Source organism: Thunnus maccoyii, chromosome 18 (genome assembly GCF_910596095.1).
Source record: "Thunnus maccoyii chromosome 18, fThuMac1.1, whole genome shotgun sequence".
Taxonomy (NCBI): Eukaryota; Metazoa; Chordata; class Actinopteri; order Scombriformes; family Scombridae; genus Thunnus; species Thunnus maccoyii.
This window is the reverse complement of record NC_056550.1, coordinates 27,194,644-27,266,732: the sequence shown is the minus strand read 5'-3', so window position 1 is coordinate 27,266,732 and position 72,089 is coordinate 27,194,644. Positions and strand designations below refer to the sequence as shown.

General features: G+C 39.1%; 3 protein-coding genes and 1 long non-coding RNA gene across 4 annotated transcripts in view; 3 read left to right on the top strand and 1 right to left on the bottom strand.

Moving 5' to 3' along the window:
• The window catches only part of LOC121884457 (transmembrane protease serine 9-like), a 13,298-nt gene extending 9,290 nt beyond the window's left edge, over positions 1-4,008 (top strand). Inside the window, exons 8-11 of the mRNA XM_042393291.1 lie at positions 411-579; positions 684-937; positions 1,072-1,169; positions 2,445-4,008. Coding sequence (XP_042249225.1) covers positions 411-579; positions 684-937; positions 1,072-1,169; positions 2,445-2,696 — 773 coding nt within the window. The 3' untranslated portion in view covers positions 2,697-4,008. The remainder of the gene's footprint in view (positions 1-410; positions 580-683; positions 938-1,071; positions 1,170-2,444) is intronic.
• A 91-nt stretch (positions 4,009-4,099) lies between these two features.
• LOC121884563 lies at positions 4,100-8,282 on the bottom strand. The gene is made up of 2 exons (XR_006092363.1): positions 6,689-8,282; positions 4,100-4,638 (listed from the first exon to the last, which is right to left on the bottom strand). It is a non-coding gene; the product is annotated as an uncharacterized LOC121884563 (long non-coding RNA).
• A 17,969-nt stretch (positions 8,283-26,251) lies between these two features.
• On the top strand, positions 26,252-45,437 carry LOC121883966 (serine protease 30-like). Its single transcript, XM_042392420.1, has 8 exons — positions 26,252-26,334; positions 26,560-26,828; positions 27,909-28,057; positions 28,150-28,351; positions 42,610-42,868; positions 43,840-44,108; positions 44,924-45,066; positions 45,159-45,437. The coding sequence occupies exons 1-8, from the start codon at positions 26,252-26,254 to the stop codon at positions 45,420-45,422; spliced, it is 1,638 nt and encodes a 545-aa protein (XP_042248354.1). The 3' UTR covers positions 45,423-45,437.
• A 9,196-nt stretch (positions 45,438-54,633) lies between these two features.
• Positions 54,634-70,224, top strand: LOC121883965 (polyserase-2-like). The gene is made up of 9 exons (XM_042392419.1): positions 54,634-54,721; positions 61,521-61,683; positions 62,373-62,641; positions 64,484-64,632; positions 64,725-64,926; positions 65,396-65,567; positions 65,996-66,249; positions 66,386-66,483; positions 69,701-70,224. The coding sequence occupies exons 1-9, from the start codon at positions 54,634-54,636 to the stop codon at positions 70,013-70,015; spliced, it is 1,710 nt and encodes a 569-aa protein (XP_042248353.1). The 3' UTR covers positions 70,016-70,224.
• Positions 70,225-72,089: the final 1,865 nt, after the last annotated feature.

The window sequence follows — 72,089 nt, the reverse complement described above, 5'->3', positions numbered from 1 at the left end:
TCACGTCCAGGCTTTGTGAACGGATCTGACAGATTTTTAACCTTAAATTTGAAAGCTTTGAGATCAGACATTTTTCCACATTGCGTGACAGTTTCAGATCTATTCTGCCTCTTCATTGAGGATAAATGATCTTTACACTGAGGGAAATACTCAAAACAAAGGCTCCATGCTTTTTATGGTGGCACTATTCTAACAGAACAGAAATATCCCAGATGTTTGTGCATCATTTTGTACAAATTTTCCCAAAAGTCAGCCTGACATGTTTGGTATCTTTGGAAATGTTTAGATGCTAGAATTTAAAATAAAGGTCTGTGGGCTTGAAGGATGTTTCATTTTTATAATGATGGATATATTTTCTGTGATCGTTTTAAAAAAATCTTTCATTGTCTGCCTTTTGCTTTTCTCTCCAGCTGTCTGCGGTAGCGCCCCAATGAATTCACGTATTTCGGGAGGAAGCTCGGTGGCGAGTGCTGGCATGTGGCCGTGGATGGCGAGCCTTCAGAAGAATGGAAAGCATGTGTGTGGTGGGACTCTAGTGGCTGTGGACTCAGTGCTGAGCAACGCCAACTGCTTCTCAAGGTGAGCCTTATATATCAAGTTAGAAAATATTGACAGACGGACTAACACATTGTTGGTTTTAAAGTTCTTCTCAGTCCTAATTGAGTTGATTTTACCTCCCACAGTTCACCTACAGCATCTGAATGGACTGTGGTCTTGGGTCGTTTGAAACAGAATGGAGTCAACTCCTTTGAGGTGAAACTGAAAGTGGAAAAAATCACCCTAAGCACCCTGACCGGGTCTAATGTGGCAGTGCTGCATCTGGCAGCCCGGCCCACCCTGTCCAAGTACATCCAGCCCATCTGTCTGGACAATGGAAAGACCTTCACTGTGGGCTCTAAATGCTGGGCTGCTGGCTGGAACTCTGGGCGTGGAGGGGGTGAGTCCTTCACATATAGACAGACACAATGTTAGCTCTCTTTATCATGTAAAACACTTCAGACATTGCACGCTGGTAAATCTGGTTGTTTCGCGTCATCATTTTCCAATTTTCTTATTTTTCCCCAACTCTAGATGAACAAGCTCTGCAGGAGTTCCAGACCTCCATGGTAAACTGTGGGACCGCAGCAACCAGTGACAACATTTGTACTGGATCTTTTACACTGGAGCAGGTGAATAATGACAGATCAATATATACCATTTGTTGGTACAGTATGTCTCTCTATTTCATGAAGGTATTTGATGAATCAGATCGAGTCCTGCATCTCCTACGAAAGAGCATCTATCTCCTCTTAGTAGGATAGATTCATCTCTGTGATGCCTAAGAACAGACGAGAAACACAGCAGAACTGGAGTGAAGAACCCAGTCTCAGTTTTTTTTATCCATCTACTCCGTTAATGCGCAGCTGTGATGCTATTCCTTATAAAAATGTGTCAGAGGGCGGGCGGGCGGCCAGCTTAGGGGCAGCATCCAGTAAGCAGTGGTACTCAGATTCGGCTCCCTCTGCAGCCAAACCTTCCATAAACAGAAGATTGGCCCATGGGGGGACCAATATCAGAAGGGCCAAGCCGACGGAGTGGTCAGTGAACGCATCACTGTCACCTGCCTCAACACAGTGTTTGATGTTATGTCAGTGTGTCTGTTTCACTCTGTATTTCCCACGAAAATAACCAGAGGGGAGCGAAACAGACATGATGTCTCCTCGTTCACAGTAACGTTACACAGTTCAATAGTAGAGCTTAAGTCTCAAACTTTTTCAAGTTTCATTTAAGAAGCTGGAATTTTGGGCATTTTTTCTGAAAAATGACTCAGAGAGATTCATTGATCACCTGATTGATTAATTGACTAATTGTTTCAGTTCTTAATAGTTTAAATTTTGGTCTAAAGGTGGCACTAGAGGGAAGCTTATGCAGTGTTCAAAATGGAAATGAAATGGCTTATCTGAATTTCCTTTTTTTTAATATATGAATTTTTCATTTATATTTGAAAAATATTCATATCATTCATATCACTGTTGTCACAAGCAGTGCAGAAATAACTTAACACCTAAAAAATATTTTGAAGGAAACAGTTTGACATTTCTGGAAAAATGCCTCACTTTCTTGCTGAGATTTTAATGAGATCAACATTACTCTGATGTCTGTACAGTAAATATGAAGCTGCATGCAGCATACGGTTAGCCTAGCTTAGCACAAACACTGGAAACAGGGGGAACAGCTAGCCTAGCTCTGTCCTGTAAACAACAGCATAAATTAACTTTAAAAATTATATTGTGATACTGATCTTATGTTTGCTGATTTCACCAAGACAGATTTGCAGCAAGAAAAACAGAGGCAAATATTATTTTTTTGCAGTTTCATGAAATGCTGTGACTGAATGTCCACTCCAGTTATTTTTGAAGCTACGTGTTGGACTTGAACTTGTCTTGTCTTTTCTGGTTGTTCAGGGTGATTCTGGGGGTCCGTTGATGTGTCAAGTAGACAACTCTTGGTACCAGGCAGCCGTGTTGTCAGTCAACAAAAACACCGCCAGTCAAACGCAAGCAGATCCGGTGATGGTCTTCACCAAACTGAGCCGCTATCAGAGCTTCCTGGCTCAGACTGTGGGAGAGTTCTTATCTCCAGCCTCCAGCGCGGGCTCACCTACTCTCTTCTTCCATCTTCTTGTCTTCTCTGTGTTCCTCCACCTCACCTTATAGGAACCTACCTTTACCTCTAAATAGGTTTACATGATGTGAAGGGTACAAATGAATGTAAACATGAGAGACAATATAGGCTTAAAGCTGCATTAAAACAACACCACCAGTTCACTTCTCTACTCTATTCCAACAATAAAACATGACTTGTGTTGTTCAGGTTGGACACACTTCTATAATTTGGTTATGGTTATCACCTTTTTTTTCTTTTTTTTTTAAGAGATTCTGGATGCTAACTACTTTCAGTCTAAATGAAGGGTATAATATGGGTGTAAAATGAAGAATTATTTAAGTTGCACATATTTTTAATAGTTTTTGGACAACAACGGAGATCTACAGCACGGGAATAAGATATATCAGGCTTTGGATACACATTTAATGCTTGTTAGTTAAATAGTAAAAAAAAAGGTACATGGTGCATATATATAGCAATTTTATCTGTTCATTGTTGGTAACTTTCATGTTTATACCACATTCATGTTTGTTTCATTTCCTTTCATTTCTTTATTTTCACATATAAACATTTTTAAAAGTTATATAATTTGCCAGGGAATGTGAAGGAGAATTGCCTAAAAATCTTCTAGGGGCTAGAAAAGTGGCATTCTCCAGACAGCATATTAGAGGAAATAATTACAGCAATATGGAATAGACAATTTGAATCCATCTATCAATAAGTTTAGACATAGTAAAAAAAAAACTAAAAAAAACGGGGACATAGACATAGTTTAGCACAACACTTGATAACTGTAATGAATACGTATACCTTTATGTTATAGTTTGGTCTTATGTTATACTGCCTTATAGTCAAAAGCTTATTTTAAGACTTTATGATCTCTGCTTTCTGTATTCTGGATATTGTAATAAATCTCTGAAAGACAACTTGCTCTGTTTGAATTCATCTTAAATTTCCACCACTATTTTTAATTTTTTGCTCCAGGAGGTGACTTTGCCCAGCCAACTTCAGCTTTCCTACAGCAACAGTAGTGGATATGTTATGTCGACCTTTTGGTATAATAGCCACATAATGTGACACAAGACCCTGCTGTTAAATTCTTATGGCTATGTCATTTTAATTTCCCTACCAGGGATAAATACTGTTACTTAAATGAATTTATCTTTAGATAATCAAGCGTTTATGGTGCTCTTTTTTTATATTATTCCAAGATGTTTTTTATCTGTGTTACCTCAAGATTAATAGTAGGCACTAATTGTGAAAACTCACAATGAGGTGGATTATTTAGAGTAACTGTTTCTGTAAAGGCACGTTGCTTTTATGTATTTCCAAATGTGTTTTTAATGCTCCATGCACCACAAACAAATATTTTCACCTACATTGTATTTGGATGGCAGAGGATGTTTCAGAGGTGAATATCTCAAAAAAAATATATATATCCATCGCACAGCCATTTAAGATTTAAGATGACAAATTTATTTTCCAGGTTACAATGACAGAGTGACAAAATGCAAATGTAATTTCCTTGTTTTACAAATACATATACATATATTTGAACAAAAAAAAAAAAAAATTGGTTTGGTAACAGCTCGTAGGGCTCATTGGGTGGTAAAGGGCAGTGGGAGGTGGATGGTACCAATAATTTCGATTCACTTGGGATCCCAGACACAATCCTCCTCCAAACCACTCGGCACCATTCCACAACTTGGAGATACACAGGAAGTGACGTACACCTCGCCGTATCTGGGGTTGTGCCAGTTCTTCTGACGTGGGTGGCCCTGATAATTGATGGCGATCACTTTCCCCATGTTGACCGACACTTAAATGACGACTTTGTCAGACTCAGGGTGACCAATGGGATAGTGACTAGCTCTCTCCAAATCTCTGCTCTCATACTTTCTACCATCAACTGGTGCTGAGAGGCCCAGTCGACCTACCTCCTCAGGCACAGTAAGGTTATCAATCCACTGGGCCATGTTGGTCTCAGTATTACTGTAGGAAAGAGATTTATAAGTGTAACGACTTCAGAAGGATTCCATGCAAAGAAACTTATCATCACTGCAAATAAAAATACAGGAATGAAAGAAGACAATTAACATGATTCAAAGACTGATATTTAAGGTTCATTTGAGGTGCTATTCTTCTTGACGATCTGTTTAGCCTAGCTTAGCACAAAAACTGGAACAAGCAGAGGAAAGTTCTCAGAGAGATAACGTCAGCATACTAACATGCTCACAATATCAATGCTAACATGCTGATATTTAACAGGTAGTTTAGTGTGTTTGCATGGTAGTATTTGCTAATTAGCACCAAACACAAAGTGCTTTTCCTCTGGCATCACCATGAGGTTGACATTTTTGGTTTTTAGTGAAATGTCTCAACAAGTAATGAATGGATTGCTACAAAATTTCATGGTGTCCAGACGATGAATCATAAAGATGCCTGATCTCCTGACTTTTCCTCTAGCACCGCCATCAGGTCAGATTTCTAATTTTCCCAATACCTTGGTTTATGAAAGCTAAACATAAGCTTATTAACATTGTCACGGTGAGCATGTTAGCATGACAGTGTTATCATGTAACACCAGATTTAAGTGTAGTGTCACAGAGCTGATAGCATGTCTGTAGAGTCTTGGTCTTGTTATTTCAAGATACAGATTAAAATTCAGGTGTTGTGTTTACTGGGCCCAAAAGATTGGTGACCTGTTCAGGAATTTTTTTACTTTATAATCATGTATCTCATGTCAGTATAAAAAAATATTCTTAATTCTCCTGTGGTTACAGTATTTATAGAATGATGACTCTGTATTGTAAAAAGGACTGCTTCACAGTTTTCCACCCGTGACCTTAATTAAAATGTAATTTATAATTATGGAACTGCCACCCTTAGTAAAATATGTCTTCACATTAAGAAATACTTTTCTCGTTGTAATGAAAGTTTTTTATGGAAGTCTTTTCATAATATTAGTTGCTTTTATTGGGAGAAATGTCTCCGATAGAGACACAGAGTGTCTGCCTACCAATAACAACCACATCCTGTTTGCTTAGTAAGAGCAGAATAAGTAAGACTTGAACAAGTCATTCAAATGTTCATGCACATCCTATTTTTAAGAGCATCCTGTTATGATGACTTGTTTTTCTTGTTATTTGAGATAACTTTTCTCATTATAACATTAAAGTTTACTTGTTATATCGATAAACTGAGCAAATTTGTTTTTTGTTATGGTGGCTACATTACATTGGTGTATATAACTGTGTAGTCACACTTTAATTAATAGCTTATGTTCAGAGGAAATCCCTGTTCTGCTGCAGCTCCTCGCTAAGCTTAAACACAATTCAACATGGCAATCATTTAGGTGGCAGAGACCTAGAGAGAGAACTTCTCAACATGATCTACTAATAAAAAGAGGGGTTAAGACCACTCTGTCTATCACAGTATACACAGTACTGTGTAAAGGTTTTAGGCACTAAAAGTAAAGTGAGAATACTCACAAAAATATTGCTATACATTGTTTTAATTTAACAATTAACTTCTTACAAAGTTGAGTAAACAGCAGAAACCTAAATGACATGAATATTTGCTGTGAGCAGCTTTGCCTTTAAAACGGCAGCAGTTCTCCTCGGTACACTTTAACAGTTTTTCATGGTAACTTGCAGGTAGGTTGTTGTAACCATCCTGGAGAAAGAATGTTCTTCTGTGGATTTATTATTTAGGCCATCTCAGGTGCTTCTTCATGAAATCCCAGATTGACTCCATGATGTTGAGATCAGGTCTCTGTGGGGTCCAAACCATACCATCTGTGCAGGACTCATCATTCTTCTTGTTGCTGAAAATAGTTCCTTATGACTCTAGCTGTATGCTTGGGGTCATTGTCATGTCATGAACAAATTTGGGACCAATCAGACACCTCCCTGATGGTATTGCATAATGGATAAGAATCTAAACATCTAGGGTGCCTAAAACTTTTGCACAGTACTGTATATATTTTTTAAATTTCTGTAAAGACTCAGACTTTTTAGTGAAAAAAGTGTGTTTCACATACCTCTCTCCCATATTGTGTTGGTCCCTGAGTGCAGGCAGATTGTAGATGAATGTTTGCTTAGAAGGGGCCTGTATAAACAGCTTCAGGCTTTGGGAGGAAATGCTGTAACTGTGCATGTGTCTTCTTTAACTTTCGTTGCTCTTCTTGTATTGTTTCATGACTTCCACTTAAACTCAGAATGTGAGCAGGGAATTCCAGGGACTTTCCAGGCCTCCCCAGTTATGTTTTTCCCACAAAAAAAGAAAAAATAATAATGTTGTTCATATACAGTGACAGATGAGCTGCCTAACAGTGGGAAATATTTAATCAAAGACATCTCTATCAAGAAGAAATATATTTGACGACTGAAAGCACACACACCAGAATCACATTCTCATCATATTTGCTTAGGTTTTCATTCTGCTGGAGCGGCTGCTTTTCTTTTTTATGACATAAAGCAGCTTGTAAACTTAATTTGGTCCAAAGATGAGGAGGTGTTCGTGAAATTCTCAGATTTCTCCTCTGCTCTTGGATTTTTTGTGCAACAACCCTGTCAAAATCCCCCAACCAATAGAAGGGCAGGTTTAGTGTTGACCAATGAAATGATCCCTGCCTCCTTGCGAGCTTGTTCGCTTTTCTTCTTAGGGCGCCCCGTATGAGCGGGTACTCTTTAACTGGGTTCATCCACTCCCGCCCTCCAGGGCTTTACAAAGTGTACTTCCCTTGCATTATTTATGACTTTTGGAATAAAAGGACGGTTCATTTATACACCAACACCCATGATTTTTACTACAGTAGCTGCATACAATAGTATAGTAGCCGCATGGCACAGTGCCCGCCTGTTGGTGTGCTGGAGGAGAAAACGATGTCACCTTCATCATAAACGTTTCTATGGTTATGCCCGTGCGAGAAGGTGAGATAGTCGCTTGAACAGTTTTTTATGTGAAAAATTGGCTGGTTAGCAGCTCCTCCATCCGGACTGCTGCTAATGCCGATGTTAGTGAGGAAAATACGCAAAGCAGCTTGCAAGCCAATTAAATCTATATCTACGAAGCAGTGTGAAAGTTAATCAGGGATCTTCTTGAAGAAATTGAACAAAACTAGCTGATGCACAAAAAATCCAAGAGCAGAGGAGAAATCCGAGAGCAGAAGTTTCACGAGTGCGCAGAAGCAGCCTGAGTGCGAGGAGAAGAGCTGAAGCTGGAGCGCAAGAAATCTGTGCAAGCAACATTATATTTGAGTGCAAGCACACAATTTGAGCAGAAACAGAGCAAATCTAAGCACAAGCAGAGGCTATCTGAGTGCGAGGGCAGGGTTTTGAGAGACAAATTACAAAATGCTCTCAAATTGATATACCACACTCTTGAATAAATATAGGGAAATAGCTCCATAGAGGTGAAGGGGCAAGAGCAGAAGGAACAGCTTTTTTTATATAGCATTCAACACAATGCAAGTGAGAAAAAAAAAATCTGGTGATCCATTTTCTAAGTCTGATCTAAATTGTTTTCTCTTCTGTGTTTATGACTTAAGAACATGTTAAACAGGTGAAAAAAAAAGTTTTGTCACGATCAAGTTACTTTTTTTAATCTGTGAAAACAAGTAAAAAAAAAAAGCTTCGGCAGGTATTTCTTTATTCATTTATTAATTAGGATAACGTTTGTGTTTGTTGTTGTAATACTCATTTCGGCCACAAGGGGCTGAAGTGCACCACTACCCCATGTTCTAAACTGGACTAAAAGCATTCATGTCTTCTTGGAAAACAGAAAAAACCAAAAAAGAAAAACAAAAACAAAAAACTGGTGATGGTATGCAGTGGCATTTTTATATGTAAAAAATTGGTGGGGCACCAACTACTTCAACAGGCTACATACCAGGAAAACTACAGTACTCGCTCTTGCTACTGATGTGTTTTTTTAACACGTCATGGGTCCATACATGGCTCCACAAAACACTTTTAATAACAAAGTGGCTTCTAGCAGGTCTCATACACATATACAGAGGAAGAGAGAGAGAGTGTGTGAGTGAGCGAGTGAGTAAGTGAGAGAGAGAGTGTGTGTGTGAGTGAGTGAGTGAGCGAGTGAGTAAGTGAGAGAGAGAGTGTGTGTGTGTGAGTAAGCGAGTGAGTAAGTGAGAGAGAGTGTGTGTGTGTGAGTGAGCAAGTGAGTAAGTGAGTGAGAGTGAATGAGTGAGAGAGTGTGTGTGAGTGAGTGAATGAGCGAGAGAGAGACACTTTTGATGTCCTTTAATAAAAACAGAAGCACTTACAACACCACATACAGCTCCTACCCAATGGTCAAAAGCCTAAAATAGACCAACATCCCACCAGTGAACACATGTCCAACAGTCTCAGGTGAATTACAGAAAGAGCAGCCATTCCCCACATTTTTATCTGTTTTTCTATTCCCTGATCTTTTTGTTATCAGGAGCTTGTAAAGCACCCTCCACCTAAACTTTGCCATATTTTGCCTCTCAGAGCATCCTGCCACTGATGCTCCCTGACATCCTGCAAAGCTCTAAAATTCCTGACCCTCACTGCAGCTGTGTACAACGCCTTCCCCTTCACACCCTCCAAACTCCCCAGGCTCAGAGTAGCAAAGGACAACAGCCCCCCCACCTTCCTCCTGCCTTCCTTGAGAAAACCCCCACACTTCCCTCAGCAGTGACCTTAGGACATCTCCCCTCAGTCGTGCCATGAGTCTTAATGATGTGATGCCGGCCTCCATGGCTAATTGCTGAGGTGTCTTCCACCCTGCACCTTCCGCCTGTCTAAGATGGTCCACTGTTCTGATGCCTGCCTTCATAGTGCAGCTCCTTAGGTTCTCAGGCTGGACAGCCTCAACCGGAATGAGCGGTTTGTTGAAAATGGGCTCCTCCCACACCCACACTCCTGCCTCCAAACCTTCCCGTGTAGGCCAGAGCAGACGCCAAGCTCTTAGAACCGAGGTGTAGAAGGTGGTGAGTCCTATTAGATTCAGGCCCTTCTGACTCATCAGGAAAAGCTGTCAGTCCAGCCCCTAACCGCCAGCCCTCCTCAGCAGTGCCCGTGCTGTATCCCCCCAGCAGATATCAGCATGGTACAGTAATCTTTGGGCCACCTGGAGTCTAAAGGCAGCCAGCCTGCTCTCAAGGTCCACCAGTCTCTGCCCCGCTCTTGTCCATTTTTTCAGCTTGGAGACCGCCTTAGGAAGAACCTACTCCCAGTTCTTCTTGACCCAGCCCTCCGAGCCCATATAAACCCCTAGCACCTTAATCCCCTCCTGACTCCACTGTAGTCCCCCCGGTAACTGTGGTATTCCACCCTCTCCCCATGATCCATACAACAGTGCCTCGCTCATCGCCCAGTTAACTTTTGCTGAGCATGCCCTTTCATATATCTCTAGACTCCTCTCTAAGGCCTGGATGTCTTGCCTACCACTCACCAAAATTGAGATGTCATCTGCATAAGCTGAGACCACTACAGGGGAGGCCCCCCCCCCCCCCCCCCCCCCCAGCTCTATTACCCCCACCCCCTGTAATTTATTACGCACAAGAGCGAGCAGAGGCTCAAAAGCTGAAGTATACAGCTGCCCAGATAGTGGGCACCCCTGACGGATCCCTCGCCCTACTTCTACTGAGATGCTGAGACCCCCTACTACTTTAACCAAACATGAGGCCCCAGTATACAACATTTTAACCCCTCACACACACCTGCAGCATACAAATCTTTGTAAAAGCATTTCACACACCACTGATGTCATCTGCCCATCAGCTAAACGTACACTATGCATTTGTTTATCTTTCCCCTGTTTCCTCTCCTACCCAAAAAAGAAGGAAGTAGGTGCATCCATTTCCCCCAACATAGAAAACCTGGACCTTACAAGTGCACCGTTTGCCTTTTCCTGGTGACAAACTCCCAACTCCCTACGCAAATCTGATAAACTCTGCTGCAGCCCCATCATGTTTTGTGTCATAAGCTGGTCCTCCAGTGCCTTTATGCTACACTCCAGACTCTGGATAACTTTTTGAGCCTTCCTAGAAGAGAAAGCACTAAATTGCTGAAAAAAATGCCTAATGTGGGCTTTGCCACCATCCCACCACAAACTCAGGAAATCAAAGTCCTGCTTCATCTCTCTCCACTCCAACCAAAACTCTTCAAACCTTAAACAAAACGAGGCATCCTGCAATAGCCTCACATTAAATTTCCAATACGGTGACTGCCGTGTACCTGATGCGATGGAAACATACACCTGAACTAAGTGGTGGTCTGAATAATTCACTGGTAGTATGCTGGCCTTCACTAGCCTGTTATTGTGACAGCCACGGTTATACAGACGACCTAGACAGGCTGCACTGACTCTGCCTTCTGCCACTTTCAACCTGGTGAACTGTTTTTTGTCTGGATGTTTTATCATCCAAGCATCCACTAGGTCCTAGCTATAATGTCCCTTAACACTCCCTCTGAAGCCTGATGTGGCTCCCCCTCGCTCCTGTCCATTGAAGGATCAATAGTGCAGTTAACCCCCCCCCCCCCCCCACCTCTTTGGTGTCACCCCAGTGCTACTAGGCCTCTGTACTCCCATCACCTTTTTAACAGACCTCAAAGAAAGAGAGAGAGAGAGAGAGAAATTACACAAGTTACATAACCACTTTCACAAGCCTAAATTATACAACATGTAGTTCCGACCAAGCAATCTGATTGGTCAACTAGATATTTAGAACGTGCTCAAATCAGCGTGACAGCACACCTAGCGGTGGTCGGACGAAAAAAGCCTCATCACTAAAAATATTACCCCACCATTCATTAGAACTACAGACCATGACGTCACGCTCACAACAACAGTCATTTCTGGTTAGACGTGGTTGATTTGAATTGCGGAGATATGTGAACTTGGCAAACTTGTTTTTTTCTGTTGTCATTTTCAGCCATAACTGCAACATTTGAAGCTATATAGTTAAACACATTGGTCCGACCCAACATTTCTGATGGCTTTATTTTATGTGTTGTGTTGCTTTGCTAGTGTCTTTGGTTTGTTTTGTTTTGTGGGGGAATCTGCGGTGAAAACCCAGAGCAGAGTTTTGAGTTGTCTTTTACGTTCGTGAAACTGGATTGAATTGAACTGATTAGGAGTTGTGGGGAAAACAAAATGGACCCTTTACCGGATTGAACTCTGAGACTGTGAGACTAGTTACACACGCACACCCTCACACACAAAACCCGAACACTTCTCCACTATTTATCGTAACGCCGCACCCCCATACACAGCAAAACTTAACCATATCTCAGCTCCCACTCCGGCATCCTCCGTCAGCTGTGCCGCTGAGTTGGTGACACGGCACTAATAGCTTAAAAATGTCGGTGAAGTTTGCAGACGTAGTAGCTAAATTTGTCCATGGAAAAAAAATTTTTTCAGCGGATATCTTAGTTACAACAAGCTTGAGCTAGCAAAGCAGTTTTGTGTTTATATGTGTGGTATTTACTCAGTTTGGGAAATCCCACGATCTCTAGAAAGCATTAGCTCAAGTTGGCTGGCTAACTCAGCAGGGACTAGAAATCATCTCTATTGCTAGGTCATTACTTAGGGTCATGTGCATCATATTCGGCCCTACTGATATTCCCATGCTTGAATGAAACACAAACATCACACTGATCTTTTCACGGAATGAATATGGAATAGTTCTCTACATGGAACACATCTGTGAAATATTGTATTCCAACGGCCGTCACTCCAGCAGTTGCAGTTGCCTGTCGATATTCCTGGTGTAGTTGGGAGATGGTTGTGCCTGGGTGAAGGAGCTTCTTGTCTTTGTACGTCTCTGTGCTTCTGCAGTAGTGTGAATCAACAGTGGGCAGGTCCAGTCCTTAAGGAAATCCTTGACATCAGTTTCAAGCTTTGCATGCTTGCCACTCTTAGGTCCAGATTTAGACGGCAGTGCTGCCGCTTGTTCGTCATAGGCGATGGTGTCATTGTTCAGCCGGTGTGTAATGCTTAGTGTTTAAAGTATTGTCTGCCCCATCTGAAACAGAGTTTTGCTGAAACAGAGTCTTGGCCTGGTATGCTGTTTCATCTCCTCAAAGACGGTCTCATTGTCATTTTCAGTGGATGGGGCCTGATGGGTGTCAGAATTGTTGAGTGCATCTCCTACCAAAAAGGAAAAATATTTCAACCTTTGAGGTGTACAGTCACAAATGTGTAATCAATCTGAAAAACATTCATTGCCTTGTGGTCACTTGTATTAAGCTACATCAGGGATTCCCAAAGTGGTGTGCAGGCATCCCAAGCGGTGCACAAGCTGTCTTTAGACACTGCACAACAGGCATACTATAATACCGGTCAAATGATGTCTCCTCTACATCCCCCCCCCCCCCCCCCCCACCTTTCCAATTGGCTGGCAAGTTGGTAAAAACCAGCGCAATTAACAAAATGTCAAGATGGACAGCTTTAGGCTCTCTGGGGCTAGGTTGTGCAATAAACACACTACTCTTATGTGTACAGCAAACAAACTACTTGAATTGCAATGAATTTCACCAACACAATGACAAAGATTTATTCATCTGCCTATAGCATATTTTAATTTCACTATGAACTGTATTAAATTTCACTTAACTGGTTTTAATAGAATACTTTTTAACATTTTTAAAGTGATTTATTCATCTCTATTTATTTGCATATTTATTTGTCTAAAATGAAACTTTTTTAGACTGGGCTACAACTATATTCCATGGCTGGTGGGCTCTGAGGCGCTTTAATTCCAGTTTCTCCTCCAAATAAAGGGTTTCAAACCTGTGCTCGAGTATGAAATCCACTTTGTTAATTTTTTCAAGTTAGCTGGCGTTAGCTAAGACAGTCTCCCCTCTTTTTTTGCCGACTGTAAATTCCAAGCTAGTGTTGTAGCCCCACTGCAGCATAATTTGAAATATGAAATGCCACTTTAGTGGGACTATGGGCTGTCTGCCCCACTTGTCATCAATTTTGTGTGATCTACATTGAATACACTAACACTCTGAGCATGCATATTCATATTTTTCCACATACAATGCACATTGCATTATGAGAGAGGGGCTAGCCCAACATTCACGCCAGCCACCATAGGCCCACTGTGGACACGAATTGGGAAAACGTAGTCTGAAGCAGCAAGACAGGGACCGATAAACATGAACTAGAATCCTAACACAAATTATATAATGCAATTTATGAAGATGCCATATTCATAGATAATAAATTATAGCAGACATACATTCGAAAATTTATAATAACATCATTTGTTTGCACAGTTCTTTCTGGTGACAGCAGGTGGGGCTGTGCCCCTAATGACCAGTCGCCAGTGATGGTATGTGCTGCAAATGAAAGAATGCAAACTGTTTTCTAATGACAAATATCTACATATAACAAATTATTTGACCATGAGAATTAGGTTGAGCGACAGCCATTTCAGATAAAAACGAACTCTTGTATACTGAAAACATCCCTGTGTTAAGTCATGGGGTGTTAGGATTGTGAAGCACCAATTACCTACAGTGTTTTCAAAATCATAGACACTCTTGCTTGGGATGAAGTGAAAAGGCTTGGAAGATGGATCAAGTAATGGACTATGGTTAATGCTCAAATGATTGGTAAAGTGGTATTATAAAGCATACTTGCTTGATATATTTCTTGCCATGGGTGCCATTAATTCTGGAGCAGTAAATAGATACTGTATTTGGGAAATCTTAATCTTCTCTAAAATAAACTGTGAGAATGCATGGTAACCATACACCTTGTGACAAAACCACTGAGTGGCGCATGTGTAAATGCCAAACTGAGTGGAAACATTTTATTTATGAAAGAAATGTCTTTGTAATGAAATCTACTTAGATACTGATGATAGGGGTCTTTTAAGTCATCAGCTTACTGCCTGGCTGGCATTACCAATATGGAAATGACTTGTCATTAAAAAGACTTTGTTTTAATTATGTAATATATTGTCTACAAGAGATGCATACAGTGAAATTAATCAGATTGCGTAAATGTCTGATTATGTTCTCCAAAAATATGGGTAAAACTCTGACACAATATTGAAAAATTGGAAACTTTTCATGGCCTCATCCGATCAGGTACTAGGTACTTGGCCAACAATGGAACCTTCAGGTGTGCTTGGACCCTTGAGTAGTGCTCACTGTATTTTTCCTACAGATTTTATCAAGAGAGAGAATGATTCATTCAGATGAAATGACTCTACTCCAATCAGCAAAAATCTTATATTGTATATTATGGCAAACAGGGTCTAAAAAGGGTCTAAAAGTAAAAAACAGGAAGGAGAAAATCCACCACTTAAAGTGAGAAGCATAACCCACTGCACGTTGTACAATCATCGCTGTGTTTCACATAGAAGTATTCATGAGGTAAGACGAACAACACATTCTTCACATTTTCTCTCTGAGCACTTTCATCTGCCAACAAAGTTAAGTTTAGCTCACTGCTCCAATATGCTTTGACAGCTTGAGTCATATTATATAACACCCTACCTACACACAGTTGATCAGGTTTGAATTTCTCCCCAACAGTGTGTCTCAGAGGTCTCATTCTGCCCTCTGTGGAACAAGACAGTATGATTCAGTCATAGTGGCTGTTTAGTAGTTTATTCATTAAATAAATAAACAAAGCTTATAAACATCACATGGCCTCCTCCTTCATCGATGTGGATTGCACCTATAGGATGGAATTGTTGGACCCACAAGTTAAATGTCGGACTTCCCTCTTCAATATTAAACAGACACAAATGAGCTGACTGGCCTGAAGGGTGATTTAGATTGGTCTAAGACATTGGTTCTCAAAGTGGGGTCCAGGGACCCCCAGCGGTCCTTGAGGGAGTTGCAGGGGGTGCCCATAAAAATGAGGAGTAGTTCAATTTTACAAATATTTTATTCACTAGAAGTTAGCACAATGTATAAGAATGACTTTTCTGATCAGAGGCTTCACTCTCTCCATGGTTATCTCCCCACCAAGACACTTATGGAATTTATTTACTGAATCATTTCTCACAACAATCTTCTCAGATAGTGAGAAAAAAATCTAAACACAAACACATGAGCTGCAGCCTCTCAGGTGAGCTCTGATGCCATAATGAAATATCAATTTCAAGTTTTAGGCACAGTACTGTATATTAGCACAGTAGTGGAAATGACTCAAATTCTGTACTTAAGTACAATATGTACTTGTACTTTACTTGAGTATTTCCATTTGATGCCAAAAATGTCTACAAGAAATCATTTGTCCCAAGCGTTCTTAAATTATTAAACACATAGTTATCGTACCGGGCTACTCCCTTAACTCACCCCTCATTGTACATTTACATTTGTCTTACATTTACAGAATTTGGCACTTTGTACTTTTTGTAATAGGCCTATTGAACTGCAATTGAATTGCCTATGATTGATATCCAAGCTCTCCGGGTTTTTTACTGTTGTTTTATCTGTAATCCATGCTGATTGTGGTGAAGTCAAAGACATTTTTCCACACCGTGGAGAATAAAGTTGATAACCTTACCTAACCTAACCTTTCAGCCTTAACAGACAATAGGCATGCTGTTATTTATGAGCGCAGGGAATGGATACTTACACACATACTGTATCTCTTTTAACAGCCTCACACACTGTTATCTACCACACCCAGACATGCCGTCTGGTGTCCCATAAAACCTGTTTTAGTGCAAACAGCGAAAGACAGTTTTCCATATTGTTGATAATAAAGTTTATAACCTTACCTAACCTAACCTTTGAGCCTTAACAGACAATAGGCATGCTATTAATTATCAGTGAAGGGAGTAAATACTCCACATACCGTATCTCTCTTTTAAAAACTGCCTCTAACACACTGTCATGTTATTCTAACAGACCTGGACATGCCATCTGCCACCTTAACTCATCCCTCATTGTACATTTACATTTGTCTTATGTTTACAGAATTTGGCACTTTGTACTTTTTGTAATAGGCTTATTGAACTGCATTTGAATTGCCTATGATTGATCTCCAAGCTCTCCCTGTTTTTTACTGTTGACTTATTTGTAATCCATGCTGATTGTGGTGAAATCAAAGACAATCAAGTTGATAACCTTACCTAACCTAACCTTTCAGCCTTAACAGACAATAGGCATGCTGTTATTTATGAGCACAGGGAGTGGATACTTCACATATTGTATCTCTTTTAACAGCCAACTCTCACACACTGTCATGTTATTCTAACAGACCTGGACATGCCGTCTGGTGTCCCATCAAACCTGTATTAGTGCATCAGTAAACCCACATTGTCCATAGCAGGTAAAAAACACATAGAGAGCATATTTCTGTTAAAGAGTGTACTTTATTTAGTTTTTAACCACCATCATATATCATGATATACACAGTGGAGAAACGGCTCCTCTGACTCCTCACCTTCAAAGCCCTTAATGGTCAGGCACCATCATATCTTGAAGAGCTCATAGTACCCTCTTATCCCAATAGAACACTGCGCTCCCAGAATGCAGGCTTACTTGTGGTACCTAGAATCTCCAAAAATAGAATGGGAGGCAGAGCCTTCAGCTTTCATACTCCTCTCCTTTAGAACCATACTCCAGTTTGGGTCCAGGGGGCAGACACCCTCTCTATGTTTAAGAGTAGGCTTAAAGTTAGGGCCAGCCAGGCTTACCTTGGACCAGTCCTTAGTTATGCTGCTATAGGCCTAGACTGCTGGGGGACCTCCCTTTCTCCATCTGTGCGCATTCACATATCATTAATGCACATTACTAACTTGGCCTCTTCCCCGGAATTTCTGTGGTTTCTTGTCTCACAGGTAACACGTGTTATTATTATTATTCATATTTCTATTATTATTATCGTCATTATTATTGTTGTTATTATGCTTCTCTGTCTCTCTCTCTCTCCCCTCTCCCTCTCCTTCTTTCTCTCTCAATTCAAACGGTCAAGGCAGATGGCTGACCACCTTGAGTCTAGTTCTGCTTGAGGTTTCTGCCTGTTAAAGGGGAGTTTTTCCTTGCTGCTGTTGCCAAGGGCTTGCTCATGGGGGAATGTCAGGTCTCTGTATATTAAGAGGTCTAGACCATATAAGAGTATGGTCCAGACCTGCCCTATATGAAAAGTGTCATGAGATAACTTAAGTTGTGATTTGGTGCTATATGAATAAAATTGACTTAACTACTTAAAACAAACTTAAAATGATCAATCTGGTCATCCATACCCACTTTCTTTTTGCTTCAAAGTTCAGTCTCCACTTTATCCTTCTTGGATCATCGCAAACTACATGTAAGGCCAGAAATTTCAGAGTTTATCATTGTTCAGAGTTTATCTCTGAATCTGGACAGGTGGCTACTCATTTCTGGTTCCGCCACGTACTCTACTTGTCTGGCATTTCTCCCGTAATGGCATCCCAAAGTACTTCATACAACTCATTGCCATTGTTCCTTCCAAACATATCATTGCTACACCCATTTAGATCTCAAAGATCTCAGATCTGCTCAATTTTATCTTGAGTAACTGGAGGTTTTGTGGGTCCGTTGTTGTGCTGTGATGGCTTCCCTACAAGCTTCCCCGAAACACAGTCAGCAAGCAATATATATATATATATATATATATATATATATATATATATATATATATATGTATATATACGAAGACAGGTACGATAGGGGGTTAGTGAGTTCCTGTGTTAGGAGGGGAGGTTTGCTGCCTCCTTTAGTTAGTTAGGGCTGGGGCTTTAGGAGCGCAAGCCGCCACCGCTGCTCTTCAACCTCGCTGCTGCCTCCGGCATGCCGCCGTTCCCTGCCTGTTCACCTGTCCAACGGAGCCGTGGTTCCCCGGGGAGTTGGACGGGGCCACAAGCTCAGACCCCAGGGGGGGTCTCGTCAACCACGCAAGTTTAGTATATATTTTAACTTGTATGTATTGCGTATTTGTTGTTTTGTATTTTATTGTCGTGGGGACAGGAGAGAAGCTGGGTGGGGTTGAGTTGGGTCCCGGGCGGGGGGAGGTTTTGTATTGGCCCCACCTTCTTTCTTAAAGTAGACGTGTGACTCCACTGTGTGCAGTGTGGTGTGCTCCCAGGCATTTCCTGAAGTTGTTGTGATGTGCTCTTATCCCTGTTGTGTGTTGCATCTCTGGATGGTGGTGTGAATTTTTATAGTGTGGCCAGCCCTGACTCCCCCTCAGGTGGCATAACTATCCTACCTAGTGAAACTCTGAAGCCCCTTCTTTTTATTGGTGTTAACTTAATAAAGATTTCTATTTTTGCCTGATACTTTGATGGTCTGGTGTCGGTTATTCTGAGGTCTCTGTCATTTATCCCACATAAGTTCTGGTTTCTGTTTGAACTCAGATTTATTACACTATTATTATTATTATTATTTCCATAATTGCTGATACACGTTCAGCTTTCTTCCTTCATAGTTGTTGTTTTCAAACTATAAGGTTAACACATTGTTTTACTGTTTGTATGTTAAAACCTGTACTTCTCCCTGTTTGTACTACTTTGTACAATGTACTTTGGCAAAACTGTTCTTCAATATGATCATGCCAATAAAGATTGAATTGAATTGAATTGAGATTGAGAGAGGTGTGTTTGTGTTTGTGGGAGGGAAGGCAGGTCATTTATGCCAGAGCAGATCAGATGATATGAACTTATTGTACAGTAATGGCTCTCGACAAAGTGATCTGTGTGGTAACTCTGCTGACTCTACTGACACAAGGTAAGTGTCAGCCTTCATCTGCACACACCTGAACCAATGACATTCATACTGAGAAGGAAGTAAAATCCTCTAATTTAGTAGACTGTTTGTATGTAATTCAAACTTCCAACTGCTTAAGACACTACCTGAAAATGCTCTCTTGTGCCTGCCAGGCACTTGCTAGGATTATACCAATCAAATGTTAGCAAAAATTAAACATAGTCACTAATTGGGTAACCAGTTGCACAAATGTGATTCTGTTTTCTGAGTAAGATGTTACTGACCTTTGGTTTGATTCCACAAAGGAGGATGAATGTGGATTATATGATGTTGATGGTTGCATGTGCCTTCTGTCCCTCCATTACTGTGGTAATGAAAATGAAAATACTGTATTTTAACGTCAAATCTTACAGTAACCTACTGTTAATGTCTGTTCTCGGTTTTGGCTCCAAAAAGCATCAACATTTACAGAATTTTACCGTATTTAGAAAGAGCAGTAACTTACTGTGAGAATTTGGCTGTATTTTTACAGCAATGTATTACAGTGTATAAAATACTGACCTGAAAAGTAGCCAGTAATTATAACTGTGAATTAAATGTAGTGCAGTAAAAAGTACAATATTTACATCTGGGAAAGGTTGAACTAAACATCAATTAGTTTTAAGTTGGTTTGATGAGTGGCAAGCTTCTTCTTCATGTAAAAAGACCCATTAAAGTCCATTAAACTAAAATGAATTAACGTAAGATTAAGTTAAAAGTTAAAGGTGTTCAATTTATTAACATTTAACAACCTCTTAATAATCCCTTAAAATTAGAAATTTTGGTATTGAGATTTTGGTAGTTTCTACTGTGCACAGGTTTTTATTTTATTTCATTAGAAAGTAAGTAGTTGTTTAAAGTAAAATATTGTAACATCCATGTATTCTCATTTTATAAATGAAAACTTTCTTCTCTACTCAGTCTGTCCTTACATTAATTATTTTATTTCTGTAAGCTTGCAAATTAAGTCACATTAGTGGCTCAAAAGTCAATTATTTAAAGGTCCCTTTGTCTCTGTGAGGCGAGGTTGGATACATTAAAAGGTCAATAAACGGCATTTATGGGCTGTTGTGGTCACTGGTGGGACAACAGTTTGTGTTGTTACAGGAATGTGCGCAGAGGGTTGGTTTCATGTTGAAATGGAGCCAATGACACAGCCGTACCCCATTATGTCCCAGATTGCAAAATCGATTCTAATTGCAAAACGTTTACTGAAGAAAAAGGAGAACATCTGTTGACTGAATACTTTGGATCTAAGTGGAACAAATCTCTGATCAAACTTTTAACAAACATCTTTATCAACATCATGTCCAGCCCAAACTGAAAACAGATTGATGAAACAGGAAATTCATGCTATTGTTACTATTAATAGGAATATTTACCTGAAATATTCTGACTTTTAGTTCCTACTTTGGGTCAAACTACATTTCCCATAATGCAACTCAAGCCACTGTCTTTAGATCCTTCCTGCCTCTAAATGTCCACTTCTTTCAACCTCTGCACGTCCACTTCGCAGCACAGTGAAATGGAAGCTTATACTCTTATGCTTTATTGTCTTTAGATTATGTTATATTGTTTTATGTTGTACTGTCTTGCAGTTAAGTGAACCGATAGTTGTATCCTTTGCCTCTTATGTGAATATGTTTCACTGATGGATCAGCTAAATAAAGTGATCTTTGAAATTCGACACTCAACTTCTACTCCTCAGTAAACAGGCAGAGAGGAAAACTCCCTAAGGAAGAAACATAGATAAGGTTATGAATGAACAGAAGGAATATTGTGCATTAATTAAAAAGATATGGGATATTTGTGTCGACACTGCATGTGCAAATATGATTTTTAACTTCATACAGTCTCCTCCAGCCTAGCAAACTGGGGGATCCGTATTTGTAAATGTGTACTCTGGATATTGCGGTAAATCTCTGAAAGAAAACTTGCTCTCTGTGAATTCATCTTAAATATCCACCACACACAGGCTTTCAGTTTAAACATTATATGTTGAGCTCAAGCCAAGATATTATTTCAAACTCTGGCTCCCTCTAGAGCCACAGTAGATGTAATGCATTTGTTTTCACAGGCTGATTAGTACCAATCATGAAGAGTAAATTCAACCTTATGTAAAAAACAGTGGAGTGCCCCTTTAACTGTTTTTCTGACGTTCAGGCATCACCAGGGATTAAACAAGTCTGTCTCCTAGAAATGTTGTTAATAGACAACTGAACTGCAACAGAAAATACACTTTGAAGGAAACAATGCTGCCAGAATGATGATTTCTGTCAATATAATGAGAAAATGTTGTTAATGAACACATTTGGCAAGTCACAAAAATGTCGATACTGACAGTACAAGTCAAATGTTCAGTGATTCTTTTTTTCCCCTGCCACCAAATATCCGACCTTGCAGTAAAATATCAACTTGTAGTGACTATAGTTTTATTAGTTTTTTATGGTTGTGTTTCGACACTGGCAGCACTAAGGTTAGAGAAAGATCATGGTCTTGGTTTAAAACAGAAATGACATGAAGCACGAGACACAATGTGTTATTATCATTTAACCAAAAAAACACCATTTTTCATTAACATTTGCTTTTTTTGTCAAAATTAAAACAGACACAGGACTCAGGACACAGACCCTGGTCTCCAGTGTAGGGCTACAACTAATAATTATTGTCATTATTGATTAATCCGCCAATTCACTGATTGATTGTTTTGTCTACATAATTTCAAACAAGAGTGAAAAATGCCTGTTATAATTTCCCACAGTCAAAAGTGAAATTTTTAAATGTCTTGTTTTGTCTTGGACCAACAGTCCAAAACCCAAAGACAATCAATTTATTATAATGAATGAGAAGCACTGAAATACTTACAAATGACTAAAACGATTACTCAGTCGTCAAAATACTTTCAGATTATTTGGTTTGTCAATGAATTGATCAATTAATTGATGCAGCTCTAGTCCGGTGTCAACATCCAACTTTTCTTAGATACTGTAAATGTTCCTTAACTAAAGAAAATAAAGTAAGATGAAACCATGTGAGAAAAATCACTATTTGGTGGAGCTGTTAACAACTCATAGACATGTGAAATGTGACCCCGACTACACACCGCTTTTTGTAAAATGTCAAAAGCCAAAAATGTTGGAAACCACTGGTTTCATCAGTCATGAGTAGATTTGTCTTTCAGCAAACATCCAGTCAGAGGAGCCGTCTCTCCTTTGTGTATATCGTGACATATGATGGTATGGAAAGTACACTCTAACAGAAATATGTTTTATCATTTTTTCCGACCTGCTCTGGACAATGTTGGTTTACTGATGCACTAAAACAGGTTTGATGGGACACCAGACGGCATGTCTTGGACTTTAATTATAGGCAATTCAAATACAGTTCATTAGGCCTATTACAAAAAGTACAAAGTGCATAATTCTGCAAACATGAGACAAATGTAAATGTACAGTGAGGGTTGAGGTAAGGGAGTGGCCCTGTATGATTGAGCCCTCGGGACAATTGATGTCTTGTTGACATTTTTGGTGGCTTGTGGCAGTGTAAAGCACTTTCCTGAGGGAAGCGATTCAGATTGTGGGTACAATGGATGGGACGGATCTCTTGTTATGTCGAGGGCTTTCTTTTTGGTATTCAGAACATGCCTGCTGCTTAGTTGCATCTGGCACTTTTCTCTCTCTGATTATTTTTCTTTTTCCCAATGAAGTTTAATTATAATTTTATTATGTAACAACAGTAGAACATAATGTCAAGGGGGAAGATAGACAACTACATATACAGATAATTAAACATATTAAAGATATGAAAAAATAAACAAATAAATATTAAAATTAAGAAAGATAATTAATACCAGAGCAAAAATAAACAGGGAAATTTAAGAAAAGAGAAGAAATACTATTATATAAACATCAGTATAGGGGTCTGGTAGTTTTAAAAGCTTTTTTGTTCAAAAAAGACTTTTCCTTATTATTTTAATTTATTTGTTCCTTCAAACTAACAAGCTGTGTCTATTAATGACTAAAAAAACAGAAATTTCATGGTTGTAGTATTGAGCTGAAAACAAAGATGACAACCAAAAAACCAAAAAAAGTGTCCTCCCTCTTCCCTCTTATTTATTTTGGTTCTTGGTATGATCACAGCCGAATCCCCCCAAAATTAGTTAAAAACATCATAAGTATGAAGGTCTTAAACGCCTTGCTTGAATCCTTTTAAATACCGAAAGATGCACTACTTTATTTCATTTTATTAGTGACAAAAAATCTTCAAGGCAAAGACCAAACTTTATTCCAGATGTTTTTCCGACAACAAATAGCTCTGGGAAATGGTATAAAAGTTTATAAACCTTCCCAGTGGCTGACTGACGGGCAGGGGAGAAAAATATAAAGGACACCTGATACATTCAGTGAGTCCCATCAGCAGAGAACAATGATGCATGTTTGGTAAAACATCCCCAATTAAGATGAACATTTTACACAGTGGCTCAGAATATACAGTAAGGAAAACAACACCTCTGTATTTAAAAAGGATTTACTTTTTAAACATCTATTTAGCAAACATCTCTGAAATATAACACAGGGAATGGCTAATGTTTTAAATGTTTATTTCTCAAACACATCTGTAGTAAAAACAAGGAACTATTAACATTTTGAGAATTAGCTGTTTTGAGCCGTCTTGTCAGGGAAACGAGAAGCAAAATTGGTGAAATCAAAGGAGAATTCTTTTGGCCATGAGTTTGTAAATGTTAACAACCTCGTTATGGTCCATTTGGACCTTCCCTCCCTCTCAATGGACAACAGCAGAGGTTCTGAGAGCCTTCCTTCTCCACATCTGCTTGTAAGCTGGGTCTTGATCAGCTTCAGTTTGGAGAATGATCGCCCAACTGATGCAGTCGTCACTGGCAGCTCCGACTGCACTGACCCAAAGACAACAGAACCATGTAAATTAGTGAGTAGAACTGTACCAGAACCAACTGAATGACAACCACAACATGTTTTTAAGGGTTCTTTATTTTCCTGATGGTCAGCATACACTCATTTCTACTATAATGGCCAGTTTACACCATCATAAGGGCATCTTACAGGGCAAAGTATCTCATGTTCTTCACTGGAAGGGCACTTCACCATGTTTTTGTTCTTTGTGGGGGCACCTTAGAGGACACTTTTTTTTTTTGTCCTTTGTGGCATCAGGGGGGTGGTTGCCCCCCCCCTGCCCTCAGCATGGGGAGTATCCTGTTTGATGGGGTGAAAAGTTGTAAAAAGGAACCAGTAAATAATAAATTCTCGTTATTTCATTATCATAATGATTTCTCAAGCAATGCTGTCAAAAACAACAACTCCTTTACTGTAAGTGAAATTTCTCTGTCTCTGTTATCTGAGAGAAGAGACAGGAAAACGTGTCTAACTCATATTTTAAAAATATGTGTTTAAGTGAGTTTAGTAGTCAATATTGTGATCATCACAAATGTCCTTCCATTGACATATCATGTGTAAATATATCACACAAAGTATCAGTGAATATAAATGCTGAATTGTTGTTTCAAGAGCTGTTTGTTTTCTGTTTTTCAGAGTCTCACTCACAACTAGATGGTAAGTCAAAGTTTCCACTTGTTTACATTTTAAACATGTTGTTGGATAGAAAGGTTGATAGTTTGATTGTTGTTGGTATTTACTGTCAAAGCCAGAATTCCAGTCTTAAAGGACTGGTTCACTATTCTTCAAGGGCATCTTAAAACAACAGTCAAGTGTCCATATGAACAGTTAAAGAGGTTTTCCTCGCTGTAATCATTCCTCCTGTTCATACTGGATATTAACAGATCCTTCAAATGTGCTTTCAATGGAAGTGATGGAGGCCAAAATCCACAGTGAGTCCACACAGTCATTTAGTGCAGAAATGCATTTAAAGTCTCTGTGAAGCTCATATGAGGCTTCAGCAGTCTGAGTTAGTCATATCAAGTGGATATCTGACACATTTACAGTCTTTTTAGCATCAAATTCCCTCTTTGTGTTTCCTCGGACAGTGTTTCCCTGTTGAGCTTTGGTGGAAGTATAGTAACAAAAAGAGGGACCTTGGCACTAAAAAGACTGTAACGTTGAAAGATATCTACTTGATTTGACTCATTCGGACGCTGAAGCTTCATATTAGCTTCAGATAAACTTTTAAACACATTTTTGCACAGAAGGAGGACTGTGGATTTTGTCCTCCATCACTTCCATTGTAAGTGCATTATGAAGGGATCTTCTAATGGTCAGTATGAACAGGAGGAATGATTACAGCAAGAAAAACATGTTTCAATGTTCATTTGGGCTCCTGACTGTTGTTTTAAGACACACTTGAAAAATTGTGAACCCATCGTGTAAGAGAAGTAAAGAAACATTTAGACTAATATTGAAATGAGATTATAGTTTCACCTCTTGTTATCTTGAGAGCCTCCCAGCAGACTCCCAGGATCTTAATCTTTAACCCACAGTTGAAGGTTATAATCCTGCAAACAGAAACCACAGTGGTAATTCAGGGAGGGCCGAGCATTGTTCACTCTGTGTTTTTATCGTCTGTCTCTCTGTAGTGTGCGGTCGGCCTGCGCTCAACACCAGGATTGTTGGAGGAGAGGTGGCACCTGAAGGTAACTGGCCCTGGCAGGTCAGTCTGCAAAGATTTGGACTTCACTTCTGTGGAGGATCCCTCATTAACAAAGAATGGGTGCTGACGGCTGCTCACTGCTTCCCACGGTAAGCAGTTAGAAAAAGTTGTCTAGCTTTGTCTTGTGAAATTCTGGGAAGTTTTACTTCTTTAGACCTCCAACAGTTATTCAAATAAAACAATACAAGACGTTTAGAAGAAAAATCTTTGGTTGAACTAAGGGTTGCAGGCAGACAATGCTTCAGTTTGGTCACCAGTCTAAAATTCCTAAAGATTCAGCTTGTCTTCTGGCAACTGGTACAAAGAACATGGGCCACATGTAAAAATTATTCATTTTAGGGACCAGTTAATGTAATCTGAGGGTAGGATTCAGTAAATTGAGATTGATTTTAATTTGAGGATATAAATTTCTAACTTGTGGGAATTATATCTCCTTGTTGTGACATGGTCTTAAATGGATTTGTATCTGCTTGACTGAAGTGGTCTCAACTGCAGCCCTGCTCTTCATGTCTTTGCACTGTTTTGTTTCTCTTCTGATCTTCAGCAACAACACATTTGGTTTGGCTGTGATCCTCGGACGCCAGAGTCAAAAGGGATCAAACCCCAATGAGGCGTATCGGACAGTCTCTCAGATCATCAAACATCCCAGCTACAACGCTAGCACTAGTGACAATGACATCTCCCTCCTGAAGCTCTCCTTACCGGTTACTTTCAATGACTACATTCTGCCAGTGTGCCTGGCAGCCTCAGACAGCACTTTCAACGACGGCGTGGACACCTGGATCACCGGCTGGGGCAACATCGGATTTGGAGGTAGGTCATACAGCAACTGGGGCACATTTATTACTTGTGCTTTCTCAGATTCATAAATGCATCTCAGTGAGCAATGAAACCTTCCTGTAACTTACAGTTTGTATTAATATTTTTATCACAATCTGCATGTGACAATACTATCACACCCCACATTACAAAAGTATTATAGTATTAAAGTTCTGATGATGACGTCAGATGAAAGATCATTCAAATCTTAAGGGTTCATGTATCAGAGGAGCATTAATGTGCTCAGTAAATTTCATTGTAAACTGCCGACTAAACTTTACTAAATTTTGAAATAAAATTTTGCCCTGATTGTGGCACAAGAGAAAGGTCAGAGGTCACCAGAAACATTATGATGAGACAGACAGGTTGACTGATATTAGTAACCTGAAAGATCCCCTCCAGACATGTTTTAGAAGATAAAAATAATGAGCTTTGAATACTTTGTGTCTAACATGTTTTTTCCAAGAAGAAGTTAATTTACCTTGTTAGAAATTCTTACAATGACGTCTCCTCCTTCTCCCTCACTGTAACACTTTTCAAAAGTTTTCCTGTTGGACACAAGATGTCTCCTACTTCACTGTAAGGTACATTCATACTGTTTGTGCACTGGAGGCATCAAGTTTCCACATACCACTTTTGTAAGTTGCATACTGGACTACAACTGGTTCCCCTCGGCTTTATGGAGCTTTATAGTGAGTTTCAGCTCATTGTTTATCTGTCCGGCTGCAACTTTACTGTTCTGGTTCACTCTCAGCGCTCTCATAGCGTTGTTTTAGGAGAAAAAGTTCTAAAAAGCCACTGTACACTACCTGCTCAACACCAAACGGCAAACAGACACAGTTAGCTGTAGACTAGCTGGTGAACATCGTGGAGCATTTAGCAGCTAAAGATCCAGATATTTCTCTCAGGAGTTGGTAGAGAGCAAAAACAGAGCTAAAAGAGAGTGAATATTGGACTTATATTCACCAGGTGGACAGAAACACGACTCCAAATGAATGATAATGTTGCTCTGTAACTGCTGGTCCTTATTTCACCATATGTGTTGTTTATTAAACTGATTTTGTGTCTCTTCAGTACCCCTTCCTTTCCCACAAAAACTACTGGAGGTGGAGGTGCCTGTTGTTGGGAACAAACAGTGTAACAGTAACTATAGCAGCAATATCACAATCACAGACAACATGATCTGCGCCGGGTTACGTGAAGGAGAGAAGGGCTTCTGTCAGGTGATCATTTTACCACCTGTGCTTCCTTCAGATTTCCCCTCCTACAAAGATCATTTCTCCTGACCCACTCCTGAATGTTTCTCTCCTCAAAGGGGGACTCAGGTGGTCCGATGGTGACAAAGACAGGAAGAGTCTGGGTCCAGGCTGGAGTCATGAGCTTTGGTTTTGGTTGTTTGTTGCCTAATCTACCAGGAGTCTACACCAGAGTGTCCACGTATGAGTCCTGGATCAACAGCCAAGTCACCAGTGACCAGCCAGGCTTCGTCTTCTCCATGTCCAGTGACCTCTCTAAGGGTAATTCATGTCTGTTAGCTACAGTCATGTGTTTTTCTGTCATGATGACCATGTTTTACTAACTAATGTATTCTTATATCCACCATGTTTACATTTACAATGTTTAAGTGTTGGTAAACCATATAAGGAACTTATTGTGAAGAAGTTTAGCCTGGGGGGGGGGGGGGGATTAAACCTCTTTCTGTGCAAAATGTAGTCTGAGAATAGGTTAATGTATGTCTTTACAATGTCTAAGGAGTTTCATGTGTGTCACATGGCGGATGTTGAGATGCTGTGATGTGTCTTAAGCCAAGAAGATGTCATGACCAAGTGAGGAAGGCTGAAAAATGTATTGTCTAAAATACTATAAGACATGAAAGAGAAACTGACTCTCCTTCAGTCATTATCTATGTGCTGCTGATGAATGACTGCTTGCAAGCAATAAAGATCTTCTGAGGAAAAGAAATATTGTGTCAACTTGGTGTTTGAACCAACTCTCATCTACAATAGAAAAGAACTGATTTTTCAGCTTCCACGACACTGTCATGTCCAGGCTTTGTGAACGGATCTGACAGATTTTTAACCGTAAATTAGTATCAGCTTGTTCCACCTCTTCATTTAGGATAAATGATCTTTACACTGAGGGAAATGTTCAAACCAAAGGCTCTATGCATTTTATAGCTGCACTATTCCAACAGAACAGAAATATTCCAGATGTTTGTGCATCACTTTGTACAAATTTTCCCAAAAGTCAGCCTGACATGTTTGGTATCTTTGGCAATGTTTGGATCTCTGCTAGAATTCAAATTATAAAATGGATAGTTCCGGTCCTTGATAATGATTGGTTGAACTGCGTTTGAGGCTGTTGTAAAATACTCCATAAACATACACCTGTGACCACATTACAACAGTATTTCAGCAGTCATGTTGGCCTACGTGCAGGGTACATCAATGATCCACCAGTCAGTCGATCCTGGTGTCTGTTGAACGATCCTGAGTTTATCGCTATCGTCAAAGTTTTCGTTGGAGTAGTGAAACAAACTTCCCCCGAGAAGGACGCGACAAAACATGACCAAACAAAACCTGGAAAATAAATTGGTCATCTTAAATCTGAAAGTGCTGTGTGATGTGTGTATTTTTATTTTGAGATATTCACCTCTGAAACATCTGCTGCCCTTCAAAATACAATGGCAGTGAAAATAATTTTATTTGTGCTGCATGGAGCATTAAAAACATATTTGGAAATACTTAAAAGCAACTTGCCTTTCCAGAAACAGTGTCCCTGTTAATCCAAACCAGAGGTTTTCAAAGTGGGAGTTGCCCCCCCCCCCCCCCCCAGGTGGGCTCCAAACAGTTTCAGGGGAGACTCAGTGAATGGTGGTGAAAAAATGTTACATTAGTTATCAAAAGGAGATCATGTAGAATAGCCTAAATGTGTGTGATTTGGTTAAAGAAAAGAAGTTATGTCAAACAGCTCAATTGTTGAGTGTCTATGGGATCTAGTAGGCAAAATAAATAGCAGGCAACTAGTGTCTACTATTTATTTTGTACAGATAACAGTTTGTTATCTCGGGGTAACAGAGAAAGCATTTTTTGGAATAACAGGTCTTGGAATAAAAAAAAATAAAAAAAAACGCACCATTTATCTGCTAATGTTGCTAGCAGTAGGTCACTATGATTCAGACTCAAACTGCATTTGCAGGCTGATATTTTGTGAAAGAGAACATCTTTTTTGTTTAGTCTCGATATAAGGCCAGTTTGTTATTGTACATCTCTGGAAATTCAGTGACACAAGTAGGTTATGTAGTTTTGTGTTCATCTTTCAGTTCAAGCAGTGGGCGACAACGACCGTCTGTAGCCTTTGTTGCTAAGGTTGATCATATTGTCCACTCAGACATAACTGTCTTCTTGTTTCCCCACTACCTCACATGGTTAAATTGAACTAGTTTGCCATAAAATGTGAGTTAAAGGATATGGCTGTTGATTTTCTATATTTTTCTTATTATCAAGAAATCTCAACTGTTCTACATGTCAGTTTCACACAGCATTCAATGGTCTCTGCAGTATAATCTATGTATCTCCCCTAATCCTCTGTTGTATCTTGTTGTTGTCCAAAAACTATTGAAACACATCACTGATGTTCTTTCATTATGAAGAAAGCATTAGAAAGATGAGTACATGAGTAAATACAACCACTAGATGGCCACAGAGAGACCATGAACAAGTGCTTGCCCAGCAAAAACTTAATAGAGAATAAATGATATAACAAGATACCAGTCAATACATAATATATCAAATTATATATATGTATATACAGTACTGTGCAAAAGTTTTAGGCACCCTAGATGTTTAGATTCTTATCCATTATGCAATACCATCAGGGAGGTGTCTGATTGGTCCCAAATTTATTCATGACATGACAATGACCCCAAGCATACAGCTAGAGTCATAAAGAACTATGTTCAGCAACAAGAAGAATGATGAGTCCTGCAACAGATGGTATGGTATGGCCCCCACAGAGACCTGATCTCAACATCATGGAGTCAATCTGGGATTTCATGAAGAAGCACCTGATGGCTTAAATAATAAATCCACAGAGGAACATTCTTTCTCCAGGATGGTTACAACAACCTACCTGCAAGTTACCATGAAAAACTGTGTTAAAGTGAACCGAGGAGAACTGCTGCTGTTTTAAGGGCAAAGCTGCTCACAGCAAATATTGATTTCATTTACGTTTCTGCTGTTTACTCAACTTTGTAAGAAGTTAATTGATAAATTAAAACAACAATATTTTTGTAAGCATTCTCACTTTACTTTTAGTGCCTAAAACTTTTACACAGTACTGTGTGTGTGTATATATATATATATATATATATATATATATATATATATATATATATATACACACATTTTTTTTTTTTTTTTTTTTTTTTTTTTTTTTTTTACATCATCCCTCACCTTTCCATGAATGGATCAGGATTATTATGGATCTTTATAACATGGACTTTATCTATAAGGTATAATTAGCCACAGCTTGTCTGACTGATCAGTTTGTTAATGTCAGGCATCATTTTATCAGGAGAATCCTGTCATCAGCAGCCTGAGCAGCACAGAAAGGCAAATACGTGAGCTGCAGCCTCTCAGGTGAGCTCTGATGTCATAATGAAATATCAATTTCAAGTTTTAGGCAAGTTACTGTATATTAGCACAGTAGTGGAAATGACTCAAATGCTGTACTTCAGTACAATTTTGAGGTATTTGTACTTTACTAATTTGTCCCAAGCGCTGTTATATTATTAAATACATAGTTATCGTACAGGGCCACTCCCTTAACTCACTCCTCATTGTACATTTACATTTGTCTTACGTTAACCGAATTTGGCACTTTGTACTTTTTGTAATAGGCCTATTGAACTGCATTTGAATTGCCTATGATTGATCTCCAAGCTCTCCCTGTTTTTTACTGTTGTCTTATTTTTAATCCATGCTGATTGTGGTGAAATCAAAGACAATAAAGTTTATAACCTTACCTAACCTAATCTTTCAGCCTTAACAGAAAATAGGCATGCTGTTATTTATGAGCACAGCAAACTCTCACACACTGTCATGTTATTCTAACAGACCTGGACATGCCGTCTGGTGTCCCATCAAACCTGTATTAGTGCATCAGTAAACCCACATTGTCAAGAGCAGTTATGAAAAAAACACAGAACACATGTTTCTGTCAAAGAGTGTACTTTATTTAGTTTTTAACCACCATCATATATCATGATATACACAAAGGAGAGGCGGCTCCTCTGACTAGATGTGTTGGCTGACCTTGTCCTTGATAGCTCAACAATATGATAGGTTAATGTTAAGGTCATCAGTTTTAATGATTTCTCCCTCAGTTCTGATAAATTAATTTTTTATGTCAGTTTTAGATTGCGGAAGCGGCGTCATTACCCATGAGCATCATTGACTGTTACCATGGAGACGAAGAAAGTCCACTTTGCCTTACACCACAAAAAATTTTTATTGTTGTGAATGCTGGAAAGCTATTTATAATGCTATTTACTTTTAAATACTGAATTTATTCCAAACTGATTAAGATTTTTGTGTGAAGTTGGTTCATTGAGTTCCCCCATACCACCCAATTCACACACCATAACCAATTCAAGTCTAACCCTAACATTAACCTAACCTCAATTCACATCTTACCCCTAATGTTAACCTCAGAAATGACGTTTGTTGTGCTGCATTAGGACCGGGCTTTGGTCCCCATGAGGACTATTGGTCCCAATAAGGTCAGTGTTTATACCAGAAACAGTCTCAATAAAGATAGGAAAATGCATACACAAACACATGATGGAGTGCTTTATTGGATGATGTGACTCAATATTCATTGAGGAAGACTATTTTTTGAGAAAAATTATTGCATATTAAATATCTTCAGCCACATATTCTTGGAAGTATAACATTAAATGAGCAACTTCCCATTTTAGAATCACTGGCTATAAAACCACTTTTCTTAACACAGATAGTGGTGTTTAGATTTGGATTGTGGCAGACGGCGGCAATTTGAAATGGAATGAAACCCACTGATGTTAGACAGCCCAAAACAATAGTCAAAGGCTCCACATCCACCCACAACACGATGGCTTTTCCCTTGCCTTCTGCTATTAAAATGAGACAAAAAATCAGGTGGTCTCTCTGTCCTCAATTTTAAATATTATTTTCGGTCATTTGTATTAAGACCTCTCTCAACCTGGTTTAACCCGGATGCTGCTGTTTCTTGGAAACCTATAGAGGAAAACTTAGCTCACACTTACAGATTGGTAGATTTAGTTTACTCTGCGTTACCAGTAAAGCATGCCAAACTTCGTCTTGGACATACCATTACTTTTCCCCTGTCAGTATGGCATAATGCAGAAAGAGAATCAAATACAACTCAGAAATGGCACTTAAACAGCCCAATTTTTCATAATAATTTCCTCCTCTCAAGAACTGTCTCATTTTCATTTCCTATTGTGGAAGGATAAAGGTATTCATGTTCTTGGAGATATCTATGATAGTAATGGGTTACTTTCTTTTAATGACTTATGTACTACCTTTAATTTACCTGCTTCATCTTTTTTACAGTATCTCTGCGATCTTCCATAAAGGCCTATGGTGTTCCCTGGAACACACCTCTAAGGCCTATGGAACTACATTTGAATTGCCTATGATTGGTCTCCAAGCTCTCCCTGTTTTTTTTACTGTTGTCTTATTTGTAATCCATGCTGATTGTGGTGAAATCAAAGACAATAAAGTTTATAACCTTACCTAACCTAACCGTTGAGCCTTAACAGACAATAGGCATGCTATCAATGATCAGTGAAGGGAGTAAATACTCCACATACCGTATCTCTCTTTTAAAAGCTGCCTCTAACACACTGTCATGTTATTCTAACAGACTTGGACATGCCATCTGCCACCTTAACTCACCCTTCATTGTACATTTACATTTGTCTTATGTTTACAGAATTTGGCACTTTGTACTTTTTGTAATAGGCCTATTGAACTGCATTTGAATTGCCTATGATTGATCTCCAAGCTCTCCCTGTTTTTTTTTACTGTTGTCTTATTTGTAATCCATGCTGATTGTGGTGAAATCAAAGACAATAAAGTTTATAACCTTACCTAACCTAACCTTTCAGCCTTAACAGACAATAGGCATGCTGTTATTTATGAGCACAGGGAGTGGATACTTCACATACTGTATGTCTTTTAACAGCCAACTCTCACACACTGTCATGTTATTCTAACAGACCTGGACATGCCGTCTGGTGTCCCATCAAACCTGTATTAGTGCATCAGTAAACCCACATTGTCCATAGCAGGTAAAAAACACATAGAGAGCATATTTCTGTTAAAGAGTGTATTATTTTATTTAGTTTTTAACCACCATCATATATCATGATATACACAGTGGAGAAACGGCTCCTCTGACTCCTCACCTTCAAAGCCCTTAATGGTCAGGCACCATCATATCTTGAAGAGCTCATAGTACCCTCTTATCCCACTAGAACACTGCGCTCCCAGAATGCAGGCTTACTTGTGGTTCCTAGAATCTCCAAAAATAGAATGGGAGGCAGAGCCTTCAGCTTTCATACTCCTCTCCTTTAGAACCATACTCCAGTTTGGGTCTGCCTTCACTGTTGCCTTCACTCCCCACATCTTTTCTAGTTCCTCTTTCAGCCCTTGGTATTTTTCAAGCTTCTCGTGTTCCCTCTTCTTGATGTTGCTGTCGTTTGGGATTGCTACGTCTATCACTACTGCCTTCTTCTGTTGTTTATCAATCAACACAATATCCGGTTGGTTAGCCATCACCAGTTTGTCAGTCTGGTTTTGGAAGTCCTACAGGATTTTGGCTTGGTCATTCTCAACCACCGAAGGAGGTGTCTTCCATTGTGACCATGGGACCTCCAGCCCATACTCAGCGCAGATGTTCCTGTATACTATGCCAATTGGTTATGGCGTTCCATGTACGCTGTTCCTGCCTGCATCTTACACCCTGCTATTATGTGCTGAACAGTCTCAGGAGCATCTTTGCACAGCCTGCACCTGGGGTCCTGCCTGGTGTGGTAGTCACCTCTATTGATCTTGTACTGAGTGCCTGTTCCTGTGCTGCCATGATCAGTGCTTCTGTGCTGTCCTTCAGTCCAGCCTTTTCCAGCCACTGGTAGGATTTCTTGTTATCAGCCACTTCTTCTATCTGTCTGTGGTACATGCCCTGTAGGGGTTTGTCCCTCCATGATGGTACCTCCTCCTCCTCTGCATCATCGGGTTTCTGCTGCCTGAGGTATTCACTTAGCAGTTCATCTTTTGAGGCCATCTTCCTGATGTATTCCTGGATCGTGGTTGTTTCATCCTGGACAGTGGCTCTGACGCTCACCAGTCCTTGGCCTCCCTTGTCCCGCTTAGTGTACAGTCTCAGGGTGTGGGCTTGGGATGAAACCCTCCATGCATTGTGAGGAGCTTCCTTGTCTTGATATCAGTGGCCTCTGTCTCCTTCTTTGGCCAGCTTACTATACCAGCGGGGTATCTGATGACTGGCAGGGCGTATGTGTTGATGGCTCGTATTTGTTCTTCCCATTCAGTCCACTTTTCAGGACCTGCCTTACTCTGTGTAGGTATTTGGCTGTGGCTGACTTCCTTGCGGCCTCCTCAAGGTTCCTATTTGCCTGCAGGATCCCAACGCATTTGTAGCTGTCCTGAACATCTGCAATGCTGCCTTCTGGTAGTTCAACCCCCTCAGTTCTGATCATCTTCCCTCTCTTCAATACCATCTGACCACAGTTATCTAGTCCGAATGACATTCCGATGTCATTGCTGTAGATCCTGCATCACCTTGGTATATGCTGCACTTGATGGTAACTTGTGCAATTGGCTTTGAGTTGGCCTCCAGAGTTGTTTTCCACAGCCCTATTGAGTTCTTGATGAAGGCTCTTAGTGTCCTGTTGATGTTGTACACTATGTGTATGTATATATATATATATATATATATATATATATATATATATATATATATATATATTTATATATATTTATATATATATATACATGGAAATTATTGTTATTATTTCCATAATTGCTGATACACATCAGTTAAGTTCAGCTTTCTTCCTTCATAGTTGTTGTTTTCAAACTATAAGGTTAACACATTGTTTTACTGTACTTCTCCCTGTTTGTACTACTTTGTACAATGTACTTTGGCAAAACTGTTCTTCAATATGATCATGCCAATAAAGCCTCATTGAATTGAACTGAATTGAGAGAGAGAGAGGTGTGTTTGTGTTTGTGGGAGGGAGGGCGGGTCATTTATGCCAGAGCAGATCAGATGATATGAACTTATTGTACAGCAATGGCTCTCGACAAAGTGATCTGTGTGGTAACTCTGCTGACTCTACTGACACAAGGTAAGTGTCAGCCTTCATCTGCACACACCTGAACCAATGACATTCATACTGAGAAGGAAGTAAAATCCTCTAATTTAGTAGACTGTTTGTATGTAATTCAAACTTCCAACTGCTTAACACACTACCTGAAAATGCTCTCTTGTGCCTGCCAGGCACTTGCTAGGATTATACCAATTAAATGTTAGCAAAAATTAAACGTAGTCACTAATTGGGTAACCAGTTGCACAAATGTGATTCTGTTTTCTGAGTAAGATGTTACTGACCTTTGGTTTGATTCCACAAAGGAGGATGAATGTGGATTATATGATGTTGATGGTTGCATGTGCCTTCTGTCCCTCCATTACTGTGGTAATGAAAATGAAAATACTGTATTTTACCGTCAAATCTTACAGTAACCTACTGTTAATGTCTGTTCTCGGTTTTGGCTCCAAAAAGCATAAACATTTACAGTATTTTACCGTATTTAGAAAGAGCAGTAACTTACTGTTAGAATTTAGCTGTATTTTTACAGCAATGTATTACAGTGTATAAAATACTGACCTGAAAAGTAGCCAGTAATTATAACTGTGAATTAAATGTAGTGCAGTAAAAAGTACAATTTTTACATCTGAATTGGAGTGGAGAAAAAGTACAAAGTAGCATAAAATAAATAGTGCAGGTACCACAAAATTGTATTTAAGTACAGTACTTTGGTAGTTTCTTCTGTGCACAGGTTTTTATTTTATTTCATTAGAAAGTAAGTAGTTGTTTAAAGTAAAATATTGTAACATCCATGTATTCTCATTTTATAACTCATTTTAGGGACTTTCACATTAGGTGATCAGTAACATTCAGTCAATCCAGAAAGGAACAGAATCCATTAATTTTACGCCTTAAACCCCTTTAAACATTTTATATTTATATCAATGTGACGTTTTCATGGAGTAAGTCACTTTTAATTAATATTTTATGTGGGATTTGATCCTTAATACACTAAAGGTAAGCTCAAACTTTCTTCTCTACTGTCCTTACATTAATTATTTTATTTCTGTAAGCTTGCAAATTAAGTCACATTAGTGGCTCAAAAGTCAATTATTTGCCTCATAGAGACAAAGGTCCCTTTGTCTCTATGAGGCGAGGTTGGATACATTAAAAGGTCAATAAAGGGCATTTATTGTGGTCACTGGTGGGACAACAGTTTGTGTTGTTACGGGAATGTGTGCAAAAGGTTGGTTTCTCTGTTGGCTCTCTGTGAATTCATCTTAAATATCCACCACACACAGGCTTTCAGTTTAAACATTATATGTTGAGCTCAAGCCAAGATATTATTTCAAACTCTGGCTCCCTCTAGAGCCACAGTAGATGTAATGCATTTGTTTTCACAGGCTGATTAGTACCAATCATGAAGAGTAAACTCAACCTTATGTAAAAAAACAGTGGAGTGCTCCTTTAACTGTTTTTCTGACGTTCAGGCATCACCAGGGATTAAACAAGTCTGTCTCCTAGAAATTTTGTTAATAGACAACTGAACTGCAACAGAAAATACACTTTGGAGGAAACAATGCTGCCAGAATGATGATTTCTGTCAATATAATGAGAAAATGTTGTTAATGAACACATTTGGCAAGTCACAAAAATGTCGATACTGACAGTACAAGTCAAATGTTCAGTGATTCTTTTTTTCCCCTGCCACCAAATATCCGACCTTGCAGTAAAATATCAACTTGTAGTGACTATAGTTTTATTAGTTTTTTATGGTTGTGTTTCGACACTGGCAGCACTTAGGTTAGAGAAAGATCATGGTCTTGGTTTAAAACAGAAATGACATGAAGCACGAGACACAATGTGTTTATTATCATTTAACCAAAAAACCACCATTTTTCATTAACATTTGCTTTTTTTGTCAAAATTAAAACAGACACAGGACTCAGGACACAGACCCTGGTCTCCAGTGTAGGGCTACAACTAATAATTATTGTCATTATTGATTAATCCGCCAATTCACTGATTGATTGTTTTGTCTACATAATTTCAAACAAGAGTGAAAAATGCCTGTTATAATTTCCCACAGTCAAAAGTGAAATTTTTAAATGTCTTGTTTTGTCTTGGACCAACAGTCCAAAACCCAAAGACAATCAATTTATTATAATGAATGAGAAGCACTGAAATACTTACAAATGACTAAAACGATTACTCAGTTGTCAAAATACTGTCAAATTATTTGGTTTGTCAATGAATTGATCAATTAATTGATGCAGCTCTAGTCCGGTGTCAACATCCAACTTTTCTTAGATACTGTAAATGTTCCTTAACTAAAGAAAATAAAGTAAGATGAAACCATGTGAGAAAAATCACTATTTGGTGGAGCTGTAAATAACTCATAGACATCTGAAAGGTGACCCCGACTACACACTGCTTTTTGTAAGACGTCAAAAGCCAAAAATGTTGGAAACCACTGGTTTCATCAGTCATGAGTAGATTTGTCTTTCAGCAAACATCCAGTCAGAGGAGCCGTCTCCCCTTTGTGTATATCATGACATATGATGGTTGTTAAAAACTAAATAAACTACACTCTTTAACAGAAATATGTTCCATCATTTTTTCCGACCTGCTCTGGACAATGTTGGTTTACTGATGCACTAAAACAGGTTTGATGGGACACCAGACGACATGTCTTGGACTTTAATTATGGGCAATTCAAATACAGTTCAATAGGCCTATTACAAAAAGTACAAAGTGCAAAATTGTAAATGTACAGTGAGGGTTGAGGTAAGGGAGTGGCCCTGTATGATTGAGCCCTCGGGACAATTGATGTCTTGTTGACATTTTTGGTGGCTTGTGGCAGCGTAAAGCGCCTTCCTGAGGGAAGCGATTCAGATTGTGGGTACAATGGATGGGACGGATCTCTTGTTATGTCAAGGGCTTTCTTTTTGGTATTCAGAACATGCCTGCTGCTTAGTTGCATCTGTGGTTTCCCTGTGATTTTACTGGCGGTATTAGACTTTTCCCTTTACATTTGACATCCAAGTGTCTGTACCACACAACCATGTGAAAAGACAAGATGCTTTCCACCAGATTCTTGTACACCATGTCAAGAATATTCTGGCTCACCTTGAAGTCATTAAGTTTCCTGAGTAGGTATAACCTCTGCATAGCTTTTTAAAAACATAATCTGTGTTATCTATAAAATTAAAGTGGTTGTCTGTATAAGTTCCTAAGTAATTAAAACAACTAACTGCAACTTAAGTGCTGTCATTACTGCAATTACACTGTAGGATTTATTCTTTCCTTTTTTAAAGACAGTAATTACACTTTTTGTTCATTTTTTACTGTCAAAAATGTGCTGACTCTGCAGGTTCTGTTACTCTGCTCTGAATTTTGGCCTAAACCATTTTTGTTTGTTTGTTTAGCTGCATACTTACTTCAATGAAACACGTTTTCAATTCCAATTTAACCCTCAAACCCCCTGTAGCCCATATATTCATTAATAATCCTCATATGTTCTGTAAGTCTAACAACTGAACCTTGGACGTGGCTCCACTGGCACTTTTCTCTCTCTGATTATTTTTCTTTTTCCCAATGAAGTTTAATTATAATTTTATTATGTAACAACAGTAGAACATAATGTCAAGGAGGAAGATAGACAACTACATATACAGATAATTAAACATATTAAAGATATGAAAAAATAAACAAATACATATTAAAATTAAGAAAGATAAATAATACCAGAGCAAAAATAAACAGAGAAATTTAAGAAAAGAGAAGAAATACTATTATACAAACATCAGTATAGGGGTCTGGTAGTTTTAAAAGCTTTTTTGTTCAAAAAAGACTTTTCCTTATTATTTTAATTTATTTGTTCCTTCAAACTAACAAGCTGTGTCTATTAATGACTAAAAAAACAGAAATTTCATGGTTGTAGTATTGAGCTGAAAACAAAGATGACAACCAAAAAACCAAAAAAAGTGTCCTCCCTCTTCCCTCTTATTTATTTTGGTTCTTGGTATGATCACAGCCGAATCCCCCCAAAATTAGTTAAAAACATCATAAGTATGAAGGTCTTAAACGCCTTGCTTGAATCCTTTTAAATACCGAAAGATGCACTACTTTATTTCATTTTATTAGTGACAAAAAATCTTCAAGGCAAAGACCAAACTTTATTCCAGATGTTTTTCCAACAACAAATAGCTCTGGGAAATGGTATAAAAGTTTATAAACCTTCCCAGTGGCTGACTGACGGGCAAGGGAGAAAAATATAAAGGACACCTGATACATTCAGTGGGTCCCATCAGCAGAGAACAATGATGCATGTTTGGTAAAACATCCTCAATTAAGATGAACATTTTACACAGTGGCTCAGAATATACACTAAGGAAAACAACACCTCTGTATTTAAAAAGGATTTACTTTCAACATCTATTTAGCAAACATCTCTGAAATATAACACAGGAAATGGCTAATGTTTTAAATGTTTATTTCTCAAACACATCTGTAGTAAAAACAAGGAACTATTAACATTTTGAGAATTAGCTGTTTTGAGCCGTCTTGTCAGGGAAACGAGAAGCAAAATTGGTGAAATAAAAGGAGAATTCTTTTGGCCATGAGTTTGTAAATGTTAACGACCTCGTTATGGTCCATTTGGACCATCCCTCCCTCTCAATGGACAACAGCAGAGGTTCTGAGAGCCTTCCTTCTCCACATCTGCTTGTAAGCTGGGTCTTGATCAGCTTCAGTTTGGAGAATGATCGCCCAACTGATGCAGTCGTCACTGGCAGCTCAGACTGCACTGACCCAAAGACAACAGAACCATGTAAATTAGTGAGTAGAACTGTACCAGAACCAACTGAATGACAACCACAACATGTTTTTAAGGGTTCTTTATTTTCCTGATGGTCAGCATACACTCATTTCTACTATAATGGCCAGTTTACACCATCATAAGGGCATCTTACAGGGCAAAGTATCTCATGTTCTTCACTGGAAGGGCACTTCACCATGTTTTTGTTCTTTGTGGGGGCACCTTAGAGGACACTTTCACAGTATTTTTTTGTCCTTTGTGGTATCAGGCGGGATGGTTGCCCCCCCCTGTCCTCAGCATGGGGGGTATCCTGTTTGATGAGGGTGAAAAGTTGTAAAAAGGAACCAGTAAATTATAAATTCTGGTTATTTCATTATCATAATGATTTCTCAAGCAATGCCGTCAAAAACAACAACTCCTGTACTGTAAGTGAAATTTCTCTGTCTCTGTTATCTGAGAGAAGAGACAGGAAAACGTGTTTAACTCATATTTTAAAAATATGTGTTTAAGTGAGTTTAGTAGTCAATACTGTGATCATCACAAATGTCCTTCCGTGGAAATATCATGTGTCAATATATCACACAAAGTATCAGTGAATATAAATGCTGAATTGTTGTTTTAAGAGCTGTTTGTTTTCTGTTTTTCAGAGTCTCACTCACAACTAGATGGTAAGTCAAAGTTTCCACTTGTTTACATTTTAAACATGTTGTTGGATAGAAAGGTTGATAGTTTGATTGTTGTTGGTATTTGCTGTCAAAGCCAGAATTCCAGTCTTAAAGGACTGGTTCACTATTCTTCAAGGGCATCTTAAAACAACAGTCAAGTGTCCATATGAACAGTTAAAGAGGTTTTCCTCGCTGTAATCATTCCTCCTGTTCATACTGGATATTAAAAGATCCTTCAAATGTGCTTTCAATGGAAGTGATGGAGGCCAAAATCCACAGTGAGTCCACACAGTCATTTAGTGCAGAAATGCATTTAAAGTCTCTGTGAAGCTTATATGAGGCTTCAGCAGTCTGAGTTAGTCATATCAAGTGGATATCTGACACATTTACAGTCTTTTTAGCATCAAATTCCCTCTTTGTGTTTCCTCGGACAGTGTTTCCCTGTTGAGCTTTGGTGGAAGTATAGTAACAAAAAGAGGGACTTTGGCACTAAAAAGACTGTAACGTTGAAAGATATCTACTTGATTTGACTCATCTGGATGCTGAAGCTTCATATTAGCTTCATTTAAACTTTTAAACACATTTTTTGCACAGAAGGAGGACTGTGGATTTTGTCCTCCATCACTTCCATTGTAAGTGCATTATGAAGGGATCTTCTAATGGTCAGTATGAACAGGAGGAATGATTACAGCAAGAAAAACAGGTTTCACTGTTCATTTGGGCTCCTGACTGTTGGTTTAAGACACACTTGAAAAATTGTAAACCTGTCCTTTAAGAGAGCAAGTAGAAGTAAAGAAACATTTAGACTAATAATGAAATGAGATTATATTTTCACCTTTTGTTATCTTGAGAGCCTCCCAGCAGACTCCCAGGATCTTAATCTTCAATTCACAGTTGAAGGTTATAATCCTGCAAGCAGAAACCACAGTGGTAATTCAGGGAGGGCCGAGCATTGCTCACTCTGTGTTTTTATCGTCTGTCTCTCTGTAGTGTGTGGTCGTCCTCCGCTCAACACCAGGATTGTTGGAGGACAGGTGGCCTCTGAAGGCAGCTGGCCCTGGCAGGTCAGTCTGCAAAGATCTGGGAGCCACTTCTGCGGAGGATCCCTCATTAACAAAGAATGGGTGCTGACGGCTGCTCACTGCTTCAAAAGGTGAGCAGTTAGAGTAGAACTGTGATGGAAAACAACATGCCATGAGACCCCTCCAAGGGGTCGCAGGATGAATCTGAGGGGTCTCAAGATGATTAACAGGACAGGAAAGAAGAAAAATATTGTTCTGCTGCTGAAATTTAGATTCCTTTTTTTTTCTAGCTTTGTCTTGTGAAATACTGGAGAGTTTTACTTCCTCAGGCCTCCAACAGTTATTCAAAAAAAAACAATACATAAGGTATAGTAGAAAAATCTCTGGTTGAACCAAGGATTGCAGACAGACAATGCTTTAGTTTGGTCACCAGCCGAGAAGGATAGGAACGAGTTCTCTAAGTGACAAAAGAGACATGATACCAAAAGTCTGAGTTGCATTTTAAGGTTTAATTTAGTCCTGAGTAGCATTAGAGCTAACCAGAAGGGTATCTGTGTGTTCCAAGAGAACACAGACATGTCTGCTTAAATTCACATGTCTTGGACATTAATTAATTAATAGCATTATCATCTGTTCCATTTGTCTTTGTTCCCTCTACCTGTGGAGTTAAAACAGTTTAATACAGTTTATAATATTTAGTACAATCTTGGGCTGAGATTCAGGGATAAACCTCATGTTTTGGCTGTTAAACACAATGTTGTGTTATTTCTCTTAGACGTACAGTATATACTGCGATAAAAGATTATTTTGCTGTAAAAGAAAAAAAATTGTTTTGAATATACAGCAGATTCAGCTTGTCTTCTGGCAATTGGTGCAAAGAACATGGGCCACATGAACACTTTATTCATTTTAGGGACCAGTTTATGTAATATGAGGGTAGAACTCAGTAAATTTGAGGATATAAATTTCTAACTTCTGGGACTTTTATCTCCTTGTTGCGACATGGTCTTAAATCTATTTGTATCTGCTTGACTGAAGTGGTCTCGACTGCAGTTCTGCTTCTTATGTCTTTGCACTGCTTTGTTTCTCTTCTGATCTTCAGCACCAGCACAGCTGGTTTGGCTGTGGTCCTCGGTCTCCAGAGTCAAGTGGGGTACAACCCCAATGAGGTGTCTCGCAGAGTCTCTCAGATCATCAAACATCCCAGCTACAACCCTAGCACTTTTGACAACGACATCTCCCTCCTGAAGCTCTCCTCACTGGTTACTTTCAACAACTTTATTCTGCCAGTGTGCCTGGCAGCCTCAGACAGCACTTTCAATGACGGCGTGGACACCTGGATCACCGGTTGGGGCACCATCGGATCTGGAGGTAGGTCATACAGCAACTGGGGCACATTTATTACTTGTGCTTTCTCAGATTCATAAATGCATCTCAGTGAGCAATGAAACCTTCCTGTAACTTACAGTTTGTGTTAATATTTTTATCACAATCTGCATATGACAATACTATCACACCCTACATTACAAAAGAATTATAGTATTAAAGTTCTGACGATGACATCAGATGAAAGATCATTAAAATCAAGAGGGTTCATGTATCAGAGGAGCATTAACGTGCTCAGTAAATTTCAGTTGCAACTGGACTACAACTGGCTCCTCTCGGCTTCAGGGAGCTTTATAGTGAGTTTCAGCTCATTGTTTATCTGTCCGGTTGCAACTTTACTGTTTTGGTTCACTCTCAGCGCTCTCAAAGCATCGTTTCGGCTGCAGCAGGCAGCTGTTTTAAGAGAAAAAGCTGTAAAAAGCCACTGTACACTACCTGCTCAGCACCAAACAGCAAAAAGACAGTTAGCTGTAGACTAGCTGGTGAACATAGTGGAGCATTTAGCAGCTAAAGATCCAGAATTTCCGTCAGGAGTTGGTAGAGAGCAAAAACAGTGAATAGAGAGTGAATATTGGACTTACACTCACCAGGTGGACAGAAACACAACTCCAAATGAATGATAACGTTGCTCCATAACTGCTGGATGTGGAAATAAGCAAACATATCAACTTAAAAGCTGATGATATGTCAGTGTTGTGTTCACTACTTGTTTCTGCTGAAAACTAGTAGACAAAACAAGTGATATGAGTCCTTATTTCACCATTTGTGTTGTTTATTAAACTGATTTTGTGTGTCTTTAGTACCTCTTCCTTACCCACAAAACCTAATGGAGGTGGAGGTGCCTGTTGTTGGGAACAGACAGTGTAACATTGACTATGGCGGCATAATCACAGACAACATGATCTGCGCCGGGTTACGTGAAGGAGGGAAGGATTCCTGTCAGGTGATCATTTTACCACCTGTGCTTCCTTCAGATTTCCCCTCCTACAAAGATTCTTTCTCCTGACCCACTCCTGAATAATTCTCTCCTCAAAGGGGGACTCAGGTGGTCCAATGGTGACAAAGACAGGAAGTGTTTGGGTCCAGGCTGGAGTCGTGAGCTTTGGTGCAGGTTGTGCGCAGCCTAATATCCCAGGAGTCTACGCCAGAGTGTCCGAGTATCAGTCCTGGATCAACAGCCAAGTCACCAGTGAGCAGCCAGGCTTCGTCTTCTCCATGTCCAGTGACCTCTCTAAGGGTAATTCATGTCTGTTAGCTACAGTCATGTGTTTTTCTGTCATGATGACCATGTTTTACTAACTAATGTATTCTTATATCCACCATGTTTACATTTACAATGTTTAAGTGTTGGTAAACCATATAAGGAACTTATTATGAAGAAGTTTAGCCTGGGGGGCGGGTGGGGGGGGGGGATTAAACCTCTTTCTGTGCAAAATGTAGTCTGAGAATAGGTTAATGTATGTCTTTACAATGTCTAAGGAGTTTCATGTGTGTCACATGGTGGATGCTGAGATGCTGTGATGTGTCTTAAGCCAAGAAGATGTCATGACCAAGTGAGGAAGGCTGAAAAATGTATTGTCTAAAATACTATAAGAAATGAAAGAGAAACTGACTCTCCTTCAGTCATTATCTATGTGCTGCTGATGAATGACTGCTTGCAAGCAATAAAGATCTTCTGAGGAAAAGAAATATTGTGTCAACTTGGTGTTTGAACCAACTCTCATCTGCAATAGAAAAGAACTGATTTTTCAGCTTCCACGACACTGTCATGTCCAGGCTTTGTGAACGGATCTGACAGATTTTTAACCGTAAATTAGTATCAGCTTGTTCCACCTCTTCATTTAGGATAAATGATCTTTACACTGAGGGAAATGTTCAAACCAAAGGCTCTATGCATTTTATAGCTGCACTATTCCAACAGAACAGAAATATTCCAGATGTTTGTGCATCACTTTGTACAAATTTTCCCAAAAGTCAGCCTGACATGTTTGGTATCTTTGGCAATGTTTGGATCTCTGCTAGAATTCAAATTATAAAATGGATAGTTCCGGTCCTTGATAATGATTGGTTGAACTGCGTTTGAGGCTGTTGTAAAATACTCCATAAACATACACCTGTGACCACATTACAACAGTATTTCAGCAGTCATGTTGGCCAACGTGCAGGGTACATCAATGATCCACCAATCAGTCGATCCTGGTGTCTGTTGAACGATCCTGAGTTTATCGCTATCGTCAAAGTTTTCGTTGGAGTAGTGAAACAAACTTCCCCCGAGAAGGACGCGACAAAACATGACCAAACAAAACCTGGAAAATAAATTGGTCATCTTAAATCTGAAAGTGCTGTGTGATGTGTGTATTTTTATTTTGAGATATTCACCTCTGAAACATCTGCTGCCATCAAAATACAATGGCAGTGAAAATAATTTTATTTGTGCTGCATGGAGCATTAAAAACATATTTGGAAATACTTAAAAGCAACTTGCCTTTCCAGAAACAGTGTCCCTGTTAATCCAAACCAGAGGTTTTCAAAGTGGGAGTTGGGCCCCCCCCCCAGGTGGGCTCCAAACAGTTTCAGGGGAGACTCAGTGAATGGAGGTGAAAAAATGTTACATTAGTTATCAAAAGGAGATCATGTAGAATAGCCTAAATGTGTGTGATTTGGTTAAAGAAATGGTTCAGAGAGACAGTAGTTTTAGGGAATTTTACTTTTCTTCCCACTTTCCCAGAGTCAGAAACTAATAAATGCCTTAGAACAGACTTGTTTTGTATGTATTTGGTGTAGCCTGAAGTTATGTCAAACAGCTCAATTGTTGAGTGTCTATGGGATCTAGTAGGCAAAATAAATAGCAGGCAACTAGTGTCTACTATTTATTTTGTACAGATAACAGTTTGTTATCTCGGGGTAACAGAGAAAGCATTTTTTGGAATAACAGGTCTTGGAATAAAAAAAAATAAAAAAAACGCACCATTTATCTGCTAATGTTGCTAGCAGTAGATCACTATGATTCAGACTCAAACTGCATTTGCAGGCTGATATTTTGTGAAAGAGAACATCTTTTTTGTTTAGTCTCGATATAAGGCCAGTTTGTTATTGTACATCTCTGGAAATTCAGTGACACAAGTAGGTTATGTAGTTTTGTGTTCATCTTTCAGTTCAAGCAGTGGGCGACAACGACTGTCTGTAGCCTTTGTTGCTAAGGTTGATCATGTTGTCCACTCATACATAACTGTCTTCTTGTTTCCCCACTACCTCACATGGTTAAATTGAACTAGTTTGCCATAAAATGTGGGTTAAAGGATATGGTTGTTGATTTCCTATATTTCTCTTATTATCAAGAAATCTCAACTGTTCTACATGTCAGTTTCACACAGCATTCAATGGTCTCTGCAGTATAATCTATGTATCTCCCCTAATCCTCTGTTGTATCTTGTTGTTGTCCAAAAACTATTGAAACACATCATTGATGTTCTTTCATTATGAAGAAAGCATTAGAAAGATGAGTACATGAGTAAATACAACCACTAGATGGCCACAGAGAGGCCATGAACAAATGCTTGCCCAGCAAAAACTTAATAGAGAATTAATGATATAACAACATACCAGTCAATACATAATATATCAAAGTATATATATATATTTTATATCATTATAACATGGACTTTATCTATAAAGTAAATTAGCCACAGCTTGTCCAACTGATCAGTTTGTTAATGTCAGGCATCATTTTATCAGAAGAATCCTGTCATCAGCAGCCTGAGCAGCAAACAGGTGAGCTGCAGCCTCTCAGGTGAGCTCTGATGCCATAATGAAATATCAATTCAAGTTTTAGTTACTGTATATTAGCACAAGGGGTGTGCCTGAATACAAATATGAATACTTATTTGGCAAAGCACAAAGTGTTTCTTTTTTGTTTTTGTTTTTGTTTTGTTTTTTTTACAAATCTTTGTTTCATACAGATATTTTAAAAATTATTTGTTTTCGGGAAGAAAATAAAAAAACATGTCAAATACCAGCGCGCAGGTCGGTTACATCGCTATCAGTCTCTGTCCTCTGCTCCGCTGTTACGTCTATCAGCACACGGTGTGCTGTCTCTGTGTTATGGGTGTATAAATAGGTAGAGGTCTGTCTGCAATAAGGCAATGAGTAAAGGTTTAGCTCAGTAGTCAGCACAGTCGTCTATGATCTGGCTTGGCTATGACTTGAGTTTATGTAAGATAGTTTATTCATGAAAACTTGTAACACTTTAATTTTCTAAAATGAAAAGTGTAATAAAAACAAAAACAATACAAATAGAAATACAAATAATTTTGCTGCCTCAACAAAAACAGATATAAATACAAATACTGGGCTCTCTGCACATCCCTAACTAGCACAGTGGTGGAAATGACTGAAATACTGTACTTAAGTACAATTTTGAGGTACTTGTACTTTACTTGAGTATTTCCATTTGATGCCAAAAATGTCTACAAGAAATCATTTGTCCCAAGTGCTGTTAAATTATTAAATACATAGTGAATCATCCAGGGCCACTCCCTTACCTCACCCCTCACTGTACATTTACATTTATCTTTTGTACTTTCTGAAATAGGCCTATTGAACTGTATTTGAATTGTCTTGATTGAACTCCAAGTTCTCCCTATTTTTTTATCGTTGTCTTCTTTGTTATCCATATTGATTGTAATGAAGCCAAAGACAATTTTCCACAATGTGGACAATAAAGTCTCTAACCTTACCTAACCTGACCTTTCAGCCTTAACAGACAATAGACATGCTGTTATTTATCAGTGCAGTGAGGGGATGTTTACATACTCCACATATCTCTCTTTTAATATCCACCTCTCACATTCTGTCATGTTATTTTAACAGACCGGAACGTGCCACCTAGTGTCCCATCAAACCTGTTTTAGTGAATCAGTAAACACACATTGTCCAGAGCAGGTGGGAAAATAACTAAGTACATTTACTCAAGTACTATACTTAATTAAAATGTTGAGGTACTTGTACTGTACTTGAGTATTTCCATTTGATGCTACTTTATATTTCCACTCCAAGAAAGAAATATTATACTTTCTAAAGGGATGTGCAGAGAGCCCAGTATTTGTATTTGTATCTGTATTTGTTGAGGCAGCAAAATTATTTGTATTTGTATTTGAATAAAAGTGGAAAGAGGATTAAAATCCTGTTTTTTTATGCTTCTAATTTTAGAAAATTAAAGTGTTACAATAAGTGTTCATGAATAAACTACTTTACAAAGGAGGTCCCCACACTGGGTCTTGAACTCAAGTCTCCCAGATCATGGACGATTATGCCAACTACTGAGCTAAACCAAATGCATCACTGTAGTGCAGACAGACCTCTACTTATTTATACACCCATAACACGGAGACAGCACAGTGTGTAACGTGTAGAGAAGAACTTCAAAGCCAATTATTGCTTTGCACTTTTTGTTTATTGCCTATTTTTTACAACCTAACTTTGTGGAAAGGAGAAGGGGAACAACAAGTTATGGAGAGTCGTTGGGAGAACTTCGCATGTGTCAGTAGCTCAGCTTTAACTCTGGGGAACACCCCCAACTCCAGGAGTGTTGTCCAAATTGGGAAATGTGTGTCATGTAGCAGGTGGATGTGACTCCCCTCATTGAGACCCATCGATAGACGTAACAGCGGAGCAGAGGAGGGACACTGAGATAGCGATATAACCGACCTGCGTGCTGGTATTTGGCATGGTTTCTTTTTCTTCCTGAAAACAAATAATTTTTAAAATATTTGTATGAAACAAATATTTGTAAGAAAACAAAACAAAAAAAACCCCCCAACAAACCACTATTTGTGCTTTGCCAAATAACATATTTGTATTTGGGCACACCCCTACTTTCTACTCCACTACATTAATACGGAGCCCCTAAGGGGACATGGGAAAAAATGTATATATCAAGGCCAAATTTTACTACATTGAGCGCTCAAACTGCTATTGCATGCTCACTAGATACAATTCATTCCCACATTATGCTTAATTCATGCGCACGAGATAAGTGTACATATGGAGAACCAGCACAACAGAACAGCTTTTATCCCTGGAGCATGAAGTGCAGTACACCTGCTTCAACTCTCAGGTGTCAGACTGTTGCTGCCCACTGCTCCTAAATAGTTAGGATGGGTATATAATATAACAATATAGTAGGATGGGTAAGGATGGATGCAGAGTATAAATTCCTGGTATATAAAATGAATAGATTTCTGTCAAGTGCCAACAAGCACTAAACAGTCAGTCTGACTATACACATTCCTCGTCAGGCTGGTAAATGTGACAGTTCTTCCTGGTTGTACTTGTTACAAAGTATTCAGTATCTGATGAACCTGACAGTGGCTACAGTTCATTTGGTTACAGGAAACCAGACGCAGTTTAATCAGTTAATTCCTGAGGAGACGGCAGGTCTGCTGTCAGACATTCCTCAGTGGAAACGGATGGAGTCCAAAGGTGAATCTTTTTCTTGAACACTGAGCGGCTCTGCATCACCTCCAACAATTTCCTCCATGACGTCATGATGAATCCCAAAGAAGAAATACAGGTCGGTTCCTTGTGTGATACTTCCATGTGCAGAGTTGAAAGTCTGGGCCTGTCAGGGATTTTTTCTGATTCTTGCTGAATAGCAATGCAGGGATAATAACACGAAGGGGAAAAAACAGACAGATTTCAGGCGGCGCTCAACAGGACAAAAACAGCAAAAGAATCACCTCATGTGTTGATGTTTTAGGTAAATTTATTTGCAGGCTGCAAATCTGCGGATGTGTTTTGGCATGAAGCCATTATCAGAGCATGAATGACAGTAGTAAGCTCTTTTTTTAAAAAAAACAAACAAAAAAAACAAAAAAAACAACAAAATAATGATAATAATGAGGTGCAGTGCTTATTTGTGCCTCTTGGAAGTACTCATGTTTCATAGTTTTACAATGTAATGTGGTTTGTTATGATGTATACAATAATACAACATTACAACAAGACAATTCAGACACACTAAGCAGTCATAACACACACACACACACACACACACACACTAATTAATCTGTCAAATTTGAATAAAAATATCAGGAGAACATGAAAATAACTGCACTTAAAGGGGCAGTAATGAAAAAATGAATAATAATAATTATACTTTTATAACACATATTGTACTGTTCATGAGGTGCAGCTTAACATAAAATTGCTAAAAACAAAAAAAGAGAAAAATTAAAAAGGTTGCAAACAAACTGTAAAGTACATTAAAATTTAGTAAAAATGGAACTGATTAAATAAAATATGTCTGTGAGATTCAATAAAAGAGGGAAGGTCAAATTAGATAGAAAATGTCAGTATTCTACTTAAATGGGAGATTAAAAATGTAGGTTTTAAGATGTAAATGAAGTCACAAAGGTTGCATGTCGGATATTTCTGGGCAGGTTGTTCCACAGTTTTGGTCCATAATAAGAAAAGCTTCAGAACACTCTACAGCCCCATGTACAGAGCAAATCTGTAAAAAAAAAAAAAAAAAAAATGTTGGTGTGGTGGTAACAAACTCTCCATTTCAAAGAGAAGATATTTCTGGGACTGTGTTCCCACACTGTGTACTACTACTACTACTACTACTCAAGTACAATTGTGAGGTACTGTATTTCCATTTAATGCTACTGTAGACTTCTACCCCACTACATTTCAGGGGGGAAAATTGCACTTTTTAATTTGAGTAAGTAAGTAAGTAAGTAAAACTTTATTTATATAGCACCTTTTTTAACACAGGTTACAAAGGTTACTTTGTGACATTGGGAAACAAAGAAAATAGGACACAAAAACCATGAAAGACACATTCAAGAACACATACAGACATCTCACACATACGAACACAGCAAGCATACAGTTATCACCCAGAGCACACACTTGAATTTATGAAATTTTAAGAGAAAGCCATTCTAAAAAAGTAGGTTTTTAGGTGTTTTTTTGAAACAGTCAACAGATTCAGCTGATCTGATGGAAGTGGGGAGATTGTTCCAAAGTCTGGGTGCCAGGGCAACAAAAGCACAGTCGCCTTTGGTTTTTAGTTTTGCACATGGTACGGCCAACAGATTTTGGTTGGAAGACCTAAGTGACCGCATGGTAGCATGAGGGCTTAGTAGCTCGGGTATATATGCAGGAGCTAAACCATGTAAGGCCTTATAAGTGATTAACAGAATCTTGAAATCAATCCTGAACTTCACTGGCGGCCAATGCAGTGAGGCTAAAACAGGAGTGATGTGGGATCTGCGGCCAGTCCTACTTAATAGCCTTGCTGCTGCATTTTGTACAAGCTGAATATGTGACAGGTCAGCTTGGCTAAGGCAAGAAAGTTACAGTAATCGAGATGGGAAAAAATGAAGGCATGAAAGATATGATCTTGGTCAGAGGCTGACAGTAATAGTAGTAGATAAAGTATGATGAAATAAATAAGATGTAAAAATTAAACTACCCAACAGGGTATAAAACAGTTAAAATTAGCTCCAACTTGACCAGGTGCAACATCAAAATGCTGCTTACACCCTAATTCACACCTGCAAGGTGTATAAACACGTTAAAAATGTCTGACCGTAATTAACGCTATTAACCTGCAATCTCTGAACAACATAAGGTCAATTTGGGAGCAGGATCTAAGCCTGTCTTTTGCAGAGGACCAGTGGACTTTGATTCTTGACCTAGTACACTCCTCCTCCCCTTGTGCTAGACACGGTCTAATACAATTCAAGATGATTCACTGAGAACCACCTGCCGCTGTAGTAGCCACCAAAGCCAGCAGAAGGGGCTGTGTCTGTGAACAGTTGGATGTCTTCTGGCTTGGTGACGTGGTCATCATTAAAGAAAGACATGCCATTCCAGCGGGAGAGGAACTGGTGCCACTGTTCCATCTGTGTGTCATCTATCATGACATGGTCTTGGAGAGATGGAACAGTGGTGGCCTTTCCAGAGGACGCCGAAAAGATGCCAGTAGTCAGGGTAGCTGGGAAGGACTTTGAAAGTGCTCGTAAAGTCTGCCCTGGACAACCAGGCTGCTTGGCCTGCGATGCGGATGAGGGAGATGGTGTGATCTATTGTTGCATACTGCATGGAGAAGTCAGGGATAGAAATTAGGCTTTTGATGCTTAGGATGGTGGAGCCGTGGGGGGATGAGAGGTCTATGGTCTCTTTTTTCCTGAGTATTTCCTTGTAGCTAAACACATTGGACTAATTCTGAATGAGGGGAAAGGTGGGCTGGAAAATGGGCCAATCGGGAATGCTTCTTTAACTTCCTTATGCAGGAGTTTGTCAACTGTGTTGGGCTCAGAGATGGCTGATTGCAAATTGTGGCATGTGTACGAGGAATCGGGCATAACCTGCAAACCTGGGTGGAAGCCATGCGTAAAACCTTGGATGATGAAAATAACAAACTGTCAGTCTGGGTGATGCTTTAAATGATGATGATGGGTATTGAGATACAAGAGCTGTGCTTAGATGGATTATGAGAACAAGTTTTACAGCCATGGGCTCTGCCGCAGAAGGAGCAGGTGTTAAGTTATTACAGACCATCTTCCCACCGTGGCAAAGGACTGGTCTTCTTCCCTTATCCACGCCTTTGGGAGGAGGGCCGAGGGTGATTGGCTTGGTGTTGGGTGGTTTAGGGGTGATAGATGGCAGAGGAGCTGCGGGGGGCAGGCTGCAGAAAACAGTGGGGCTTTGCTTGTTTGGAGCTGAGGCACAAGCCAGAGAAGTGGTGAGGGAAGATGCTGTGGCAGGATGTGATGGTGCACCACACAGGTCACAATTCAGAGAATTGACCATGCGGAAATTCAGACAAAGGGGAAAGGAATGGATAAGGTGTGCTAAATACTTTTTTTGCGGAAATAAGATGTGTTTGAGGCATGGTCTTTCATCCCAAGCCTTGTTATAAAACTTCATTAATTGGCACATTTCTAGATGCTAAATAGTTCAAGCATAGATAGACCCTACTTGCCAAATAGTGTCAAGCGATTCCAAAACATTAATATCAATATAAAATGAAAATGAACAGTATATTTATATTTTGTTTGGCCACATACCTGATGTCTGCCTAAAAGTAACTCATCACACTGACCGACTCACACAGACTGTCGACTGCCTATGCATGCAATTTCATGAACTTGCGTTCTTTCACCATTGAAAGGCTCAGTGCCACTAATCTCCCAGCCTGATATTTTGATTCAATCAATATATGTGTTCTGCCAGGCAGGCTGTGTGCAAACAGGAATTTGTTTATTTAAAAAAAAAAAAAAAACCCAGAAAAAAGGTACTTTCTCTCTAGGAGGCCAAACGGCAGCTGCTTAAGTCCCCTTTAAGGTCTATCTATATGTCGCTCTGGAGTGCATGTACAATTAACCTGTTTGGTTGTTTAATCATGAGGATGTGTTGGTTGTCAGGCAGGTAACACTGCTTGTCAGAGAGAGAGGGGTGTGTTTATGTTTGTGGGAGGGAATATAAAGGAAGCTTATTTATGCCGGAGCAGATCGATATGTACTATACAGTGATGGCTCTCTACAAAGTGATCTGTGTGGCAACTCTGCTGACTCTACTGATACAAGGTAAGCTTCCTCCTCACCTGCACACACCTGAACTAATGACATTTATACTGAACACTGGGAAGGAAATAAAATCATCTAATTAAGTAAACATAACTGTAACACAATAGGAGTGCAAATCCTGCATTCAGTAAAATGTACTCAAGAAAAGTAAAAGTACACAGCAGACCCTGTCAGTGTTAAAATGTAACACATGAGTACAAGTTAACATGTTAAGTGGAAGAATTACTGAGATCTCTGACCTAAGTAAAACTAGAAATACCACAATAAAATCTTACTGAAGTTAAAGTATTGGCAGCAAAATGTATTAAGTATTAAATGTAAGAGTACTCATTACACAAAATGGCCCCATCTAGAGATTTATATGTATTAATTATATATTATTGAAATATTAATACTGATTCATTGATATTTACATTTTAAGCATTTTAATATAATCAAATTAGAGCAAATTTTAACGACTTTATTGTTGAAATTGTGATGATGTGTTTTATGTATTAAATGTAGTGCAGTAAAAAGTACAACATTTACATCTGAATTGTAGTGGAGAAAAAGTACAAAGTAAAAAAAAAAAGGTTAAAGTACAGTAATTGAGTAAATGTATTTAATTACTTTCCACTACTGGATGTTAATGCATCACAATAATAAAATTGATCAAATCAGGGCAGAAGGAAAGAAAGAAAAGTCTTGTCCAAGTTGAATAAAATCTCTAAAAATCCAGACATTTTGAAGATAAAACATTTCTAAAGGACAAAAACAACAAACTATATTTATTTAATGTTTAACTAATTTTAAGGATGTTTGGCATTAGTCAAGGAGAAATCAGTGTAAATGTTAAATCTGAGTCTCTAAAGTAAGCAGAAACTACGGATTTCAGATGAATTTAGTGGAGTACAAAGTACCTCTCAGAGATAATAAGATAACAAACCTCTTAATAATTGAAATCAGAAATAAAGGTTTTGAGATTATGGTAGTTTCTAGTGTGCACACCCTTTTATTTTATTTTATTTGAAAGTTAGCCCTTTTTAATAGTAAATTTATCAGAAGTGATGTGTATCAGGCAGCAGGGGAAGGACCCAAAAACAGACTATAGAGGCAGGAACAATTCAGTGAGTTTATTGTCAAAAGTGAAGATACAAAAGCTCACAGGCATGGGTGGCAAGTCCAAACTGTCCAAACAGCAGTGGTATTAAATCCACAGAGTTGCAGGGATGAGATACGGAAAAGCCCAGACAGGCAGGCACACAGGTGCAGAAACAGTCCAGGTAACCAAAAACAGAAGCTTTAGAGCACTGACAAAAAGCAACATGACATGAAGTGAGTGGCTGATGAAGGAATGAGTTGCAGGTGAGGAGTGGGCGTAGTAGGCCAGGTAGCTACAGGTGAGATGATGAGAAGAGGGAACAGGTGTGTAGATGGGGAAAGGAGGGAAGGTACGAGGGCATCTGGTGTACTGCTTGAGGATGGCAGGTCTGGGGAGTAGGAGGAAAGTACATGGCCTGGGAGAAGTGAGTGAGGGGCTGGAAACAGAGACAGGGATCAATGCAAAGGGCTGCAGAGAGGTACTGAGGAGCAGACTGTGACAAAAATAACATTATTATATTCTGCTCCTCAATTTAACTCCTTTAACTAATTACAAGGATGTTTAACATTAGTTATGGAGAAACAACAGATTGTGTTGTCACAGGATTGTGTGCAGTTGGTTGGTTTCATGTTGAAATGGAGCCATTGATGCAGCCACACCTCATTATGGTTTCAAACAGAAAAAAGTCTGCAATGACATGAAGCACGAGACACGACGTGTTTATTAACATTTAACCAAAAACCACCATTTTTCACTAAGATTTGCTTTGTTGTCTAAACCTAAACACACACAGGACTCAGGACATGAACCCTGGTCTCCAGTGTAGGGCTACAACTAACAATTATTTTCATTATCGATTAATCCACCGATTCATTGATTAGTTGTTGCAGCTCTAGTCCAGTGTCCAACAGTATCCAACTTTTTTTTTTAGATACTGTAAATGTTCCTAAACCAAAGAAAATAAAGTAAAACAAAAACCATTTGAGAAGTTTAGAGGGAAAAATCACTATTTGGTGGAGCTGTTAACAACTCACCAGCTGCCACTGGTGTGGGGGTTGAATGCAGCTCATTTTTGTAGGATACAGTAGAAAGGCCTATATACATACAGTAGATTATATACAAACTTTGTATGAATATATGAGTATTTTTCTGTATTCAGCTGCAGTTACTTATTGTCTCTACACACCTGACAGTAGACATTTCAATCAAACTTTGACCAGGTCATGTGGGTTAAAAGTCTTCACTTTTCTAAAAATAGACTTGATGAAAATTAGGAAATTAATTTGTTTTACACACAAACTCATCAAGAGTTTTCAATTTACTAATTGAAATTCAAGCGAATGGGCCCAAAACTTGCATAATTTTGATGTCACAGGTGTGAGCAAGACAGACATGTCTCACCCTGCAGAAAATTCTCATCCTGTCAATCAAACTTTCAAAATAAAAGCACACCACACTTGTAAGAAATATCCCTCATTTTTAAAAAGCAAAATGATCTGATCCCGACGAGACCGACCAACGCTGCTTGCAGCTTTAATCTTTGATTTTTGCTGAAATATTGGATCATTTGAACATTTATTGAAATGAAAGCATGTAAGAAGTTTAGAGGGAAAAATCACTCTTTGGTGGAGCTGTTAACAACTCATAGACATGTGAAATGTGACCCCGACTACACACTGCTTTTTGTAAGACGTCAAAAGCCAAAAATCTTTAACAATGTGTTGTATTTTAAAAGCTTGTTATATTATCCATTGTGTCAAATCTTCATCTGAAAAGTAACTAAAGCTGTCAAATAAATGTAGTGGAGTAGAAAGTACAATATTTCCCTCTGAAATGTAGAAAGTAGCATCACATGGAAATACTCAAGTACTTCAAAATTTTACTTAATTACAGTACTTGAGTGAATGTACTTATTTACATTCCATTTCATTCTGAAAGTCAGTCAGTGATCATTGAGAGATTAGTCTATCAGCACACATCAGCCAGAGGAGCCGCCTCTCCTTTGTGTATATCGTGACAAATGATGGTGGTTAAAAACTAAAAAAAAGTACACCCCTTAACAGAAATATGTTCTATTTTTTTTTTCCTACCTGCTCTGGACAGTTTGTTTACTGGAAGTTTACTGATGCAATAAAACAGGTTTGATGGGTCACTAGATGGCACGTTCCGGTCCCTTAAAATAACATGACAGAATGTGAGAGGTGGCTGCTAAAAGAGAGATATGTGAAGTATGTCAACATCCCCTCACTGCACTGATAAATAACAACATTCCTATTGTCTGTTAAGGCTGAAAGGTCAGGTTAGGTAAGGTTAGAAACTTCATGTCCACAATGTGGAAAATTGTCTTTGGCTTCACTACAATCAACATGGATTACAAAGAAGACAACAATAAAAAGCAGGGAGAGCTTGGAGTTCAATCAAGACAATTCAATTACAGTTCAATAGGCCTATTACAAAAAGTACAAAGTGCAAAATTCTGCAAACATGAGACAAATGTAAATGTACAGTGAGGGGTGAGGTAGGGAGTGGCCCTGTATGATTGAGCCCTCGGGACAAATGATGTCTTGTGTAAAGCGCCTTCCTGAGGGAAGCGATTCAGATTGTGGGTACAATGGATGGGACGGATCTCTTGTTATGTCGAGGGATTTCTTTTTGGTATTCAGAACATGCCTGCTGCTTAGTTGCATCTGTGGTTTCCCTGTGGTTTTACTGGCCGTATTATACTTTTGTCATGTCCTACCGTGACTTCTTCTGTTTTTTGGACTCTTTGTTTTTGTTCTTTTGACTTCCTTGGTTTTTGTTATCCTTCTGACTTTATCTATTTTTAGTTGGACTTTTTGAGAGGCTCTTTCATTTATGTTGCATTTGTTTCCTGGTTTTGGTTTTCTATGTTCCCTTGTGTGTTCCTCCTGTGTTTTTTGTGTCACCTGTTTGTTTACTTTAGTTCCTGTTTTATTTTGTAATATTTCCTCCTTGTGTCTGGTCACTTTACTTCTTGTGTGTTATTTTTTCATGTGTCTCACCTGTGTCTCGTTTCCCTCACCTGTGTTTCATTTGCAATCACTCCCTGTGTATTTATAGTCCAGTTTTCAGTTCGGTCTTTGTCGAGTTGTCTGCTTTTGTCCTGCTTCTGTTCGATGTTCCTGTGTCTCCTGCATTCTGGTTTGTTCCGATGACTTTTTGCTTTTTTCCATTAATAAATATCTGCATCGGATTGTCCCTGCCTACCGTCTCTGCATTTGGGTCCACCTGCTCCATTCACCCACCCTGACAATTTTCCCTCTACATTTGACATCCAAGTGTCCGTACCACACAACCACGTTAAAAGACAAGATGCGTTCCACCAGATTCTTGTAAACCATGTCAAGAATATTCTGGCTTACCTTGAAGTCATTAAGTTTCCTGAGTAGGTATAACCTCTGCATGGCTTTTTAAAAACATAATCTGTGTTATCTATAAAATTAAAGTGGCTGTCTATATAAGTTCCTAAGTAATTAAAACTACTAACTGCAACTTAAGTGCTGTCATTACTCTAATTACACTGTAGGATTTATTCTTTCCTTTTTTTAAAGACAGTAATTACACTTTTTGTTCATTTTTACCGTCAAAAATGTGCTGACTCTGCAGGTTCTGTCACTCTGTTCTGAATTTTGGCCCAAAGCATTTTTGTTTGTTTGTTTAGCTGCATATTTACTTTAATGAAACACATTTTCAATTCCAATTTTAACCCTCAAACCCCCTGTAGCCTATATATTCATTAATAATCCTCATATGTACTGTAAGTCTAACAACTGAACCTTGGACGTGGCTCCACTGGCACTTTTCTCTCTCTGATTATTTTTCTTTTTCCCAATGAAGTTTAATTATAATTTTATTATGTAACAACAGTAGAACATAATGTCAAGGAGGAAGACAGACAGCTACACATACAGATAATTAAAGATATTAAAGATATGAAAAAATAAACAAATAAATTCAAATTAAGAAAGATAAATAATACCAAAGCAAAAATAAACGGAGAAATTTGAGAAAAGAGAAGAAACACAATTATACAAACAGCTTTTTTGTTCAAAGAAGACTTTTCTTTATTTTTTATTTTTATTTGTTCAAAGTAACAAGCTGTGTCCATTGATGACTAAATTGTGCCAATGCTGCCCTCATTAATAGCTTTATCATCTTAATTACATTTTTAACAGTTTAATATGGTTTGCAATGTTCAGTACGATATTAGACTGAGATGCAGGTTCTGAGAGTCTTCCTTCTCTCATCTGTTTATAAGCTGGGTCTTGATCAGTTTCAGTTTGGAGAATGATCGCTTGACTGATGCAGTCGTCACTGGCAGCTCAGACTGCACTGACCCAAAGACAACAGAACCATCTAAAGGGTTGTTGCTGAGCAAACTAGTGAGTAGTACTGTACCAGAACCAACTGAATGGAATAATGTCAGCTACACCAACTACAACATGTTTTTAAGGGTTCTTTATTTTCCTGATGGTCAGCATACATAAATCATACATTAATTTCTGCTATAATGGCCGATTTACTCCTTTGTTCCATAAAGGAAACCCTATAGGGCACATTTGTTAATTGAAAGGGCACTCATCATGGCATCATGTTTTATCACACCTAGGGGCAAACTAGAGGGCACTTACACTACAGTTTAGTAGTCAATGTTGTGATCGTTACAAACATTCCCACATTGACATATCATGTGTCAATATATCACATAAAGTATCAGTGAATATAAATGCTGAATTGTTGTTTCAAGAGCTGTTTGTTTTCTGTTTTTCAGAGTCTCACTCACAACTAGATGGTAAGTCAAAGTTTCCACTTTTTTACATGTTAAACATGTTGTTGAATAGAAATGTTGATAGTTTCATTGTTGTTGGTATTTATTATCAAAGCCAGAATTCCAGTCTTAAAGGACTGGCTCACTATGTGATAGTGAGAGATGTTTTCCTCGCTGTAATCATTCCTCCTGTTCATACTGGATATTAAAAGATCCTTCAAATGTGATGGAGGCCAAAATCCACAGTGTGTCCACACAGTCATTTAAAAGTAGATGTGAAGCTTATATTCAGCTTCAGCAGTCTGAGTTAGTCATATCAAGTGGATATCTGACACATTTACAGTCTTTTTAGCATCAAATTCCCTCTTTGTGTTTCCTCGGACAGTGTTTCCCTGTTGAGCTGCAGGTGGAAGTATAGTAACAAAAAGAGGGACTTTGGCACTAAAAAGACTGTAACGTTGAAAGATATCTACTTGATTTGACTCATTTGGACGCTGAAGCTTCATATTAGCTTCAGATAAACTTTTAAACACATTTTTGCACAGAAGGAGGACTGTGGATTTTGTCCCCATCACTTCCATTGTACGTGCGTTATGAAGGGATCTTCTAATGGTCAGTATGAACAGGAGGAATGATTACAGCAAGAAAAACATGTTTCACTGTCCTGACTGATGTTTTAAGACACACTTGGAAAATTGTGAACCTGTCCTTTAAGAGAGCAAGTAGAAGTAAAGAAACATTTAGACTAATATTGAAATGAGATTATATTTTCACCTCTTGTTATCTTGAGAGCCTCCCAGCAGACTCCCAGGATCTTAATCTTTAACTCAAAGTTGAAGGTTGTAATCCTGCAAACAGAAACCGCAGTGGTAATTCAGGGAGGGCTGAGCATTGCTCACTATGTGTTTTTATCATCTGTCTCTCTGTAGTGTGCGGTCGTCCTCCGCTCAACACCAGGATTGTTGGAGGACAGGTGGCACCTGAAGGCAGCTGGCCCTGGCAGGCCAGTCTGCAAAGTTCTGGATTTCACTTCTGTGGAGGATCCCTCATTAACAAAGAATGGGTGCTGACGGCTGCTCACTGCTTCCCAAGGTGAGCAGTTAGAATAGAGCTGTGATGGAAAACAACATGCCATGAGACCCCTCCAAGGGGTCACAAGATGAATCTGAGGGGTCTCAAAGGGAAGAAAAATATTGTTCTGCTGCTCAAATTTAGATTCCTTTTTTTTTCTAGCTTTGTCTTGTGAAATACTGGAGAGTTCTTCAGGCCTCTAACAGTTATTCAGAAAAAACAATACAAGAGGTATAGAGGAAAAATCTCTGGTTGAACTACTGATTGCAGGCAGACAATGCTTTAGTTTGGTCACCAGCCGAGAAGGATAGGAACGACTGCTCTAAATGACAAAAGGGGCACTCTACCAAGAGTTTGAGCTGCATTTTAGGGTTTGGTTTGGTTAAATTTTTGTTTCATGGAAAAAAGAGTCCAATACCTTACTTAACTGAAAATAGACACATTTTCTGCTAAATCTTGTATTTTAAATAATATGCACCTTAACTTATTAGTTTATTTGTCCCCTACAACTAACAAGTTGTGTCCATTAATGATTAAATACTGCCCTCAAATTAATAGCAATATCATCCTAATTCTATTTGTCTTTGTTCCCTTTACCTGTGGAGTTAAAACAGTTTCATACAGGTCACAATTTTTAGTACAATCTTGGACTGAGATTCAGGGATAAACCTTTGAGTTTTGGCTGTTAAACACAATGTTGTGATCTTCAGCACCAGCACAGCGGGTTTGGCTGTGCTCCTCGGTCTCCAGACTCAAGAGGGGTCCAACCTCAATGCGGTGTCTCGGACAGTCTCTCAGATCATCAATCATCCCAACTACAACAATGTCACTAGTGACAACGACATCTCCCTCCTGAGGCTATCCTCAACAGTTACTTTCAACAACTTTATTCTGCCAGTGTGCCTGGCAGCCTCAGACAGCACTTTCGATGCCGGCGTTAACACCTGGATCACTGGCTGGGGCACCATCGGATTTGGAGGTAGGTCATACAGCAACTTTATTTATTTATTAATTTATTTTCACAGATAGCGCCACTACAATGGTGGCAAGAGCGGCATTTTCTCAGATTCATAAATGTATCTCTGTGAGCGGCAAAACCTGCCTGTAACTTGCAGTTTGTATTAATATTAATATCACAATCTGCATCTGACAATACTATCACACCCCACATTACAAAAGTATTATAGTATTAAAGTTCTGATGATGACGTCAGATGAAAGATCATTAAAATCAAAAGGGTTCATGTATCAGAGGAGCATTAATGTGCTCAGTAAATTTCATTGTAAACTGCTGGCTAAACTTTACTAGGTTCTGAAATAAAATTTGAAATTTTGGCGTGGTTGTGGCACAAGAGGAAAGGTCGAAGGTCACCAGAAACATTATGATGAGACAGACAGACAGGTTGACTGACATCAGTAACCTTAAAGATCCCTTCCAGACATGTTTTAGAAGATATAACAATAATCAGCTTCGAATAATTTGTGTTTAACATGGTTTTTTCTTCAAAAAAGTTCATTTACCTCGTTATATAGTCTTAAAATGGCATCTCCTCCTTCCTCACTGTAAAATTTAGAATATATGAATATGCAAATATTTTTCTTTTCCTGCTTCACATAAGATGTCTCCTACTTCACTGTAAAAACCATTCTCAGTGTTTGTGTACTGGAGTGTTCATGTCTCCACATCCAACCCAGTCGCCAGAAGAAAACGTTGGCATTGAATGTTTCTGCAAACCACAGAAACGTTGAATATATACATTTCAACACGTGTAATATGTATAATATCAACATTTCTACAAATGTAGCATATTAACATTTCTATCTGTTGAATAATAATGTTTTATGTTGTGACAGCGCTGTGGTTAAGGTCTGGATAGGTTTAGGCACAAAGACCACTTGGTTAGGGTTAGGGAAAGATCATGGTTTGGTTTAAAATAAAATAAAAACAGCTGCAAATGTCCTGATGTCTTGCTACAAATACTGAAACAGGAAGCGGGCATTGGTTTCAAGGTGGTCTCGAACCTTGCTCTGCTGATTTCCAACTTGCTGCCAAGTAACTTACTAACCATCCACCGACCCCTCTTCCTAATAGGAAAGTCAGCTCATATAGATCGCATGTGAACTACATCATTTTGGAAATGTTAATATGCTACATATTACACGTGTTGAAACATATATATTCAACGTTTCTGTGGTTTGCAGAAACGTACAATGCCGGCGTTTTATTCTGGCGAACCAGGCTGCCACATCACACTTGTGTAAGTTGCATATTGGATCATGACTGGCTCCCCTCAGCTTTATGGAGCTTTATAGCGAGTTTCAGCTCATTGTTTAGTTGTCCTGCTGCAACTTTACTGTTTTGGTTCACTCTCAGCTGTCTCCGTCATTTATGGCTGCAGCAGAAAGCTGTTTTCAGAGAAAAAGCTCTTAAAAGCCACTGTACACTACCTGCTCAAAACCAAACGGCAAACAGACAGTTAGCTGTAGACTAGCTGGTGAACATAGTGGAGCATTTAGCAGCTAAAGAGCCAGATATTTCTCTCAGGAGTTGGTAGAGAGCAAAAACAGAGCTAAAAGAGAGTGAATATTGGACTTATATTCACCAGGTGGACAGAAACACGAATCCAAATGAATGATAATGTTGCTCTGTAACTGCTGGATGTGGAAATAAGCAACTGTTTGCTAACAAGTTCAACATATCAGCTTAAAAACTGATATGTTAGTGTTATGTTAGTCACTACTTTTTTCTGTGCACAAAACAAGTGATGAGTCCTTATTTCACTATATGTGTTGTTTATTAAACTGATTTTGTGTCTCTTTAGTTCCTCTTCCTTCCCCACAAAACCTAATGGAGGTGGAGGTTCCTGTTGTTGGGAACAGACAGTGTAACATTGACTATAGCGGCATAGTCACAATCACAGACAACATGATCTGCGCTGGGTTACGTGAAGGAGGGAAGGACTCCTGTCAGGTGATCATTTTACCACCTGTTCCTCCCTCAGATTTCCCCTCCTTCAAAGACTCTTTCTCCTGACCCACTCCTGAATGTTTCTCTCCTCAAAGGGGGACTCAGGTGGTCCGATGGTGTCAAAGACAGGAAGTGTCTGGGTCCAGGCTGGAGTCGTGAGCTTTGGTGCAGGTTGTGCGCAGCCTAATTTCCCAGGAGTCTACAGCAGAGTGTCCAGGTATCAGTCCTGGATCAACAGCCAAATCACCAGCGACCAGCCAGGCTTCATCACCTTCACGTCCAATGACCTCACTGAGGGTAATTCATGTCTGTTAACTACAGTCATGTGTTTTTCTGTCATGATGACCATGCTTTGCTAAGTATCTGACAGATTTTTATCCTTAATTTTAAAAGCTTTCAAATTAGACATTTTTCCACACTGTGTGACAGTTTCAGATCTATTCTGTATCAGTTTGTTCTGTCTCTTCATTGAGGATAAATGATCTTTACACTGAGGGAAATATTCAAACCAAAGGCTCCATGCTTTTTATGGCTGCACTATTCTAACAGAAGAGAAATATTCCAGATGTTTGTACATCATTTTGGACAAATTTTCCCAAAAGTCAGCCTGACATGTTTGGTATCTTTGGAAACATTTGCATCTCTGCTAGAATTTGAAATAAAGTTCTGTGGGCTTGAACAATGTTTAATGTTTATAATGATGAATTTATCTTCTGTGGTCTTTTTAAAAAATCCTCCATTGTCTGTGTTTTGCTTTTCTCTCCAGCTGTGGTCTGCGGTAGCGCCCCGTTGAATTCACGTATTTTGGGAGGAAGCTCGGTGGCGACTGCTGGTGTGTGGCCGTGGATGGCGAGCCTTCAGAAGAATGGAAGTCATGTGTGTGGTGGGACTCTAGTGGCTGTGGACTCAGTGCTGAGCAACGCCAACTGCTTCTCAAGGTGAGCCTGATATATCTTATTCCTCTGTAGACCGTAGACCTCCACTGTTGTCCAAAAACGATTAAAAACAAGTCATTGAGCCACACTGCTGCACTGGGTGACATGTTCCTTCAACACCACGAACACACACTGTAGTTTATTTTGACTCAATCCCACACAGAGTGTCCTGCTGCTAGAAATACTCACTAGCGCACCAACTGTGGATTCATCCACAGCTGAAAATAGTCCCCAACAACTGCACTATTTCTTTCTATTTCTTTGTTAAAAACTACAGTGAGCAGGAAAATTAGGAAAATTATTGAGCCTTTTTAAAAAATGAAGCTTGGAGCAGAGAGCCACAGACAGAGTAGAGAAGTCAGAAAGTATTGACAGACGGACTAACGCACTGTCCCTCTCAGTCCTAATTGAGTTGATTTTACCTCCCACAGTTCACCTACAGCATCTGAATGGACTGTGGTCTTGGGTCGTTTGAACCAGAATGGATCCAACCCCTTTGAGGTGACACTGAACGTGACAAATATCACCCTAAGCAACCTGACTGGGTCTAATGTAGCAGTGCTGCGTCTGGCAGCCCGGCCCACCCTGTCCAACTACATCCAGCCCATCTGCCTGGACAACGGACAGACCTTCACTTTGGGCTCCACATGCTGGGCTGCTGGCTGGAGCTCTGGGCAAGGAGGGGGTGAGTCCTTCACATACAGACTGACACAATAACATTAGCTCTCTTTATCATGTCAGACATTTAGGACATTGCATGCTGTTAAATCTGGGTATTTCCCCTCATCATTTTCCAATTTTCTTATTTTTCCCAACTCTAGTGGAACAAGTTCTGCAGGAGATCCAGACCACAGTGGTAAACTGTGGGAACGCATCAACCAGTGACAACATTTGTACTGGATCTTTTACACTGGAACAGGTGAATAATGACAGACTAATACATACCATTTGTTGATACAGTATGTCTCTATTTCATCAAGGTATTTGTGTGACTTTAAACATCATAAACATGAGATTCAAACAGTGGAGGAAAGTTAACTAAGTGCATTTACTCAAATACTATACTTCAGTACAATTTTTAGGTACTTGTTCTCAACTTGAGTATTTCCATGTGATGCTACTTTATACTTCCACTCCACTACATTTCAGAGGGAAATATTTACTTTCTACCCCACTACATTTATTTGACAGCTTTAGTTACTTTGCAGATGAAGATTTGCCACAATGGATAATATAACAAGCTTTTAAAATACAACACATTATTAAAGATGAAACCAGTGGTTTCCAACCTTTTTGGCTTTTGATGTCTCACAAAAAGCAGTGTGTAGTCAGGGTCACATTTCAGATGTCTATGAGTTGTTAACAGCTCCACCAAATAGTGATTTTTCCCTCTAAACTCCTCACATGCTTTCATTTCAATAAATGTTCAAATGATCCAATATTTCAGCAACAATCAAAGATTAAAGAAAAAGTCCAAAAACTGAAAACAGACTTGGTTATCAGAACAAAGGTTATGATATTGTAACCCTAGTTCTAGAAGCACAGACGGAGCCCTTTACTGGACTCTATGGGTAATACTCTCCTACAATCACACGCACACAATCACCCACTGAAATTTGCAGGTACATAGCCAGCCAATCAGGATGCACCTACCGATTACATTTGTCTCACACATACTGGCGCTCACATCCGGAAACTGCTTCAGTGGACAGCATATGAGTAGCAGGTCCATAAGTAGAGGGCTCTGCCAGTGCTTATAGAACTGGGGTTACAATATCGTAACCTTCGTTCTATCTCACACCCGATGAATGCTTGCCCTGCCGCAACATGTCATCAGACTCACTTAGCCTGACCAGCTATGGGTTAATCACCGTGGCCCTCCGACCACTTTATAATCCAAGCTGCTTCAGTAGAGCATTAGGGGACCCAACCCAGCCCAGTTAAAATGAACATGAAACTGCATGTAATCATGGCCTAACCAAGCAGGGGTCAAAAACCATACAACAGACACCCTGCACGCCCAGAGAAGGGAGGGGGCCACTGAATAAGGCCGTCGACGCTGCTACACCATGGGTTCAATGCATGCAGACCACAGTAGGGGGTCCTTACCTGCCTGCCTATAGGCTTGGGAGATGCTCTCACAAAGTCAACTAGGTAGGCACTTCTTGGATAGGGCTTTCCTGGCCACTCCCTCTCCATAGCACACAAACAGCTGTTCAGTGTGCCAAAAGGGGCTGTGCATTCAACATAACATGCCAATGCACATACTGGGCACATTGGATGCAGTTTTGCCTCCCTGAAGTCCAAATGGGGGGAGGACAAAATGTCTCTAACTGAATAGTTCTTGACCTAAATGAACTCCTTATGTTCTTGGGAACGGAGGATGGGTTTGGTCTGAGAGTAGCACTATTGTGGTCACCATGAAGCAGTAGATTGCTGGGATGAATTGACAGGGCACACACTCACTCATTCTTTTAGTTGAGGTCAGCGCAAGCAGCAAAGCTGTCTTGAATGACAATGCCTTCAGAGAGGAGTGCTCAGCAGGCTGATAGGAAGCAATAACAGTAGTTCCCACTAGGGGTCGGAGACACGCATCCAAACCCCCTGTAAGAAATGTTTCACAGGGGGGTGGGCTAAGACAGGTCTGTCACCAAAGCCCTACTTTTACTTAAGTAGGATTGCTTATAAAATGTGATATTTTTCTTGCATTATGGGATTGTTAGCAGACAGTAGTGTACTGTATGTATTTTGGGAAGTTTTGAGGCTGTATGTAGAGCACAATCAGAATTTAGACACTCACTGAATGTTCACTTTATAATAAACAAGGAGTGATTTCAGACACAGCTTACATGACTTTTGAACAAAGATATAACGTGTTCTACCTCTTCGAGAAAAGATGAATTCATAAGAAATAAAACTCACTGGTTCATGAACTCAGTGCACTGAGGGATCTTGCTGTACAGCCTTATTTGGAGCTTATGGTGGCTAATGTCAACAAACTCCGGACAGATATTGCTGTGTAAATGGCTTTACTGAGTCAGATTGCTGACTTGCGTCTCTCATTGTAATTTCCCATTATTCTGTAATTGCCACTTGTGGCCACAGTGGACGCTGTTCAGAAACAGTTAGTCTCACTTTATAATCAGCAAATTCCAAAGAAGACTGTCCATTATCATTGAGAGATGTTTTGTGTGCAAAGTTTCAGTGCTGCAACTAATGATTATTTTCATTATCAATTAATCTGTCAACTATTTTCTTGATTAATCAATCAGTTGTTTGGTTTATAAAATGTTGAAAAATGTTGATCACTGTTTCCTAAAGCCCAAGATGACATCCTCAAATGTCTTGTTTTGTCTTGATCAACAGTCCACAACCCAAAGATATTCAGTTTACTGTCATAGAGGACTAAAGAAATCAGAACATATTTGCATTTAACAAGCTGGAATTTTTGGCATTTTTTCTAAAAAATAACTCAAAGAGATTCATTGATCGACTGATTGATTAATCAACTAATCCTTGCAGCTTTACATTTTTACATTTTGGCCTGAAGGTGGTGCTAGAGGAAAGCTTATACAGTGTTTAAAATGGAAATGAAATGGCTCATCCAAATTTACTAAAATTAGGATTTTTTTTATATATGAATTTTTCATTTATATATGAAAAATATTCATATTTTTAGTGGATTTGATGGAAACAATATCACTGCTGTCACAAGTAGAGCAGAAATAACACTTAATACCTGAAAAACCTTTTAAATGAACAGTTTGACATTTCTGGAAAAATGCTTCACTTTCTTGCTGAGATTTTAATGAGAAGATCAACATTACTCTCATGTCTGTACAGTAAATATGAAGCTACACGCAGCGTACGGTTAGCCTAGCTTAGCAGAAAGAATGTAAACAGGGGGAACAGCTAGCCTGGCTCTGTCCAAAGGTAAACAACAGCCTGAATTAACTTTCAAATCATATCATAATACTGATTTAATGTTTGCTGATTTCACCAAAAGGCAGATTTGCAACAAGAAAAAAAAGATTTTTTTTTGTGGTTTCACGAAATGCTGTGACTGAATGTCCACTCCAGTTATTTTTGAAGCTACATGTTGGACTTGAACTTATCCGTCTTTTCTGGTTGTTCAGGATGATTCTGGGGGTCCGATGATGTGTCAGATAGACGGCTCTTGGTTCCAGGCAGCTGTGTTGTCAGGCAACAGCACCACCACCAATCAAACACGAGCAGATCCGGTGATGGTCTTCACCAAACTGAGCCGCTATCAGAGCTTCCTGGCTCAGACTGTGGGAGCATTCTTATCTCCAGCCTCCACCAACAGCACCGCACCTAACAGCACTGTGTCCACCACCCAGACCACCACGACCACCAGCGGGGGCTCACTTGCTCACCCCTTCTTCTTCTTCTTCCCTCTCCTCGTCTTCTCTGTGTTCCTCCACCTCTAAATAGGTTTACATGATGTGACGGGCACAAATGAATGTAAACAACCATGAGAGACAATATAGGCTTAAAGCTGCATTAACTAATCCATGACTCTATTCTGTCTTTATTGGTGACCACTAGGAACAGAGAAGTGAAGTGTGCTGGGTTACATCAGAGTGGTCTTTTACTTAAAGTCTCCTCCACTCAAAAATCAGGTTTTTTTGTTGTTCCTTCAGTTAAATGTTTGAGCTTCACTGTGCAGAATGATGCATAAGCAGAGTTTGACACTAGAAGGCTGTTTTCTCAAATAATTTGGAAGCCAATCATGGTCCAATATTCAACTTACACAAGTGTGATGTGGAAACTTGAAGCCTCCAGTGCACAAATACTGAGAATGGACCTTACAGTGAAGTAGGAGACATCTTGTGTCCAGCAGGAAAACTTTTGAAATCTTTTGAGAACTGCATACTTCTTCCACCACTGACAAGAGAAATAATTACAGGGACCAATAACTCTTTCAGTGTACATTTGGCCTGTGAATATGTTAAGACAGACTTGAAAACCTTTAATTTAGTCACTTTTCCAGTATGAACACACTACACACTCAAAACCTGATTACAATTAGTGTGCAATATGTAATTGGGACGCAGCTCATGTTTTGTGGCGAGGCAAACTTTTCAGGATTTTTAAGATTTTTTAGTGAAGATGACACCTCCAGCTCACTTCTCTACTCTATTCCAACAGTAAAATAAGACATGATTTGTGCTGTTCGTGTTGGACACACTTCTTTAATATGGTCATCGTGGTCACCTTTTTTTTTCTTTTTTTTTGGCTAAATAAGAGATTCTGGACGCTAACTGCTTTTAGTCTATGAATGAAGGGTATAATGTGGGTGTAAAATGAAGAATTATTTAAGCTGCACTGAACAAATGTTTGTATATGTATTAAGCTATGTGGTTTTTATTGTTATTTTTAATAATAACAATAATAATCCATTTAATTTGTACCGCAACTTTTCTTAAAATTATAGCTCAAAGTGCTATAGTATTGATAACATAGAACACACAACATTAAGACAATAGTAATAAGAGTTAGGATGAAATATACATCATGAATACATTATAAATTTCTGTTCCTGCACATGCTCAGTGACGTCTGCCTTACACAGAACTAATCTCTGCAGATTGAGACCATTTCTAAACAGACTAATGTGACTGCAATCTTTGTGGCAAAGGAACACGTCCTCCAGCACAGCGGTGTGGCTCATTCATGTGTTTTTAGTAGTTTTCAGACAACAATGCAGGTCTACGGCACTGAGGAATAAGATATATCAGGCTTTGGATACACACACAGTACTTGTTAGTTAAATGGTTAGAAAAACCAAGGGGCTTGACATTCTCCAGGCAGCATATTACAGGAAATAATTACAGCAATATAGAAAAGACAATTTGAATCTATCAATAAATTTAGACTCAATAAAAAAATGGAGACACAGACATAATTTAGCACAGCACCTGATAACTGTAATGGATACTTATACCCTTATGTTATTGTCTGTTCTTATGTTATACTGCCTTATAGTCAAAAGCTCATTTTAAGACTTTATGATCTCTGCTTTCTGTATTCTGGATATTGAAATAAATCTCTGAAAGACAACTTGCTCTGTGTGAATTCATCTTAAATTTTCATCACAATAACAATGCATCCCATAAACAGCCATCTATTACATGAGTACAATGAATCAGTCGTAGTCATCACACACACACACACACACGCACAAAAAAATCATTAACAAACTCGTGATATGGCTTACAGTTTTCATAAGACAGGAAAGATAAAGAAGAATATAAACATACAAGACATATTCCTAACAAGCCTTTGGACTTGTATGACAAGGAAAATATTGGTTGGAACCAGGTTATATAGGAAGCCCATGTGGAAAATATTGGTTGGTTAGGAGACGTGATTTCAGGGCTCTTTTGAACTGCTGTAAAGACAAATTCAAAAAATGTGATGGCAGAAAATTCCATATTTTGGACCCTCTGTAGAATGGGGGGGGGGTCTAAGGAGACAAGAGCTACGTGTGTAGTAATTACG

What these genes read in the sequence shown, in the direction of transcription:
- LOC121883966 (XM_042392420.1), top strand. Translation starts at nt 26,252, where the DNA reads ATGCTTCAGTTTGGTCACCAGTCTAAAATTCCTAAAGATTCAGCTTGT. An exon ending in GAGAGAAGGGCTTCTGTCAG is followed by an intron (nt 28,058 to 28,149) that starts GTGATCATTTTA and finishes CTCTCCTCAAAG; the next exon opens with GGGGACTCAGGTGGTCCGAT. An exon ending in GAGGGAAGGATTCCTGTCAG is followed by an intron (nt 45,067 to 45,158) that starts GTGATCATTTTA and finishes CTCTCCTCAAAG; the next exon opens with GGGGACTCAGGTGGTCCAAT.
- LOC121883965 (XM_042392419.1), top strand. Translation starts at nt 54,634, where the DNA reads ATGCCGGAGCAGATCGATATGTACTATACAGTGATGGCTCTCTACAAA. An exon ending in GAGGGAAGGACTCCTGTCAG is followed by an intron (nt 64,633 to 64,724) that starts GTGATCATTTTA and finishes CTCTCCTCAAAG; the next exon opens with GGGGACTCAGGTGGTCCGAT. An exon ending in GTCCAATGACCTCACTGAGG is followed by an intron (nt 64,927 to 65,395) that starts GTAATTCATGTC and finishes TTTTCTCTCCAG; the next exon opens with CTGTGGTCTGCGGTAGCGCC.